This window comes from Tachypleus tridentatus, chromosome 13, assembly GCF_004210375.1.
Source record: "Tachypleus tridentatus isolate NWPU-2018 chromosome 13, ASM421037v1, whole genome shotgun sequence".
NCBI classification, from domain to species: domain Eukaryota; kingdom Metazoa; phylum Arthropoda; class Merostomata; order Xiphosura; family Limulidae; genus Tachypleus; species Tachypleus tridentatus.
In genome coordinates this window covers 152108187-152164286 of record NC_134837.1, presented here as the reverse complement: position 1 = coordinate 152164286, position 56100 = coordinate 152108187, and the positions used below count along the sequence as shown (strand labels likewise).

General features: G+C 33.4%; 1 protein-coding gene across 2 annotated transcripts; it reads left to right on the top strand.

Annotated features, from left to right (window-relative positions):
* Positions 1-16229: 16229 nt before the first annotated feature.
* LOC143236339 (glypican-6-like) lies at positions 16230-55586 on the top strand. 2 transcript variants are annotated; one of them, XM_076474614.1, is made up of 9 exons: positions 16230-16744; positions 40529-40687; positions 41827-42029; positions 43690-43878; positions 44026-44191; positions 49106-49236; positions 50937-51211; positions 52809-52984; positions 53433-55586. In XM_076474614.1, the coding sequence occupies exons 1-9, from the start codon at positions 16546-16548 to the stop codon at positions 53660-53662; spliced, it is 1728 nt and encodes a 575-aa protein (XP_076330729.1). In that variant the 5' UTR covers positions 16230-16545; the 3' UTR covers positions 53663-55586. The 2 variants fall into 2 exon arrangements, with proteins under 2 accessions (XP_076330729.1, XP_076330728.1); XM_076474613.1 differs by having other exon boundaries at positions 16234-16744; positions 53436-55586.
* Positions 55587-56100: the final 514 nt, after the last annotated feature.

Sequence of the window (56100 nt, the reverse complement as noted above, 5' to 3'; positions counted from 1 at the left end):
TTGTTTGATGCGCCATCTTTTGACAGATGACAACACCAACTTTTCTCATTCTATATTCATATTCGAATGAGGCCAAAATTATTGTATATGCTGTAAACCTAATAGTTTATTATTATTATTATATTACAGTATCAAATTTACTATTTTAACCCATTGTAACATATATGGTCAGTCAAATTCCAACTATAAATAAATCTAGCCTCTGACAAAACTATACAAATACCTTAAAACAGACATTATTATTTTTAGTATTGTTTTCACTTTTTGTGATTATTATATTGCACAAACATCACCCAAAAACAAACTGTATCTATTTCTAATTGATAACGAGCTAAAGATCCAAACAAAATTAAAGAACTGATGCAAGTTAGAGTTGTGTTCTACTTTAAGATATTAAAAAAAAAAGTGACGTGTCGTTTGCAAGGTATATATAGGATCACAGAAATAAAGCATAAAGAATAGCGTATAGATAAAGCCACAACATTACGTGATAAGTAACAGATAGAAGTGTAAGAACAGAACTAATTATAAACTGAATATTTTTAAAATGAGAAACATTAGTAATATTCTGCATTCCAGCAGGCTTCGTATGGCCAAGTTGTTAGGGCACTCGACTTGCAGTCTGCGGGTCACGGGTTCGAATCCCCGTCTAACAAACATGCTCACCCTTTCAGCCATGAGGACGTTATTATGTGATGGTAAATCCCACTATTCGTTGGTAAAAGAGTAACTCAAGAGTTAGCAGTGAGTAGAAATGACTAGTTTCCTTCCCTCTATTCTAACATTGCTAAATTAGGGATCGCTAACGCAGAAACCCTCGTGTAACTTTCCGCAAAATTTAAAACCAAGCGTTCCAGCACACTTGAATATAAGACACAAAGATTCTGTGGCAATAAATAGAGAGTGTTTTTTGTTGTTGTTTATTTAAGATGTAAATCCCTAGTCTAGAAGAGAGAGTCGAGTACAGTCCATAACAGGTTTTGCAGATGTAATCTTCATTAAGTCTTTAATTAACATCAACGTGATTCTCCACTACTAAGTGGATGCACCACTCGTTTTGAAACAATCGACTAACAAAACTGAAACTATAGGAAGCGATGTTGTATACTAGCGACTGTGATCTGACACACTCGAAAATACAAAGATGTCTGAATATCATTTTCAGTGAGAAACTGCTGTCTAAAGCCGTTCCTTGACTTCCCTTTCAGGCTTAACTTGTGAATAGATCCTGAAATTTGCAACTTATTCAAAGCAATGTAATCTAAAACAGCTAAACGTCCAGTGCCAACATATATAGAATGCTGTAAAATGTCTGTTTGTTTATAGGTAAGCACAAAGCTACACAGTTGGCTATCTGTGCTCTACCCACCACGGGTATTGAAACACAGTTTCTAGTACTGTACGTCTGTAAACATATCGCCTTGCCACTAGGAGGCTGCATGTGTTTTTATGTATGTGTATGTGTTTTCTTACAGCTAAGCCACTTCGGGTTATCTGCTGTGTTCACCGAGGGGAATCGAATCCCTGATTTTAGAGTTGTAAATCCGAAGACTTACCGCTGTCCAAGGGGGGGACATATATACAAAAAAGTTGTTTAATCAGTTATTTTTTTTACATGTTATTAATGTAATATATCTTATGGCTTTTCAGTAATAAGTTCAAAATTTCTTACACAAGTTTTTTTGTCTTTCATAATTGACTTGTTCAAACTTATCAAATGATAATATATTTCAACTGGACATTTTTTTAGTTGCATCAATCATCACATTTATTACTACATACACATTTTTTATATTTATTTAACTTTCTATCTATATGTGTGTGTGAATATATATATATATATACATATGATACAAAAATACAACATGTTTATTACGAACGTACGCGCCAGCAGAACTTAACAAAACATTGTACTTAAATAATATATAATCAAGTCTAAAATATAGTAGTTTTTTCTAGCATTTTCTATAATGGGAGATTAAATGAATCATCATTTAATTAATTTTGTAGTTTGGTATAACTTTTGTGACCAAGTTAACATGCAAATTAGGTATAGTTGAAATAAACTGAATTACTTGTAATGAAAATACGTTTTTTTAATAATTCATGTAAGTTAAAAAGCCGGGCGTGTCGTAATGGTTAACATGACAGATTACATATAATTTTGTGTGTTTGTGGTTCTTACACAAAGCACTAGCTCTCCTTGATTTTGAAGTAAGTGTTAAAGAGAAAGCAGCTGGTCAGCACCGCCAATTCTTGGGATACGATTGTCATGTTTAAAAAGGGATTTGTCGTCATTCTTATAACGTGCCCACAAACATGGCAATCCCCATTTAGTCGGTAACGGGACATGAACCGTGGAACTTCAACTCCACAGTCTGATATGCTAACCATTAAGTCACTCTTAGTTGTATTGTATATAAAAAAGAGTACAAATTCTGAATCACGCTACTTGCTGAACACACTTTCACTTCCAGTTGTGACAGCTCATCATACTATCAGGTGAGGGGTGTTGATTGATGACTTTAATGGTTCGTTGACTTTTCTTCTGGATTAAATGAAAGTGTTACTAGTTAGGTAGATGTAGAAGGCTTCTTTTATCCTTTTCCTCATGCGTTTAACATTCAATTGTTTTAGTATTATTCCAACTTATCGTATGGTCTTCTTCAGTATGATGGACTATTGCATAAAAGATCCAAGACAGAATCAGATATCACCAAATAAATAAGTACACAACACGGTCTGTATCTGAAGATAAATAAATAAATATACACGACTGTTTTATTTAAATTTAATATGAGAATTGTGATTTGGATTGTTATAAAAGTCGAGTGTTAAACGTGGCATTTTTATAAGTAATAATTTATCTCAGGGTTGCTCACATAACTGTTTACAACTCATTTGTTGTGTAGTTCGACTGTTATGAACTGGTGTCACGTTATGTGGATTTTCTGAATTTTTCTCGCTGTTTTACGTGAACATTGTTACATTAAAACATCTTGTAGTTTGTAAAAGTTCTAGGCCTCAGTCAGACACAATATATAAATATAAACGACTAGGTTGGCGCCAGTAAGAAAGTTAGTGAAAGTCGAAGTTAAAGTGAAAAACTGATTGCAGGTTAGCCATAAAGAGCGTATAGTGACAATTTCTAAAGTTAGCTTTACAGCTTGTATTGTAATAACAGAGATAGAGTAAAATAATTTGTCGTGTCACAGGGTATTCTGGCCCAGCATGGCCAGGTGGGCTAAGGCATTCGACTCGTAATCTGAGGGTTGCGGGTTTGAATCCCCAAACATGCTCTCCTTTTCAGCCGTGGGGGCGTTATAATGTGACGGTCAATTCCACTATTCGTTGCTAAAAGAGCAGCTCAAGAGTTGACGGTGGGTGGTGATGACTAGCTGTCTTCCCTATAGACTTACACTACTAAATTAGGGACGGCTAGCTTTGCGTGAAATTTAAAATAAACCAAACCATAGGGTATTCTAAAGCAATTAAACCGACCTATGTGAACTTTGACGGAAGAGGGACAATTATATAAAGCTCCAGATGTCACAATCAAAACTAACAGTATAACGAGGTTTGTGCCTACGTTTAACTTGTTTTGAATATATATTAGTTAAAACTAAATGGACTGTCTGCTGTTCGTTTATTGTTGAAATGTATCGTCAATAAGTCGCAAACACCTACTGTAAATAATACTGCGCTGTACAAATCTGACAAATCCAACAGTAACAAGTATTATATCAAGAAACACTCAGTTATTCCAATATTATACTTTCTTACACGCACAAACTTACGCTAAGGAAATACACGTAAAAAACTAAATTTACTGAACAATTCTCAAAACAAAAATATTTCTAACACTACAGATACATCTAAATACCAAGTACTAAACTTAAATACACCATGAATAGGAGATTCCAACGAAATGGTACTAAGTACAGCCCTAAATTTCGTCCTAACTCATAACTAAATGCCTGTAGCTACAAACACAGAAGACAAAATTTTCAGCCTACTAGAAGACCAGAAAAATAACTCGGAATGAAAATAAATTCATGAAATATAAACCTAAATATAATCAACCAAACAGAAAAACGGTTTCAGAAACTTAAAAAGAGACAAACAACAGTACTTTTGTCCAGCAGACAAAGGTAGTACTAGTGTTATCACAGAAAATTAGAAATAGACCATAAAGCTCCAACTTCTGTACTAGAAAGTGGCTCAACATTAGCTCTAATATAAGAGCTAATACAAAATAAAAAAATAAATATTTTTTTCAAGAAACATCAATAACAAGAAACTAACGGAGCACAACGGCACCACCCCACACATCTATTGTTTATCCCAAAAATCACAAATAAGACAAACATCTCCCTATCATAACTAACTGAACAGGTTCTTCACACTACCCCTGAGCTATATGTATGTTAAAGATATGAACATTAACATTCTCACGTGTTGAGACATTAGCCCACTTTGTTGAGACTATAAAAGCAACCAGGAAAACTCTAAGACACGATGGAAAACTTCCCTATATCAAACTCTTAACTAAAACATCTTGAAAGTGATAAAACTCTGGGTAACAACACCAAACTAACAATCTAGACAATAACAGAAGTCACAAAAGTCTGTACAAAAACAACTTACTTGCAACATAAAGATAAATATTACCAACAGTAACAAGAAAGTCGAATCACGGGATCACCTTTATCACTAAAGGCTACATGGAATATTTCGAAAATAACGCCCCCTGAACAGCCACTCTATATTTCAAGATTTGGCTAAGATATGTTGACGATACATTCTTTATATAGCAATGCGTTCTAGAAAAGATTCCAGAATTCAAATGAATCACATGAATAGACAAACACCCATCGATACGACTTACAACAGAAATAAACGATAACAAACTTTCATTGCTTGACATGTTTGTTACTAAGACATATTCTTACGCTAAAGAAGCTTAAATGAAATTACTGGACACTGAGAAATACGTCGACTATAAATCAAACCACTACAGTGTAGAGACAGTTTCACAAACAAAGTCTCCAAAAAGAAAAGTATTTGTAATATGAAAGGTGTTAATAAGAAAGAAAAGAAAAACTCGTATCTTTTAGCTCATTTTACAGTGGATATCCTGGATGCCTGATAAGAAAGAAACTAACGACGAAAAAAATTAGAAACACACGGCTAAATAAAATATCTTTGTGAAAACATGCGGAAGATAGATAAACAGAATAAATCAGAATAGTTGCTACAACATAATACAATGATCAAATCACATAAAGCCCCAGTGGAGAACAGTATCATCATTTAAATTTGTAGTCCAATAAATTAGAAAAACATAAATAATAACAACAGTTGGAATTCACATGTATAATAGACATTTAAGACTTCCAATAACAACAACAGTTGGAATTAACAGGTATAATAATCATTTAAGACTTCCAATAGTAACAACAGTTGGAATTAACAGGTATAATAGACGTTTAAGACTTCCAATAGTAACAACAGCTGGAATCAACAGATATAATAGGCATTTAAGACTTCCCATAGTAACAACTGTTGGAATTAACAGGTATACTAGACATTTAAGACTTCCATACTATCGATCTATCTGCAGTAACTCATCGCATCAGTTAAGAATACTATAGAATAAACCGAAATAATGCAAACACAATAAGAGGCAGATTACTACACAAGAAGAAGTTATTTACATCTATCTAGCTAATAACACACGCTCAACCAAAGAAACATAAACTAAGAATGATTTGAAGACCTCGAAGAAAAAGATAACACGCCAGCCTTTATATCAAGACGACATAGAATCAACTCTTTGCTACAAACCCTCTGTCTTCTCTGACAATACCAGCTGATTAGCTGCTGAAACCTAGTATATAAACTAATTAGTAACGAAAAATAGTAACCCATTAAATTAACTTTAGTGTTCGTACAAGCTATTAACCATGACAACGATTGTTAACCAGTCACCACCACCATATCGTCAATGCTTAAGATTTTGCTACCTGTGAACTGATCACTTAGCCCTTGCGTCCCATAAGTGCCGCCCGGGTTGAAAATAGATTAAAAAGCACATATCTTTTTAACTAGATCAGCTTTGAATGGCATATAATATGTTTAAAAGGAGCAATGTTTATACTTAAAGAAAAGTCCAAATACTGTAAGTTAGGTAAAGCTTATTTATTACATTTATATATAGTTTTGTGTTGTTACAATGTTTTTTTTTATTACATATGTATATAGTTGTGTTGTTACAATGTTTTTATTTATTACATATGTATATAGTTGTGTTGTTACAATGTTTTTATTTATTACATATGTATATAGTTGTGTTGCTACAATGTTCTTATTTACTACATTTATATATAGTTGTGTTGTTACAATGTTTTTATTTATTACATATGTATATAGTTGTGTTGTTACAATGTTTTTATTTATTACATTTATATATAGTTGTGTTGTTACAATGTTTTTATTTATTACATATGTATATAGTTGTGTTGTTACAATGTTTTTATTTATTATATTTATATATAGTTATGTTGTTACAATGTTTTTATTTATTACATATGTATATAGTTGTGTTGCTACAATGTTCTTATTTACTACATTTATATATAGTTGTGTTGTTACAATGTTTTTATTTATTACATATGTATATAGTTGTGTTGCTACAATGTTCTTATTTACTACATTTATATATAGTTGTGTTGTTACAATGTTTTTATTTATTACATATGTATATAGTTGTGTTGTTACAATGTTTTTATTTATTATATTTATATATAGTTGTGTTGTTACAATGTTTTTATTTATTACATTTATATATAGTTATGTTGTTACAATGTTTTTATTTATTACATATGTATATAGTTGTGTTGTTACAATGTTTTTATTTATTATATTTATATATAGTTGTGTTGTTACAATGTTTTTATTTATTACATTTATATATAGTTATGTTGTTACAATGTTTTTGATGCAATGAGGAGTATAAACAAGTGTTAATGCCTCCGTATTTATTTTACTTTTTACTAATAGCCGAACTGACAAATGAGTAAACCCTAGTAATAAATACATTTCACAGATCTTTCCATCTTTCTCCAGCAAAGATAAAAAGTAACTCAAGTGTCGCTCTCGACTTCTAATATTTGATTCTAGGCACTAGATGGCGCTTCTAATGCAAGATAACGGTTTTTTTTTTTTTGTAATTAAGCACAAAGCTACATAAGGGGCTATCAGTTGTCCACCACGGGTATCGAAGCACGGCTCTAGCGTTTTAAGTCCTCAAACATACTGCTGTAGCAGAATGAGCTAATGCACTAATAATAATTATATATATAAGGAAAACCACTGTTAAAATATGCAAATTTGCAGTTATATTTTATTGACTATATGAAAACGTATCTTTATTTAATCTTTTTAAATTTCGGATAATTCAACACCAGCACAACAGAAGGTCTGTAACCAGCAACCTTACTCTATCATAGAGTAAAAACTTTAGCTCTGATGTTCTACTACACTTAAATAATAATATATTCAACGTTCATATATTGAGAATACTGTATTTCTTGAGTTTTAAGCTTAGTCGTATCGTTTTCCTTTCTGAGAATTGTGTGTTCGTTTTTTTACAACAAAGCCACATCGGGCTATCTGCTGAGTTCATCTTCCTGAGACACACACCAGTTTAATTAAATATAACTATTTTTAACTATATTTTATTTTACTGACAGGCCTGGATTAGCAGGCCATTTTACTTTATACTTCAGTAAGCTTGACGTTTTTCCCTTTATAAGTATAAAATTATTTAATTATTAGTTAACTGTGGTTTAATGTAAAAATCATTAAATTTTCATAGTAGGTAAAAATAACATATTTTACCATTTACTGAAATAGAATCTGAATAAAATATACACATTTACTGTTATGTTTTATTAACTATATGAAAATGTGTCTTTATTTTATATTTTGGATAATTCAACACCCACACAACAGAATGTCTGTCACCAGCAATCTTACTCTATCATAGAGTGAAAACATTAGCTCTGATGTTCTACTATTTTAAATAATAATATATTTAACGTTCATATACTAAGAACACTTCATTTCCTTTCTGAGAAGACCTGGCATGGCCAAGCGCGTAAGGCGTGCGACTCGTAATCCGAGGGTCGCGGGTTGGCGCCCGAGTCGCGCTAAACATGCTCGCCCTCCCAGCCGTGGGGGGCGTATAATGTGACAGTCAATCCCACTATTCGTTGGTAAAAGAGTAGCCCAAGAGTGGCGGTGGGTGGTGATGACTAGCTGCCTTCCCTCTAGTCTTACACTGCTAAATTAGGGACGGCTAGTACAGATAGCCCTCGAGTAGCTTTGTGCGAAATTCCAAAACAAACAAACCTTTCTGAGAAACACATCAATTTAATGAAATACAACTTTTTTTTAACTATACTATATTTTACTGATAGCCCTGGATTATTAGTTCATATTACTTTATATTTCAGTCAGATTGTCTTTTTTCTCTTTATAAATGTAAAATTACTTGATTGTTAATTAACTGTGGTTTTATGTAAAATTATTTAATTTAAATCGTAAATAATATAATGTATTTTAGCATTTGTTGTTTAAAACTACTAATGTTAATTTTGTTAAATATATAAATGTTTGCCAGGTGACGCTGTTTCGATGTTTATGTTATACGTGATGTAGCAGAAAATTCTTGACTCTCGGTTTAGTATAAGGAAAACAGACCCAAACAATAAATTGAAGTTTAGGTAATAAACATAACACCTATAAGCTTCTACAGAGCAAAACTTTCTTTTTAATAACAGAAGATATATTTTAAACATACTATGAAAGGAGTAATTTTGAAAATATGCTAGCTTGGTTTGCGTTTTTCTTGTATGATATTTCAAAAATATAAAAAGATGGATTCTGTTAGCTCAATTGTTGCTTAAACAGATGAACTATAGAGCTTAAAGCAGTTTATATTTTGGGAATGCCCTGTATTCACGGAATACGGTTAAAGAATCCGTTACAATAATTTGATTCAATTTCAAAGCAAATAGTCTAAAAGTGTATTGTTTCAGAATCAATGGATAATGGTAGACTATGCTTGGTCGTATTATAGTTGATGGTCTATCTTGACCACTTGTTTGCACAATGATACATCTGGTTTGGAAGTGGCTCTATATCCCAATAAATTATATTTTGAACTAATTGTAGACAATTCACAACATTGTGCTGTGAATAGGTAACTTTCACATACATGTTTATTTAGGGTATTGGAACAACTTGAGCAATTTACATTCTGTGATTAACCACTGAAAGAAGACGGTGGCAAACAACTCTTGGGTTGCATAATAATGGATTAAAAGCGAGAAATGACATTGAAACTAGTTTACTACAATGGTTCTCACTTCTCATAACTAAATTATTATAATGTGCAGTTATCCTAAAGCTGTTTTACGCAGAGTATGCACTTTATAAATCCTAGCGTTTAGCATAAATGTAGTTACACAGAATAAATAAATAATATATCTAATATTAGTTAAAACAATAAATCTAAAATGTGACTATTTTTTTATATTGCCAAAGTGTGTTATTTACATTTGGCTGGTAATAATCTAGTATTTTGTAAGATATCGTTTTGATGTCCTAGTTAATTTCGTTTGAAGGTTCTGCATTTTATTTCAGGTCTCACTAAGGAGTTAAATCTAATTTAAGGTCATATTTGAAAGCAGCTTCACATTTCATGTCTTATTTTCTCGAAGAAGCTGCATATCTACTATTAATCTACATAATATTTCGTCACAATAATTAAAACGTAAGAAACGTTTACAACAAACCTTCATTCGTAACCTTAGATTTTTTAAAACATCGTTTACATTTGTTTATAGTGTCCACAGAATCCTATATTTGATTAATTAATGTTCTAGAATTTAAACCATCATAAATCGTATGCATGTTGTGAGGTATTGTCATATTATTTTCAAGAAACGAAACTTTAGGTGGGTTTTGAAATAACTATGAACCGCAAATTTAGTTTCAGTCGGTGTCATAACTAAGTAAAAACTAAAACTCTTTAAATATACGTTCCCACTCCAGTGTCACAACGATCTGTTTGCTGACTTCCAACGCTAAAACCAGGTTTCAATACCCCTGGTGGACAGAGCACCCGATAAGCCATAGTGTAGTTTTGTGCTTAATTCGTAATAATCAATCTAACTAAATATATGTAACTGATTAAAATTAAACAAACTTTTTTATCACACTGAAATGCGAATTTATCTGCACTGTTTTTGGTACAAATTTAATTAATGTCTTAACTCAAGTTGATCAGGTATATGATTTTATATCTCAAGGACAAGTTTTATATAAATTGATTCTTGTCTAATTATTCCATTTTCTGTACTCGGTGTGGTAGATCTTTAAGTTATTTGTCAAATAACTTACATCTTGCGAGTTTTGCTTGACCGTCATCTAGTTATATGATATTCACAGTATAGTTAAAGCTTTAATTCTGAAGTATCGAATTTCACACACATTTCTAAGATTTAATTATCATTATATATCTACTAATGACCTCCTCAAATCACTATCTTACAAAAGCCACATTTTTCAGGTTGTCGTTGTATTCTCAATGGGCTCTTTGTCCTTAATGACTAGAAATATAGCTTGATATTCGAATAGTTAGCCTAATATTGACATAAGAATCCATAACTGTCATCGACCATTAAATGGTCCCTGAGTGATGAAATTTGAAAACGTAACTGTTTTATCTTTCTCTCTTGAAACTTATAGTTCGATATTACTTTAAATAGTTTAAAGTTTTTCGTCTGCAACAGTCGTATTTAAAATTTTTCATTCTGTAAAGTGTAGCCTTTCTCAGATTCTGCCCTCTAGTGGTTCCGCTGTATGCCTGCGGATTTACAACGCTAGAAATTGGGTTTCGGTACCGGTGGTGGGCAGAGCACAAATAGCCCATTGTGTAGTTTTGTGCTTAACTACAAACAAACAAGTCCCGCTTCTCTCTATTTCTAAAGCAATCTTTTAAGGGTAGTGTTTAGCTATTTTTCTGTTTATCCAAAGGAAGATATCAAATATCTGTAAATAAGGTATTCTATACTTAACAACAACTTTCGACTCCTGTGTTTTCTTTATAACAATTCTTATTTTCAACCTCGTCTGTCCATTTTTGTAATCACTGCTTTTACTGCCAGCTCAACCCGTACAAAAGTACTAAATTTATGTATCAATTAAGTATATTAGAATTATTCAAGTTTGGCAATTTTGTTGCTCATCTTATATGTGCAATTTTAAATAAGTCAGTTGCTAAGCAATCATGATGTTTGTCAATTTACTATCTATTACAAGAAAATGCTGTTCTCTTATCCTATGTTTCATTTAGTAATATGTGTTCTATCTTAACGGTGCTTATCAAATAATGCTCTTTCTTTTCATTCAGCGAGTTCTTGATTGGCATTTAAAGTTATATATATGGCAATAAATTTAATATTTATGATCTAAGACATAATAATCCCAAAATGTTGTTCAGGTCAGTGACAGCAAGTGACTAAATTCTATAAACTATAGCTACATTAAATAAAACTCGTCTTTGGATATGTTGTAGGCTAAATTCTTTGCTAGGCGTTCGGGACCACATAGCCATAATTCTTATTTTTAGTTTTCTCTGATGGAAATGAAAATCATCCATCTTTTGTATATCATCAAATACCTACAATGTTATCTCAAGAAGACAAGCGAAACCTAGAAAACAAAACCGAAAAGCTTAAACATCCTAGCTTTACAAGACTATAAATTATCTTCACATTTCTGTGAAACGTTAGTAGTAGATTCAAGTTCAGACGATTTGTGTACAAATAACGTGGTACGGTTATGTAAATTGTTTATAACAGCAAGCTACTGCCACAGATAACTAACTGGAGTCAAAGTACGAAGAGGGAACAATCTTTTGAGCCTTTAAAGAGTAGTGACTACTAGATGAAATCTTGGTACTTTGAGCGTGTAAGTTATTTCAGACATCAGCTCACACCCAAATATACTGTGAACTTGGTACTAAAGAGATGGAAGACTAATAGGCGCACTAATGGGCTAATGTGCAATATTTGTTCTAAATTAATTACGGCCTGTCCTCTCTAATTTTGAAATATATTATGAAATGAAAACGTTTCTCATTAAATCAGTAAAGCATTATTTCAGTGAGGGCTCAGAGCTATAAGAAACCACCTTCTTTGGGAGATGTGCTGTTGGGCATAAGCAAAAGGCAAGATATTGACTTTTATTTCCTGAAACAGGAGCGATGAAGAATGGTAAGATCATTGAAGCGATATTTACTGCTATTTAATAGTTGCTACAGTGACATACATCTGGATCTGACGGTAACATAATGCATAATTGGATATGACTATGTCGTCTCCATTGTGAGGAATTGTAGGAATACTTCAATCTGTTGTAAATTATTTAGTTCTTAATCTCTAACGATTAACGGAGCCATTGTCTAAAATACATTATATTTTGATATTTTGGACAATATATCATGTTAACCACATGCCATATAAGTCTAATAAAGATAAATAACGTTCAGTGTTTGCCTTGACCAATTCTAAACATTGAACCAAGTCTGACGTGACTGGAACATTTTACAATGTCGTTTGGGAAACAGACTACAATAGAAAACTATATTTGGAACTATTTTGCAAAAGAAGTGGGCTTCGTTAAATCATGAATTCTCCAACGGTTAACTTTGATAAAAGCCAAAGATGGATACACTAACTTTGTCATGGTGTACTGTCTTAATGTATAATAAGTTTAGTATATATATATATATATATATATGATTATAAAGATAATAGTTATATTCATTTTAATATCTAAATGAAGCATAGGACAACAGAACAGCTTGTAATTTTTGTAATTTGTATGTAATTTTTTTCCATAAAAGTGAGGCTCCAATCAAACTGAGCCCCCAGTGGCTCAGCGGTATGTCTACGGACTTACAACGCTAAAAACCGGGTTTCGATATCCGTGGTGGGCAGAGCACAGATAACTCAATGTGTAGCTTTGTGCTTAATTAAAAAAAACCAACAACAACAACCAATCAATCGTGACTCACGCCACGAAGTTTAAGTTATCTGTTATTTACAGCCTTAGAACTCAAACTTATTTGTCATAACAACATAACACTTATTTGGATTAAACAGGTCTTTTCAGAGAGCTTTAATCCCCATTACAGAAGCGACAAAAACGCAAGACAAGAAATCAATGGCATTACTTAGCAGCTTTCACAGGTGGACTATAAACTTTTCACCCCAAACCTCTTCTACTATAATGCTTGTACTGTATTGCAACCATTTAGTCCCACCTTCTTTCAACCTAACATCGTGTGAAACGTTTGTACACTAAATTAATTATGAACTGAATGATTCATGGTACCCCACAGAGTCTGAAGGGGAGAAAATACTTTTAGTCAGGAAGGTACCAACGGTCTTGGTCAAAGATTACATTAGAGGGTAAAGTTTACTGGCATACTGGTGTTTATTCCCATTTCGACACAGAATACGATATTTTTCCCATTTAAAATTTGTTTAAGATGTTCACTGCATGATTTTTCACCCACAGGCAAGTTCCGTACTGTTAAAAAAGTATAATCTTACACGGCCTTTTTTATCAGTTTGCATGAAACTTTCATCACACTTAATGTTTTAAGATAACAGTTCCGAGGTCTGATACATTACAGGAAATAAGGATTCAAGTAAGCCCATCCTATTTAAACTGTACAGTGATATATAAAATATCGTTATTTTCTTTTATCTGAACCAATGCGCTAAATCCATTAAGTTCTTTAGTAAGCTTATAAATAAATAAAGTCTAACACGTTTTTGACACTAATATGGAGAAACCAGAGATGGATCGGTGAAATACGTCATTTTTGTTTCTCGTCGTTAGATTGTTAGGACAAATAAATGATAAAACCAAAAGCTTTTTATCTAATAAATATATTTGATTGTTTGTTTTCTGAATTTCGCGCAAAGCTGTACGAGGGCTATCTACAGTAGCCGTCTCCAGTTTGGCAGTTTAAGACTAGACGGAAGGCGCCTAGTCATCACCATCCACCGCCAACTATTTTTTTACCAACGAATAGTAGGATTGATCGTAACATTATAACACCCCCACTGCTGAAAGGGCGAGCATGCTTGATGCGACGGGAAGTTTAAGTTGCAAATACTGCACCATCGATAATATATATATATATGTTAGTAGCTAATACACTTTCGTAAACTAAAAGTCGATTAAGCTTACCAAAGAATATGAAAAATACCGAAACATGTAAGTATATATATATATATATATACATTCGATTCCGAGTGACAAATATAATCCACCGATCGTAGTGCTAATACACTTGAGTTGTTTTTCTTTTTTTTTGGGAATTAAGAACAAAGCTAAAAATTGGAATACTTGTGCTTTGCTCATCACGGGTATCAAAACTCCGTTTCTGGCGGTGGGAATCCGCAGACATAGCGCTGTGCCAATGGAGAGCATCTTGTTGAAGAAGCAAAGCAAAAGTAAAAAGCCCGTAATGTTCTACTATTTGTAGTTTATATATTAACCGATTAGAGGTAATGCACAATATTTCTTGTCTGTATGTAGCCCACAGTGGTTCAGAGTTAAGTCGGAAGACTTATAACGCTAAAAACTGGGTTTCGATACCCGTGGTAGACACAGCACACATAGCTTATTGTGTAACATTGAACTTAACTACAAATAAAATGAGAATAAATCGTGTGTGTTTACTTTAATTTTATCATTTTTTTTACTGAACATGGTATAGTGATAGTTATAGAAGCTGCCTCCTTGTGGATGTTTTTTTTTATCACTTAAAGCAACCATAACTACAGATAACTTCTTCCTCAAGCATAATAAACGATGAAAATTATAGTAGAAAAAAATCAGTCTTTCCACACACACACACATATAAACATGTATGTGGCCTATATATATATGTAAACTAGATATTCCCGAGCAAAGTTTAAAGGGTGGAACTGTGTCTGAAATCACAGAAAGCCAGTTTTTTACATTTCTAGCAGATATTAAAGTGTCTAATGCTGTGAGCTTTATAAGTTCGTCTTTTATGGTTTTGTGTCTCGAACAGCGATTAAACGTTGTCTGAAAATGTGAACTGCTAGTTTTTTATTAAGCTAGTGTTGTGTCGCAAACAGTGATTAAGTAATGCCTAGAAGTGGGAAAGATTTACATTTTCTGAAACTTATGTAGCATCGCGAACAGATTGAATAGTGTCTGAAAGTGTTAACCGCTAGGTTTCTAAATTGCTTCACAAACAATAATTAAACAGCGTTTGGATGTGGGATCTAATGTTTTTTGCTGCTTCACGAATGTTCATTAAACAAAAACTGATAGTTTGAGCAAATTAAAAAAAAAATTCTTCACAAGTTTGCGAGTTACAAAATGCATCTGTTAACGTAAAATTAAAAAAGACCTTCATTCCTAGAAAAGGTTGGTAATGACAGCTTATGAAGGTTTCGCAAGTTTAGTAGAACTAATTCCAGAGTGCATGTAATCATGCTAGTAAGAGGTTAGATACCATTCTTCCCAGTTCTTGGGATTGTGGGATGATCATGGCTTTTTTTTTCTTGAATGCAACAAAAAATGGAAGCTTTTCATTCAGGTCCCTACAAAAGATTTCTTCAGAGGATTAGTATAACTTTCTCATGACATTCCTCTGGGTTTCATAATGCCAAAAGCAAGTTACAGTAAATGGTATACCAGATAATATACTATTTATATGAAATGGCAATAAATATTTTATACACCATCAATTCCTTAGAAGTAATATTACAAGGGAATAAATTTAAAGTGTAGTATGCTCCACACTTTACAACTTGAGTTATATTATCCGTACTGCTAAACCAATCAGAAAATGCTATGGTATATTCTATCTACCGCTTCTCCTCCTTACATTTTCTTACCTGAAGAGAAGAATTTTAAGACATTAAATGTATGTTAATGGTGAGATAGTGAAAAACGATAATACAAATACCGCTTAATAAATGTAAAATATTCATACTTTAGAAAACGTATTAAAATATCTAAAACGAAATAAATATTTCGAAATGTAACACGGATGATAGAACAGCCGCTTGACTTTTCCCAAGGACGTTTTGATTTTGGCCACATGGAGGCACTAGCAGCTGTGTGGCGGAAGTCGTACATTGTAGATTCCTTCGTTCGTGTCAGTGCACGAGATCATATAACCTAGAGGGCGCACATCTACCACGAGCTTCTTCGCGTTCATTTTTTTTTAGGTTTATTTTCATTCACCAGTTAGAGCGCTTTTATTGTGCGAAGAACTTTTACTGTGATAAGTTTACCAACGATAAGAAATAGCTAAGTTGTTCGAAGTTAAAGTTATTGTTAATTTATAAGATGTGAGTGTAGCAAATCAGATTCTGAATACAAGTTAAAAAAAAGGAAGTAACTCAGGTTAATATGTGTTACAAAAAGGAGACCATGGGTTTATCTAGGAAGCAGTATTTTCAAATTTCTTTTCCAGTATTACTCCTATCGTATTTTTGCTTTTGTCTGGTATCTGATGCAAGTGCTAACGACTTAGCGTGTTCTTTTGTTAAGTATGCATATTCAGCGAAAGGATTCGACGACAACGATGTGCCAAGGAAAGCAATTCTCGGTAAGTTTCTTATTTTACATTAAATTAATATTAAGCATCAGGTAATGCACTATTTAAAACAACAATGGTTTGTACACGTGAAGCTTACTCATTCTGAGAAATAGTTGTCGGTTTGCTCGTACTTGATTACAACTTGAACATTAACACAGCGCTATCTGTAACAAATTGTCCTTATCTAAGAAAATTACACTAATTTTACTAACTCGATTTCTAGCTCTTTGATATAAATAAATTTAAATTGCTACTTACAGATGTGGGCGATAAAGCACAGGAGTTAAAAACGTTATAAAACTGAAAGTGCGTGCCTTTTGATTAAGCTAAATACAGATACCAACAATCACGGTAACAATTCATATATGTATTGTTTTCAATAGATACTTAGAAGCAGTGAAACAGAATGAAAGGAAGGAAACAAGAAAGAAGTAACATAATATAACTATTTTAAACGGAATTGAAACAGTAACTAAACAGATTAGTGTAGATTAACATAATTTATTTTATAGCTAATTTCTGGTTTGATGAGACTAATTGCAAAAGCTCTGAAGTTATTTACAGATATTTTAAGATTTTACCATTCTTCATGTAGATGTATAAGAGAGAGAGAGACCAATTCTGTAAGATATTCTCATATGCTCACAAATATTTATTTTTTTATTGGCATTTGTCGGCTCTGCACTTACCTCAAATATATTCATAAACGCTTGCAGTCTTTGTTTACCCTTCCAACAAGAATAACACTGTACCTTAGCTACAGTGTTATTTTTGTTACACAAAACAGTTAACACGAGGAGAAACTTTTGTTTGATTTATGTAAAACGAATAGAAGAAATCGAATATTTTTCTTTTTTGCATATAATAATATACAACAAATATCTTTAAACATTGCACAATAGATAGCTGTCCATTTTAACATATTTAGAAATCTACTAGATCTAGTACCAACATCTTTAGGCCCGGCATGGCCAGGTGGATTAAGGCGTTCGACTCGTAATTTGAGGGTCGCGGGTTCGAATATCCGTCGCACCAAACATTCTCGCCCTTTCACCCGTAGGGGCGTTATAATGTGACGGTCATTCCCGCTAATCATTGGTAAAATAGTAGCCCAAGAGTTGGCAGTGGGTGGTGATGACTAGCTGCCTTCTCTCTAGTCTTACACTGTTAAATTAGGGACGACTAGCACAGATAGCCCTCGTGTAGGTTTGCGCGAAATTCAAACAAACCAACATATTTTAAACTTCCATATGACGCCAGCTGTTACGGAAATAATAGTCTACAGACCTTAACTATTTACAGGCAATAATAAAGTTTTATAAAACGAGATTAGCCATCGAGAAGTATAGAATGTGTGTGTGTGCTAATATTTTGTTGAGGAACGGCTGATAGAACGATTTACCAAAATGAAGAAACGTTTCGTTCTTAATCTATAATTTTCCTTTACGTTTCATTTTAAGCACTTACTATCTCTTTTAACGTTCAAGTTACATTTATTTGTTGAGATGAACACATTTTATTAGAGCGTGTTTGGCACGTGCCATGTTTCCGCCATTATCTTTTGGTGATGAAGAAAAACGCAAGACGAACAAGTATAATAACACCTTTGTCGTACTTTAGAATTTGCAGTTTCGTCCTTACTATTATCTAATAAATACTCAACTAATGTAATTTAATTATTAATATGATAAAACCTGTTAAACTTCAAAATTAATGTTTCTGCTCTGGTTAAACTTGGTTTTACTATTTACTGTTCTTTTATCACAAATAAACATTAACTTATTTCTTACAGAAAACTATGTTTGTGTATTATTCACCAGTAAAAAAATACAAAGAAATGGTACTTGTGTACTATAGTGCAACTGTTTATTAAGCGATTCTATGAGTAAACATGTGCTTTAAATACTAGCGCGTAAGGCGTGCGACTCGTAATCCGAGGGTCGCGGGTTTGCGCCCGCATCGCGCTAAACATGCTCGCCCTCCCAGCCGTGGGGGTGTATATTGTGACGGTCAATCCCACTATTCGTTGGTAAAAGAGTAGCCCAAGAGTTGGCGGTGGGTGGTGATGACTAGCTGCCTTCCCTCTAGTCTTACACTGCTAAATTAGGGACGGCTAGCACAGATAGCTCGAGTAGCTTTGTGCGAAATTCCCAAACAAACAAAAGCTTTAAATAATAATTGTTATTATCAGTACATGTACAATTAAAATCACAGCACTAAATTCAATTAATTTTAACAAAGTGTACATTTAACTAATTAGATGGATTTTCGCAGGGCCCACGAAAGTGCTTTATTTGAAGAGTAAATAAGACCAAAATGAATAGTAACAAATATTTTTATTTCTTCCTTTGAAGTTCGTATGTCATGCTATTTTGCAGCTTACGGAATGCATACTTTTTCTTGTGGTTCAGGCACGCGCACGTTTTACTGACGTCACAACAGTAACAATTACAATGTTAAGCGTCCTTTATGTGATGTCATTTTAGCGTCTATATTGGCTGACAGACAACATACTATTGTATCGTGGTGCGAGTGGTTAAAACAGGTGATTTCTCCAAGCGGCTTTCGGCCACCTTTCGGAGAAATTATACCCGCAGACACTCTATCTGGTGGTCAAATTTACCCTTGAGTTAAATTTTACAAACGTTTATTTAACAAAGTACCAGTAGGTCTATTATGAAGTTTGAAATAACTATGTGGAAGACGTACGTGATCGTATTTCATTGTGAGAGGCGAAACGTTGCACAAAAATACGTCTATTATCCCATAAATAACTGTTTCAAAATGTCATGTTGTTTATAAGTTAGGTGAATACCTTTTAGTAAGCAAGCTATATATTTGTTGTTATTTTGGACAAGATAGAAACATGACTATTGTTAAGTATTAATTAAAAGATTTTTTATACTTAACAATAATATTACATTAGGAATTGGATATCAGAAATTGTCTTCTACAAGACTAGTTGTTTTTCAGTTTATCAATATGTATGTATAATTTGGTTTTTATTTATTAATACAGCATCTAATTAAATTGTTGTCGACTCTATAAACTTCCTTGTAATGTAGTTAGCGTGTTTCTTATAAATAATGGGGCTGACTACCTACAGCATAGATACAGCAAGTATGTGCCTGAAGGTTTGCCCCCTTATTTTGAAACTTTACTTTGTCTGTGTGCCCTTTTTGAACATTCTTTTCTAATCCGCGTGGTCAGCATGGTCACTTCCCCAGGTGGGCCTGGGCACACCAGTTTAGTGAGGAGTCCCAATTACACAGTTCGCATGTAGATGTACGTATTGAATTAGCTTGAGGGGTTTAGGCTCCTTCTTGGTTTTGTTGCTAGGCTATCAAGCCCCTTATTTAGAAGAAATATGACGCTGTTGCCAAAAGGGGCTGGTAAAATATGCAGGAAACGTTAGATTAAGACTCACATTTAGGTTGTTAATCCGTTGTTGCAATTCACTAATAGAATCTTGTTAAAATAGGAAACAAAATGTTGCTTTAAAGGTTTCCAGATTTAAAATCGAAAGAGCTTAGCTGTTTTATGAACGGCAGTGATAGAATGCTGGTCCCTGAAAAATATAGATTATTTCATTCGACGTTGTCTTCTAGAATAATATACAAGCTTTCCTGCTGATGTAAAATACAGATAACAAATGCCAAAGATGTCTGACGAAATACTTTGACTGTTTCGGACCCTGTTCGAGATCTCTAAGTATATCCTGCCATAAAGTGTTTGCTTAACTATCTGTGATAAGCCATCTATACAAAAGCTTCCTTAAAAACGTATGTCAGAATACCTGACAAATTATCATTTATTTATCTTTTGGTTTCAAAGGTAATTCTATCATAAGCACAAAATAAACTGGAGAAATTATGCAAAAATAATGCCTCCCAGTAGAACAGCGGTATGTCTGTGAGCTCACGCACGCCGCTAGAATCTGGGTTTCGATACGCGTGATAGGCAGAGCCCATATAACCCTACGTATAGCTTTGTGCTTAATTCCAAAACAATCAATCAATTAAAGCAAAAATAATAATAAACGACGGAGGTAAATAGTATAATATTAAGTAAAATCCGACAAAGTTTAGAAATGAACACAAGTCGAGTATCTCAAACTGAATGAAACTGTGAGAGCCGCTTTACACTGTGGCAGTTAATGAATCATATACAAATCCTTGGCCACGTGGTTAGGGCACTCGACTTCACAATCTGACAGTCGCGGGCTCGAAACTCCGTCACACAAAACATGTTCTCCGTTTCAGCCGTGGGGGCGTTATAATGTTACGGTAAATCTCAAGAGTTGGCGGTGGGTGTTGATGACTAGCTGCCTTCTCTCTAGAATAACACTGCTAAATTAGGGATGACTATCGCAGACAGCCCTCGTGTAGCTTTACACAAAAAAATAGCAACAAACAAATACAAATCGTTTTATTAACATTTGCTGTTTGTGTCAAACACATTGTTTATTTCAATAAAATAAACTTTTAAATTTTGATAAAGATTTTATACTCACTTTATTCCAATATGGATACGTTTGATTCATGTCGTTTAAGGTTATGAAATCCTAATTCACAAATAGTTAATATAGGTTTTTTGAAGATATTTGGAAGACGTTTCAACAGTCAACATAAATTTGATAACCTTGTAGAAATGCTAAGTATTTTTTTGGTTAGTTCTGTGTAATAATTCTGACCTTCATAATCATTTTATTACAAAAACTGAGCATCTCTTTGTGGTCTTAGTGGGACATTTATTCAGCATCTGGAACTGTAGATGTTAATAATCTTATCTTTAAAATTTGCAATGAAAACAAAATGGCGTGGTTTGGCCAATTCAACAATAGGTTTATATGAGTCTTGTAAAGTATGATGCGCAAGTTAATACTTTTTAATAGTCTTTTATTTTGACTTCATTCAAATGACAGTTAAATAATATTGCTGCAAAAATGAGTTAGCTTTATTCAATCCGTACAAACAGACTTATCCAAAATATCATTTTCAAATAGCTTTGCCCTTTGAGAAGTAAAATACTCTCAAATATTTATATTATTTGTTTGTGTTTCTTGTAGATGATGTATAAAGGTTTTTACCAGCTTCATTTACCACCGTGTCACCGAAGATATCGACTGGAACACTTAAGACTTGCATTTAGTTAACTGAAGTGTTTTCACACTCATACGGAGAATAAATTACAACTACTATGACACGAGGTGTGGTCTGAAACGCTAGAGAGGGATCCGTTTTTGTTTTTTAAAGAAAAAATAGTAATCCTTTTATGAAAATATATTTGCCTTTAGTGGTATGTTCGAGTTACGTTTGTCCTTCAGACTGAGTAGCGGGCGTACGAGATTATAGACTGTAAAACGGCGGCACTTTTTGAGGGCATGTTTTTCTTAACAAGCTGTTTTTGTACGAAGTTGCATGTCGTCAGGTGTATAAAATTCGTGGATCTTACATTAAAGAAAAATAGATGACATTATTTTATTTCAATTTCATAAAATTAATGAATGTTCATTGTCTTATGAGACATCCAGTGCTGAAGATTTCATTGGTTCATTGAACATCTACTTATGGCTCAACATGGCCAGGTGGTTGAGGCATCGAATCCCCGTCACACCAAATATGCTTGCCCTTTCAGCCGTGGGGGCATTATAATGTTACGGTCATTCCCACTATTCGTTGGTAAAAGAGTAGCCCAAGACTTGGTGGTGGGTGGTGATGACTAGCTGGCTTTCCTTTAGTCTTACACTACTAAATTAGGGATGGATAGTGCAGATAGCCTTCGTGTAGCTTTGAGCGAAATTCAAAACAAACCAAATCTGAACATCTACCTAGACATTTTATCGTTTATTTATTTCTGAAATAATTATTTTAGTCGTCTTTGACATAGCGTTAACAGACTTCTTTTAATGAACTTGCTGTGGTAAACTATTCTGACATATTCTTGGGCACTGGTTTTTGACTTGATCTAAATAGCTATCTATTAATTACAAATATTACATAATGGATATCTTGTGTTGAAGTAGTTGTACGTGTTACGTATATTTATTGTTGTTTCATCATGCGCGTATTTATGACATCAGTTTATCCTGTTTATTTACTAACAGTGATAGTGAGCTTGTACTCATTGTGTAATGCTGTTTAATCTCTATTAAGAAAACTACTCCAGATGTATACTTATTTGGTTGTCTGTTTTGTTTCTTGTTAAATAACAAAGATAACAAATGGGCTATCTGTGTTGTTTATTTAAATCTCGTAGTTAGGGTTAGAAGTTTTTAAACTTAGCGCTGCGTCACTAGGGAGCGACGCCAACTTTTGACACAAAATTATCAGACAAAGTTCTCTTTTGTTTGGACATTCATTATTGAAATAAAATTACGAAACTTTTGTTGCTGATACGACGCTGTCAGTCATCTATATAACAACATAAAAGTTGTGACCTCGAAGTTTTAAGTTTGTTTTTCTCTCTTAATAATACACCATAATGCAAGTGCAACATATCACACGAACACTACGAAATCTGAAATAGCAGTTAGCTACTTCGACACTTAATCACTATCCTATATTCTATCAGTTATTTAATAATTCGCAAACTGTATACAGCGATGGAAGGGTTTTCAGGGGTTTGTTAAAACCGCACTAGAAGGGTTATTACGCTAGTTATAAAAAAAACAACTATTTATCAAAATTATTGTATTAAAGTGTTAACATAAGTTCACTGTAAGGCGTTTTAATACATTAAATCTAGGATACATTCACTTCCGATATGAGTTAACTCGAAGATACATTCACACTCGACCCAGGTCTCATTCTAGGGTATATTCACACCCATTACAGACTTAGTAAGAGTTTCAAGTAATAACTGATAATTTACAGTAGAATTATTACTACTGTAAGCCTCATAAAATGTTTCTGAATCAAATACAATTTAATTTATATTGTATTTTAAATAAAGTTCTCTAAGATATTCAAAGATTTTCACATGACATTAATTTGAAGGGTAACTTACGCTAAAGCCAATGGCACAGAATAACATTAAACAAATGCATATTTATAGCTTTTAATTGTCGCTTCATTAAATACTTGTATTTTTTTAAAGGTGTTTTGAGCTTCTTCACGCGGTGAAGACATAAACTAGTCTTCAGGTCCCTTGAAAGGAAATGATTTAGCTAAGGCTCTAACAAAAGCCATTTGCCGCAGACGTTAATGGGAGGATACGGTTAAAAAAAAAAAATTGTGTAAGCATGCCATTCAGGAGCGGATCTGTGGGATGTTCGTCCTTCAGACAGACCAGTCGGGCTAACAGATTAGAGACTAGGAAACCAGCGGTAGTCACCCACCTTCTGCTGATAACTAACTAGTATCGGCTTCAAATAAAAACTATAGTAGAGCTGCTGTTAATGAATGTTAATATAAACGAAGGGTCAGGTGTGTCCATGACAAAGTTACTTAACACGTACGTGGTGTCAGTTGAGTATTTTGTTTGTTTTTCCGAAGCTGGCAAGTTATAAACTCGTGTTTGTGTGTATCAGTGCATGCATTATTTAGTAACTTAAAAGTCACGTTCAGGTTTTATTTGTAAGATAGTCAAATTTTTATAGTCGTATGGAAACTGAACTATTATTTGTTCATGTTTTGATTTTAAAATGTGGAATATAAAAAATAATTTTTAGTAACATAACAATTGCTACTTAAATTAAACATAGTAAAATTGTCGTTTCATAAAATCAAAAACAGTTTTGTACGGCTATTGTAACTGAAACTTGACTGTCTAAAGCCATTTTTGACTAATCGCAAAATGTGTGTGTGTGTGTTTTCTGATAGCAAAGCACAGCGGACCATCTGTTGAGCCCACCGAGGGGAATCGAACCCCTGATTTTAGCGTGGTAAATTCGAAGACATACCGCTGTACTAGCGGGGGGGGGGGGCTAATCGCGAAATACTGGCGAAAACTAAGAAAACTCTTGCAATTGAAAAACCAGAAGCAGTTTAGTTACAGTTTATAACTTAGTATCTCAAATCACTATTAGCACTATTGTATTTTAAACTTTGTATTTCTGTAAACGTACTGCTGAGTATTTATGGAGAAATACAAAGTTTAAAATACAATAGTGCTGATAGTGATTTGAGAGTGAAGGTAGCACATTGTGTAACTTTCCACTAAGAAAACAGAAATAACCAGAATATCTTATTTTCATTCAATTAAGACGGAATCAGCATGCTAAGTGTAGACAGAATAAAGGTTATTTTATGGACTCGCAAAAGAACTAAATAACAAAAAAGCAGAATAATTCTGTACGACCGAGTAGTAAGGAAACAGAGTAACAAGTGTATCTTTGTGTTTATTGTTCGCATCGAGCGAATCATGAAATGCATATCAATGTTTCTTCTACATAAAATTTGGTTGTTTTTATTTTGTTTCGTCTGATCTTTAACACCGCGTTTTGGGAAGCTAACAATAACGCAGTATAACATGTTTCACGTATAACAACTGAGAACTATCAAGTTTTACTACTATTTATTACTTTTAAATTGTTGTTAGTGCTTATTACACTAATTCTATCATAACGTATTGAAAGTAGGCGAGTATGAAGTAGTTCGTTTTTGTCTTAGATTAAGCAGTGAATATTTTCTTAGTGCTCACAAATGTCTGAGAGTGATGATTGTGTTTTACGGTAGCAAGATTAAAACGTTTAAACAAACCAGGCATTCAAACTCATGTGGTGGATTCAAAATGCATTATTTTTCATATTTAATTTTTCTTAAACATGGGAGTGTAAGAATGTCAACTTGATTAGTCACGCCAAAAGTAGAGAATGGGAGTGGGTAAAAAAAAAGTGTGGTGGTTTAACCTTTATCATATAATTGACATTTTCCCAAGGATTTCTCCCATTATGATGGAAACTATGGACTTCAGCCAGCCGAACGACTAGTGTTATGACTAGAACACATATGTCAGTGTGTAACTTACACTTTTTGTTGCTGAAACATCAGTGTTGCACGTCACGTCATGATTACAAGAAACAGATATGTAATGTTCAACATGATAGGCATGAGATACCATGTTTACATACGATTGTAATTTGTTGTGCTCAGTAGTTAACTTAAGTCACGGTTTATTGTTTATTGTACAAAGACCACATTGTGTCGAGAACTTTTTACAATCTTCTTGCTATATACACTTCATGCCTAAACAGAACTCTGACTTCTGGATAATCCGAATTGTTTAATATTTATATAAAGCTTTTATAGCATGCCGGTTAACTGTGCAAACTTGATTTTATATACAATGGTTTCCCTGGTGCTCTTACGTATTCTCAATAAATGGGCTTTTTATATTTATTTTCAGTTTATGTTTGTGTCTGTTGATTTTAAAGATAAATTCAATGTTTTTTCCTCCTTCCAAACGCGTTATAAAATACTATATAAATAGTGGAAAAGTATACTGTCAATGTTATCATTAAACGGAATGATTTATTATAGTTTTTGAGATCCAGTATATATAATCATTCATATAATAAAAACTGCACTAAGTACAGCTTATTTTAATAGCAGTTAATTATGAACATCGCTGTAACTACAAGAAAACAAAACATACATCGAAATGAAAATGTCGGCAATACAGTACAGAAATAACCTGCAAACAAATATAAATGTATCGAAAGCAATACAGGACAGAAATAACCTGTAAACAAATATAAATATATCGAAAGCAATACAGTACAGAAATAACCTGTAAACAAATGTAAATGTATCGAAATGTCAACAAAATATCATAATAGTGATATACGACAGTTATTTACATAAAAAAAAGATTGAATTTAATTGCCAGTGTAAGTATGTGATTTTATTAAAAAAGAAGTTTTGAACTTCTTTCTTTGTATTGTCACTATATATTGTCACTCGAATTATAGACTTAAAGCGAAAACAATAATCGGAGTAATTTCTGCTGAGTTTTAGTCCTCACTAAGAGAGAAACATTCGAATTCTAATACTGTTTCAAATCGCATGAAATTCCCAAATTAATTACTGTTTCACTTCTAGATCTTTAACAGGCATTTTAATTATGATCATTAGATTGATAATACAGCTTAGTCCCTGTGTTAGAAAATTCCCGGTAATGAAATTACATACAAATGCATACAAAAATTTCGAAATTAAGTTAAATTCACGATACCATATAAAATAACCTGAATTTTAATCCATAATGTTTACTTTGGTACAAAAATTTAAAATCAAGTACCTCTAAAGCAGTTTAGTTGGTTTTTGCTAACTGGCTGTTTACGTGTATATATGTGTTTGTATGTGTATTTATGCATAAATGTAAAAGTGGATCCACGAATTTCTCTTGGAAAGAGACTGCTCTTCCACCAGATCATGAAACCTTTCGAACAGTTTGGTAGTTCATGCAACCCGTCATTCCTCCCTTTGGAACTGCTCTTTGTATGAACATATGTTTAAATGAATATACACATGCCATTTATTTTAGGGGTGATAGACCTGTTACAAATTTTCGAAATGTTTACTGCTATTGAGTTTATGTAAACGAAAAAAAGTCTTTAAAGTAAATAAACCAGTATCACACTGCATGGTTAAGCTAACAAAAAACAGAGTTTTTCAAACCCGCAGGTATCTTTCGGTAAGATGTTAACTGGCATACTACCTTAACGGAAGATATGTTGCAATCTTTTGTCAAGATACAAAACCCTCCTTAATTCATTGAATATTTCCACACACCAGCGCTTGTCCCTCGCTGGTACAGTGGTAAGTTTTCTGATTTACAACGCTAAATTCAGGGGGTTCGATTCCCCTCAATGAACTCAGCAGATAGCCCGATGTGGCTTTGCTATACGAAACACACACACACATACACACATACACTAGCCCTTGGCGCTTCTTATTATTTCGTGCTAGGAATAAGAACAAAAGACACCTTGCACCAGCTTGATTGGAATCAGTGGCGAATTTAAAGTTGTGTGGACCCAGTGGCTAATAATTTTGTGGGCCTTATATCTCATGTAATTTTACATAGAATAAAATTATCCATTATGACCATGGACCCTGTGGCTGAGCTTCCTCTAACTCCAACCTAAATACACAACTAATTAGAAGCTGTGCGTGTTTGAGTGAAAACTGACATTTTTTCTATATCCCATGCAATTTTACATAGAATAAAATTATCTGTTGCCCCATTAAGACCATGGGCCCTGAGACTGAGCCCCATCTAGCCCCTACCTAAATACGCTACTGATTGAAAGCTGCGCGTGTTTGAGTGAAAACTGACAATTTTTTTTCTATATCCCATGCAATTTTACATACAATAAAATTATCTATAGCCCCCATTAAGACCATGGGCCCTGGGACTGAGCCCCATCTAGCCCCTAACTAAATACGCCACTGATTGGAAGCTGCGTGTGTTTGAGTGAAAATTGACAGATTTTTTGTCGCATAGTTTTATTCTCATCCTTGTATCATATGCTACATCTACGATACCTTATATATGATACCTTAAGAACACTCCAGTTAGTCTGTATATGGTAAACATTTTGATAAAACATTTTAGAAAGCCACTTTAAAAAACAATAACTATTGAGCTAGCTGAGATAATTCAACGAATTGTTAACTTAAAAACTCCTAAGTTTTGAAACTAAATCTCTTCTAAAATAGGAGATCTGGGTTTCCTCAATTAAATGCTATAACTTCTGTGTTTTTTTAAACGTATTTCACTTTTTTATATCGCTCTTTAACGGTGGAATCAGTATTTTTTTCTTTTGTTTAAATACATGGTGTAGGACAGCAGCAATTGCTGTTTTTAATAAGGAAACAATCCACTTAAGATGAATAAAGGTTGATAACACGCTCAAGTGGGTAGTAAGAGAGTAGCGGTGTAAAATTCCATTTTGTGAGGTGAAGTGTTATAGCGAGGGTGCGTGTAAAACACGGAAATGTAGTTAATAGTTTAATTAACTGCTTGCTTAAGTGCACTTCATCGATGAAAAAAGTGGATATAAATAACTGAATACCTTGCTTAAAAAAAATACCAGGCTAAGAGACATAATACTGGATTACATTAGGTTCAAAAATTTTAATAGTTATGTTTAGTCGTACTTGTAGGTCCATCATTAAAATTGCCAAAATACTTTGGAACTCCAATTATGTACTGGTCTTAATAGAAATCTAATTATTGATCTGTGCTCATGTGTGTAGAATAAAGTCTTAAATTATGTACTGGTCAAACTGAAAAAATAGATGAATTTGAAAAAGTATTTCCAACCTAGAAATAAACCAAGACTATTAAGGTTTATTATGTCTTCCGTGTCTTCGATGCTTTAATAATTATCAAAGAAACCATGTTTATACCGAACAGAGCGATCAAGACCTGAATCCTGGACATTCACGTGTTCTGTGTGACAGTTGAGAAAATGGTCGAGCTTTTATAACCTCGCATTCAAAAATGTGAAGCTTGAAGAACCAAATTTTTTCCATAAATTTTCAACGTTCTTGAGAAAGTACTTGACAGTTAATATTAATTCTAGAAGTATCGTATGGAACCATGTTTTGGTAATGCATCTCTCTGAGCTATTTATGCATAAGATTTCTTGTGGGTTTATACCTTTGTTGGTTCCTAATAACGTGATTCACTGATAAAATATGAACAAAAATAATTTGTATACAGCAGTTCATCACACTAATTACTGATGGACTTTTTACGTATTTTACTTATAAAATGAGTGATTTCATCTAACTTGTTTTGAGCTAGTTCTTCATATTGGGCGCTGTAATAAATTAAAACAGTGAATGACTCACTATGATGCAATATGAGAATTCCACTTGCAGAACGTTTAAAAAAAATCAAGTAAAAATAGCCAGTAACACAGTCGTGCGAATGTAAACTTCATAAAAGTTTTGCTTTTATTAACGGATTTTACATAATTCAACTAAGCAGATTTGAAAATAATATTCATTTTTTCCTATCACGTAAAGATTTTTTACAAATCTGGAATAAAAAACTTAGATCAAATTATTATTTCGGTTACCACAAGGAATATTTTTACTATTATATTTGTTAACAAAAAATAAAAATAAAATTGATATTAAACAAACATGCATTCCCGTTCATACTGATTTCATGTATACGTGTGTAAAATCTACACATTTGAATCTCAAAACTACTTCTTGTGGGTTTTCTTTTAAGTATTGCGTTTAGAGTATCTTGTAATCAACCATCATGCTGATGTTTCATCTTCACTAATACCTTTTTTCCATTTCTTTCATGTTTTGATGAAATCTTTCCTCTGTTTCTTCACTAATGGCACCAAGATTTAAAAAAAAAAAAGTTCAATACTTGAGTGTAAGAAATTACAACCCAACTCTTTGGATTTATCGAGCATATTATCGACAATATTTTCGTAATTCAGGTTTTTTTTTCTTAAACATTTGTCAATGACATCTTTAAAGGCAATCAATGTTTTTCAACTTTCTTCACTGTCCTTTTGAACTATTCATTCAAAATAAATTTCCTAATCTAAGGTTCAACAAAAATTTCTTATTTAACTTTTGTTTCTGAAAGAGCTGGAAATTACTCACAATTGATACTTGAAAGAATCAAGTATAGTCCAGTTTTATGTGAAGTAGAAGTAATAGGACTTTCTTTGTGTTAACCAAATTTTCAGGTTCAATATTTTTCGGTTCTGGTATTAGGCTGACTCTGTGTGACCACCGCTTCTTTATCCAGTGTTGATTTGGTGCCCTGCTATCTCATTTACACAAAAATACATGGAACTTTGAATAACCTAATTGTTGACGCAACAACATACAAAGGACCTTTAAATCTCTACTAAGTAACCAACCATGTTATCTGCATTTGACCTTTATTAAGAAGTTTGAGAATATGTTTGAGTCATTTCCACAATCTATTGTTACCATAGCGACGATTAAATAAGTGTGTGTTTTTCTTGTAGCAAAGCCACATCGGCCTACCTGCTCAGCCCACCGAGGGGAATCGAACCCCTGATTTTAGCGTTGTAAATCCGGAGATATACCGCTGTACTAGCGGGAGGCGATTAAATAATATTTAAAGTAAAAATAAATTAACTTCAAAGTGCACGCACAAACAAATGTTATCCAAAAATGACACGTCATGTGGCCTGTTAACCGTTTAGATACTAGGGATAGGTTTCTCGTGGGTTTTAGAACGATTGATAAGACCCTCACGTTGCAATTGGTCTAGATAAATGTATAACTAGTGGTTGTTAACATTTTAAGCGTAACGAAATGTGACCGAATTTCAATGAAAATAATTAAAAGTACATGTGATGTATAGTGAAAACACTGTGCGTCATGGAGTAAAATAAATATTTTCGGATGTAGCGTACATGAATTATTCAAGACAATAAAACCGTCTCAAGCCTATTTTATTTTGAGGGATAAAACGTTTCGTGATTTATCGTGGGACAAAGTTCAATTACTTTGTCGGTTTATATTTAGAATAAATAGAAAATGACAAGGTTTACCTTGAATTAATGTGTATATTAAAAGAGTGCCTAGTGACTGTTTATCAAAATAACTAACTATTGTACTTAGTTTAGTATCTAAGTATTGTAAATATTAACAAAGTAATTTGTGTGTTTTAGAGCATTTATCATTATCTAAGTATTCAACTTGTAACATTGGTATCTGAACTACTAATAATTATACAATTGTCTCTGTTTGAAATAGAAATTAAAGCATTTAAAACAGTAAATTTTCTGTCATCCTACAACCAGAAGAACGCTATAAAGTATATAGTGTGCACAATGGCACAACAATATGTCTGTAGACTTGCAGCGCTAGAAACCGGATTCCGATACCTGTTGTAGGTATAGTACAGATAGCCCATTGTGCAGCTTTGTGCTTAACTTAAACCAAAGGCTCGGCATGGCCAGGTGGTTAAGGCATTCGACTCGTACTTTGACGGCAGTGGGCTCACATCCCCGTCACACCAAACACCTTTCAGCCGTGAGGGCGTTATAATGTGACAGTCAATCCCTCTATTCGTTGGTAAAAGAGTAGCCCAAGAGTTGGCGGTGGGTGGTGATGACTAGCTACCTTCCCTATGGTCTTACATAGCTAACTTAGGGATGGCTAGCGCAGATAGCCCTCGTGTAGCTTTGCGCGAATTTCAAAAACAAACAAACAAACTTAAACCAAACCAAAGACCTTACTAAAATGATACCGTAAGCAATAAAGAAATCGTTCATAGGATTCGAACGGGTTCATATGTAATGTTTTATACTGTACAACTTGTGGATGTCTTTCATGCATTTAATTTGATCTTTTGTTTGCATTTTTTGGTGGATGAGAGGCGACTTTGATCAGCCAAGTGAGGCTCTGTTAACTAGTTTATTTCCACCATCTTACAGCACACCTTTAAATGGTAACCTTGAAAAGTTACTCTATGAGCTATCTTAGTGTCTGAATTGTATATTGTAATGAAATGAAAGATACTGTGGGACATTAAGTATTTTGTGAAACGTGGGATATTTACGGAAGCAACGGAGCATACGTAAAAGGATTTTTTTGGGGGGGAGGGCAGGCGTAATATACTTTGAACAGAAAACACAGCAAAAGTCCTACCTGGCCTATCCGAGTGAGATGTAACAATCAAAACCTTCATGTGTCGTTCTCTGTACATATAGACCTGTCACTTTTTTATGGCTCATAAAAATGACTGTGGGGGTATATTCTTAGCTACATACTAAAGCAGAATATGACATTGTTCTTTTTTTCTAAAATATCTCAGAAGACATTAATAGCCTTTATAATATATCTTGGAAATGACAAAAAATAAAAATCAAGATACAGAGTGAAAGTGAGTTTTAAAGACAATGTCATATTAGTTCAACGGTCACTCAACCAAACTGTTTTGTATCAACACATATTTATGGTGTTATATTTTCTAACCTCTATCTCTGACGAAAATTAGTATGACTTAGAAACGATTTTTCATGCTTTTTAGAATGTCACTTTTTTCTTATTGAACAAAGACAGTTCTGTTGAATTCTACGTGTTGGAAAGGAAAGTATGAACTCAAATAATTATCACTAGAATAAGATGAGAAACTCCAAGCAGTAAATGTATTGAATTTCTTAAGTGATCAAAGCTGTTCCGATTTTTTTTTACTCCGTTTAGAATATAAAACATCCCTTAATGGGCAGGAAAGTTGTTCCATTAACGTAATCTGAGTAGACTTCACAGCGTATGATGACACAGGAACTCGTCGCATTACGCACGCATTTAGTAATAAAATAACATTAGTTACGTTATGTATAATTTGCTGACGTTTTCAAGACACATTTAACGTATATCAGTTATTTAATTAAAAACAGTAACTCATAATAATTAATTCATAATACTCAGAATTTCCTAATAATGGTAAAGTATTTGTTACAATGAACATTGAGAATAGGACGGACGCAGTAAGCAAACTCAGATAATAAAGTAGTTATTTATTTAAAAAAAAAAACAGTAAAGAAACTCGTACAAAGTCAAATATGCTAAACTGTCGGGAAACAAGAAACTTTCTGATTTCCACGTAAAATTCAAGTAAATCTACTTGGACTTAAAGTATCCAGAATTACAGTAGTAGCAATATATAATATGGTCGGAATTAAAAACATTAAAAGCGCAGTGGAAGTTAAAATAATGACACTATTCCAGATGATGTTATAATAAAAATACCTACATGACTCCGATTACTTCACGAAAACAACAACGGCTATGAAAAACATTATGGCAAGTTCAACTGAAGTGTAAATACATTATTAGGTTGCGAGCTCTCAAATTTAGGGATAGGCAAATATATACCTGAAAAATGTGTTACTTGTCACCTGGTAGCAGCTGAGAGCCATTACACACACATACACACATTAACCAGCAGTACAACAGCCTTCAGGTTGCTATGGTAGATGTCCCCGTTCGCTACTGGGTCATATCTACGGTATTCTATTCACGTAGAATAAATCTCACCTTGTTGCCTGACTGCAAGAACAGCCCTTGTGAGACTAAGAAAGAAACATGTGGTCTTACTTGGAGAAAATATGTCCCAGGCTGACACCTGCTTGATGCCATTGAAGAAATGATCAAGATTTTCTTTGACCATTGTATAGAAAGTTTTCTGTTTTGTTTCTCATCTCTGTAGGTATCAATATTGTAAGGTGAGTCGATTTTCGCCTGTTATATCCCCCTCTGTTGTGACAGTGTCATTACTGGTGCTCAGTTGGATCAAGGTGTCAAGTAACATATCTTTGATCTAGTTCAGGTGATGTTGATGTGGGCATCGGGGTTCGCAGAAAGCCTAGTGTTCATGACGTTAATCATACTGGAGACACATTAGTTGGTCAGCAATCTTTCTTATTTCTCGTACATGTAAGGCGTAGGATCAATTCATTTGAGACTACTGTTTTTAGCTAGGACTGGATGGATCTGATTCTCTAACAGCTTTATTCTTTTTCCATGGACAGAATATGAAGTGTTTCTCTTTTTTCTTACGCCCTTTCAGCCATGGGGGCGCTATAATATGACGGTCAATCCCACTATTCGTTAGTAAAAGAGTAGCCCAAGAGTTGGTGGTGGGTGTTCATGACTAATTGCCTTTCCTCTAGTCTTACACTGCAAAATTATGAAAGATTAGAGCAGATGGCCCTCGAGTGGCATTGCGCGAAATTCTAAACAAACTTTTTCCTTATTTCGTACAATGTGTCATTCTGTCTTTACTAGTACATTATGTATACCAGTCGAAAACATTCGTGGTATTCGCAAAGAGGATTTCTCAACTGAGTTTGTCAAAGGTGATGTCATGTGTTAGTTTTGGCCCAGTACAGGCACCTCACCGCAATGGTCACTACTCCGAGATAGAATGAGAAACAGTTAGGTAGTCTACATATTGTTCAATTATCAATCAGCAATGGAAACATATCCAGAAGTGCCTGCCACAACATGGTATGAAACTGAATGACACACATTGATAGCATTCAAGTAAACATTGGAACACAGGATTTAATTGAATAAAAGCAGTGATAGTATTAAAGTGAATGGTCCATTTAAAACACATACACGAAACAGACACAAAGGGCTCTGACACATCGTCATCACTAGATTCGAATTAACAGATCAGAAAAGGGAGCAGTTAGTCAACAGCACCCACCGCCAACTACTGAGCTATATCATCCCACCGTTTATTAGGAAATGACGTCACTTTTATAGATAATTCCTGACCTCAAAGTGCAGAAGGAAATTTTGTCACAAGGGACCTCGAACCATGAATTCGGAAATTTAACTTCCGAGTATGTCAGCCAATAAGCCAAATAAAATTCGCTATCAAATGAGTTTTTTTATTAGGTTATCGTGCTGTAATACTATGCTCTGACAGACTAGTGATAATAGTCTGGAACTGATTCATACTTAGAAAAACACGACATTCCCCAAATACTTAAGAACACAACTTAGACGTATAAATGTACATGAATATGGACATTTTAGAATTAAAATAATGAAAGTAAACCTTAGGTGAGACTACAAAATAGTATCGGAGTTTAATAAATAAACAATTTTTATCTTTGAAAATGTATGTTCAACTTATGATTATCTCGCTAAGTAAGCTTCGGGGTATTTACAGTCTTGTATACTTTGTTAAATAACGTTCTTATTAATTCTAAATGGAATTTATCAAGTACAGTTTACAGCAGTATCTTAGGAGCACATTTGGCATCAGTTTGTTAAATAATGTTACAGAATAATGTATTTAATTTATTTAAGTACAAACGCTACAGAGATTTCGCATTTATAAAATTCTTTATTTTCAAATTCTCGAATATGACAGTCCGAAGTTTAAATGAACGCAAGTATCCCCTTGCAACTTTCAATTCTAACACCCTTCAATATATTGCTCGAATTGCGCGAAATCTCTGTAGCGTTTGTACTTAAATAAATTAAATACATTATTCTGTAACATTATTTAACAAACTGATGCCAAATGTGCTCCTTAGATACTGCTGTAAACTGTACTTGATAAATTCCATTTAGAATTAATAAGAACGTTATTTAACAAGGATTATTTTATATAACTGTAAACTTACTGTCAGCATGAAAACCTAGTTTAAATTATTTTACTGACTGGATAGAAAAATGAGCTGGGAGCTGCTAACCCCCCAACTTCCTTTTCATTTGATTTTGTCTTGACGTATAGGCAGTGTAGATGTGTCCGAACTCGTGTCCAATTATGTATATTTATTGTTGTAAGTTGGGTGACGTAGAGAAGGACCTATTCAGTGACAGCAGCTGGCTGTTAAGTTTATTGCTAAGTGATTAATGGCTAGATGTCAGGAACAGCGAACAAGCACCTTTGAATTCCTCGCGTTTATTATTCTCGCCGAGCTTGTTACCTCAATTTATGGAAAGCTTTAAAGATCACATAGTCACCGCTGAATAGAGTGGGCAAGGCCACCTTGAGCAGTTTGCCACACACACTTTTTTCGTGTAGACAAAGAGGGACCGTTGTAGGAGGATGAACCGGTAAACACTTAGGAATTTTTGTTAGTCAACTCTGTAATCCTACCGACTCCAAATCTCGTAAATGATGTAAAGAACACGCTCAATGCATGCAAATTTGCGGAATTTGAATATTCTCCTCCCTTATTTCAAACACTAAACTGTGCAATTTGTATTAAAGTAATCACAGTTAAACTACCAAAAAATATATAGTTATTGAATATACAGTTAAAGTAATACCTTTCAGAACTGATTATGAAAGAATGTGAATAACAAGCAGTTTTTAGATAAGTTGAACAGTAAATGTTAATGTTTGTGGCAGCGTGATTTGAAGGTCATATTTTGACAACTATCTCTAAATTTAACCTTCATGAAGTCACATAAGTAATCAATTGATAAACAATAGTTTTTTCAGTATATGTTATAAGAACTGAGTGAAAACAAAGAGAAGGGTATTATAATAACATACAACCGCGTCATATGTGCTTTATCTTGTGCCGATGAGACCTTTCGAACAATCCCAGGGGTCGTTAGGCCTACTAAGATGTAGTAACTGTGGTGCTATTTGTATTGTCAAATTGCGCGAACACAGCTGTTACCGTGTGAACTTCATTAAGTTCGAAGAAAGTAATTTTTATACATTTTATTTATGCAACTAGATATCAAAATTAAGGTAAGATTTACTAATACTATATTATTTTTATTTTAACACTAAGCTATTTATTTATTCAGTTATTTATCTTACTTGAATTAAACTATTCATCATTCAAAAGAACTAGTGAACCAGCAAGGAACCATAAAGTTAATGTTGAGGGTATTTCATAAGCAAATTCCGTCTTAGTCTCAACTTATCATCCTAGAAGAATGGTTATAAAGCCAGAAAAAAGCGTAAAAGGCACACATAAAAATGCCTTCTGTTAAATACACATAGATTTGGTTCTGAAGAATTAATACTAAGCAATATATATATATATATATATATTAATATTTTATAATTCGGTCAATGGGATAATTAATAATAGAAAACGGTAAGTTTTTTTTCATTTTCATGCAAGTTTTTATCGGTTTACACAGTAAAACTTTTGTTTATTTTTACTCTCAACGTTTCACCAGATTTACATGGTATCATCAATTAGAATACAACAACTGTGGCTAACAGTAACGTGGGGAAATTCTGAGAATAAAATGAACAATAGTTTTACCATGTACAACCGTTAAAATTGTGAATTTAAAAAAACTTAGTTCTTTCTTATATTTATGAAAGTGTTTTAACTTATCTTATTCAATAGTGCTTTCATAGTGTCAAATGGCTACTCATTTTAAAGCTTTGACTACTTACATGAAGTTTTGTTTGTTTGTAATTATAGTATCTTAAGTCCGCAGACATACCACTGTGCTGCTACTCAGGGACTCCTTAAAGCTCTACCAGTTATTGCGATTTTTGTATTGTTAACTCATTTACCAAATGGATACTGGGGTTTCCCATGTACTTACATATTCATTGTGTGCTTTGGTTAGTTCTCTGAAGTGAGCGTTGTATTGGGTAAATGAATAGAATTATTCACATGAAAGATGATTTTTTGTGAATTGTGCACATTGGTTTCATTGTTACATGAAAGTACCAGAAAGAAAATAAACATGCCATAATCATTGCCAAATGCAAATTTACTGTGCAACAAATGACACAAAGTTTTAAGGGATTACTGATGACTTCTTACCTGCCACTATTATTAATAAAAGTCTCCTGTAAACCACCAGAATTACTATTTTTGTACTTAATGGCATTGGAAAGTAAAATAATGTGGATAATCTTGGGGTACTAAAACCTTCCAGAAGTAGATTTGCAACAAGTCGTATCATAGCCGTAGTAAACAAATTCTTGTAACAGATCAGACTTCATGAAGATAAAGGTCAGAGGTTGAAGCTATCTGTCTATCTCAGACAACAAAACACATCATAATCGAGACGAAATTACGTCTGGAAAAGCGGAACAAGTCACGTATATACAAGTTGTTTCTACGACGTTTGACCTTCTCATATATAAAGCAGCTGTAGAATGAAATATGCATTCATGTTGTTCCATAACAAGACATATCAATCAAGTTGCTTATGGATTTCTGTGGGACTGGACTGTTGAAAGGATAAGTGGGAAATTGTAATCCTCGTACACGATCTGGATTACTGAAAATCAGCAGGAAGTACTGGTATACTTTGAACATGACAGCATCACAACGGAGTGTTTTGTAGTAACAACTACGAAGCAAAGCTATTGCCAAGATGCACGTTCGTCAGAAAGACAATGACCGTACATGGTAACACGTGCTGTACGGATGTGACAAAGCCTAATAATCGTTTTATTTGAAGGTACTCAACCACTAAATACACTAAAAACAAAATTTATTACCAATAATTTGATCCGTTTTCTTTAATTAGAAATATATGTGCAGCTAATAACATCAATATTTAAATCGAAGATAGAATTAGCCACAATTTGTAAAAGCGCATAATAACATTTGAACATGTTAGTATGGTAACTGGAATTTGTGTATTACTAATATTCTAAAAACAAAACAGTTGTGTATTAAAGCTGCCTATATAAAAGAAACACCAAAATTTAATTGCAACCATTCAAATTAACATTAGGAGATAAACACACGAGCATCTGTAAATATTAATAAACTATAGTTATGTCCATTCTGTATGTATGTTTTTAGTTTTGTTACGTCATTTGTGTCGATAAGGTATTTCAGAAAACAAATTAAAGCATGTTAACTTTTTAGACTATTCCTTATAAAATCAAAATATTGTGCAAGTTTTAGGGTATTTGTATATGTGACAGATACACTTATGTATGATCTTAAATGGAATATATCATTTTGGTATCTATCTATAGGGTACACACCGTAATCCTTTAAGCGTAACATTATTGCTATCCTACCTCATCACAAGAATTTTACTGTGATGTAGCAGTTAACTGCATAAAAAGAGTTGCACGAAACTGTTACTCGGCAGCGCCCCCTCCTTTTTGTTTTGCAAATTATACTTGTTCATATTATTAACTTTTAACCTCCCTCAAATATTTCTTCGTGATTTCTTTTTGTGATCCAGGTTAGTCATTCCATCATTCCTCGGTGTATGTTGTCAGTAAAAAGAGTATATTCAGATATTTCTAATGATGAAATGTACTGTCACATTCTAGAAAATTATCTGACTGAAGAGGACTTTTGTTCGTGAGTTTGGTGGTTTTGAAGTTAAATGTTTCTGGGTTTGTAATGAAAAAGACGGCCAGAGTTTAATTAAATAAATTCAGTTGCTCATGTATCTGTGATTTGACAAGAACTGTTTAACGTGTCAAGCCGTGTAACAATAACCTCGAGGTTGGGACTTAGATCTAGGGTTGGACAAAGTTTAGTTAGCACGTCAAACTGTGGAATAATAGGTCTGAGGTTTGGTCATATATCTGGATCCGAACAAGGCGCAGTTAGAATGTTAAGATGTGGAACAAAGGATCAGAGGTTAAGTCTTATATCTGGAGTCGGGCAAAGCTTAATTAACATTTCAAACTGTGAAATGATGGGTCTGAGGTTCGGCCATATATCTGGAGTCGAACAAGTCCTAGTTAGTGTGTCAAGACGTGGAACAACAGGTTCGAGACATTATGCTGCATCGCATTTTCAGCTGTTCCTGTGTTACAAAAGTAAGAGACAATCTCATCATTTAAATGTGACAGTGGCTGCTGCTAACTGATTTCCTTCTCTTTGGTGGGTAGTTAAAATAAGGGATATCTGTACCTGAATTATTGGGGTTTCGGCTCACGTGAGCATGAGGAACTTCTCAGTTTGAAAATTTTCTATTCATTTATATAATACTGAGTGACTCTTGTCCATAGATACGTTTACTGAAAACTATTAGTTTTGTTGTTTTTTTCAGCATGAACATACGTGTTCTTCGGTAATATATTCCACAGAAGATGATAAATAATCTGATTTAAAACTTTTGCAAACAAAAGCAAAGTATTAGTGTGTTCTAACACTAAACAATTTTATGTTTTTGTTTTCTCATAGAAAGCGCTTATAGAGATGAATTACTGGAACACAACACCTTAACAACGTAATGATTTGTCTGTTTTGCGCTCTTTATAAGTGGAGCTTCTGCGATTCTTTGCTTACTCCTGATTAAAGTGGCCTTTTAGTACATTCTACACATTGGTGCATTTTCCATCAAGTGATATTAATGACGTTTTTTGTTGTGTTCTTTATATCACTAGGGGATCATCTCCGCATCTGCGAGCAGGGTATGACCTGTTGCACAGAAGAAATGGAATACAAACTAAGTAATCACAGTCAAGCGGAGTTTGCAAGACTCCTAAAAGAGTCAGTCACTAGGCTAAAAAACGTGTTTCATTCAAAAACTCAGCAGTTTGACAGTACGTAGTTATTTACTTAATTACTAGTAAAATCAGAATGCTTCAAATTATATGTAAAACAGAAATAAAAACTAACTCACGAAATACATCTTGAACAGTGATTAAATTAAAATTTTCCACTAACTTTAATAACCGTTTCTGATACCAAAAGAAGTATCGACATTCACGATGACATTTCTGTTTTAAACATAAGTAGTTTTAAATCACACTACATCTTCTTCTGTTTTAAACATACGTAACTTTAAATCACACTACATCTTCTTCTGTTTTAAACATATGTAACTTTAAATCACACTACATCTTCTGTTTTAAGCATACGTAACTTTAAATCACACTAACAGCTTCTTCTGTTTTAAACATAAGTAGTTTTGAATCACACTACAGCTTCTTCTGTTTTAAACATACGTAACTTTAAATCACACTATATCTTCTGTTTTAAACATCGTAGCTTTAAATCATACAATAGCTTCTTCTGTTTTAGACATAAGTAGTTTGAAATCACACTACAGCTTCTTCTGTTTTAAACATAAGTAGTTTGAAATCACACTACAGATACTTCTGTTTCAAACACACGTAACTTCAAATCACACTACAGCTTCTTCTGTTTTGAACAAATGTAATTTTATATCATGTTACACCTTCTGTTTTAATTATACGTAATTTTATATCATACTACACCTTCTGTTTTAAACATACGTAATTTTATATCATACTACCCTTTATGTTTTAAACATACATACTTTTGTATCATGTTACACCTTCTGTTTTAATTATACGTAATTTTATATTATACTACACCTTCTGTTTTAATTATACGTAATTTTATATCATACTACACCTTCTGTTTTAATTATACGTAATTTTATATCATACTACACCTTTCTGTTTTGAATATACGTAATTTTATATCATACTCCCCTTTCTGTTTTAAATATACGTAATTTTATATCATACTCCCCTTTCTGTTTTAAGTATACGTAATTTTATATCATACTCCCCTTTCTGTTTTAAGTATACGTAATTTTATATCATGTTACACCTTCTTCTGTTTTAAAAATACGTAATTTTATATCCTGTTACACCTTCTTTTGTTTTAAACATATGTAATTTTATATCATGTTACACCTTCTTTATTTCAGAATTCTTTCAAGAACTTTTGGATAAATCTCAGAAAGACTTCCATGACATGTTCTCTCGAACGTACGGTGTGTTGTATGAACAAAATTCTTTCATTTTTGAAAGCATGTTTGATGAACTCAGAAAATATTATCTCTCTGGTGGTGTTGATTTGACAGAAGCTCTGGACGGATTTTTTAGCCGACTCTATTTGAAGATGTTCCAGGTAAGGGATAATAGGAACTCACCCTTTGAGTTACCAATCAAAAAGTGAACTCTTGCAACGTACTCAAAAGCTTTGAGAACGTTAATAGATAAGTTGTTAAACAGTGAGTTTAACAAAACAGTTTATTTAATACCAGTTTTAGTTAAAAAGCAAAAAAAGGCATTTTATCTGTAAGATTTGATTTATTTGACCCTTTCTTCAAGTTCAGTCTAATATAAATTTGTACTATTTTAAGGTAGTTTCTTGTATATTTCGCAGAAGGTAAAACGAAACTGAAAATCGCGAAAGAGTTAAGTTTGTAAATCCAGTTTTGGGGAAGTTGTGTATAGATCACTTCAGAGATGTTAATTCATTTGTTAAAATAATTTATCAATGTAATTCATAATATTCAGTTAACGATGCACTTTCATTTATTGTTTACATTTTGGGTCAGACGTGGAACCAGCGGTTAGCGTACCCTGACAGAATTCAAGGATTTAAAGTTGGTAACTCGTTGCCACTAAAATGCGATTTAGTCTCACTATGCAATTTGGCAAGAATAGTCCAAGTGTTTACAGTGAATGTTATGTACCATTGTATTCCATAAAGTCCAACTGTTTAAATCTTTACATATTTATAGATGTCTATGAATACGAGGGCTGTTTAAAAAATACGCGGACTGTTTGAATTGCGCGGCTCCAGTTGGTTCTAGGGGAATCCGCTTGGTGTCGCTAGGTTTGCACTAATCAGCTGATTACGACGCCATTTCTCGATTGCAGATATCTTCATTAATGTATTAGCTACGCGGTTATAAGTGAAGTGCGATTTTTTCGTTTGACGAATTTCAGAATGAATGACCTGAAGGAGCAACGACTTGCTGTGAAATTTTGTGTTAAACTTGGAAAATCTGCGACTGAAACTTTTGCTATGCTTAACACGGCTTACGGTGATGTTGCTATGAAGCTTACGACATGTTTCAAGTGGCATGAACGTTTTAAGGATGGTCGACAGTCCATTGAAGATGATGAGCGTCCTGGACGTCCTTCCACGTCAACTGACGACCCACACGTCGACAAAATCAACACCCTGGTGCGGGCAAATCGACGTCTGACGTCTGTCAGGGAGCTTGCTGAAGAGTGTGGGATATCAATTGGATCTTGTTACGAGATTTTGACCGAAAAATTGAAGATGCACCGCGTTGCTGCGAAATTCAGCCCTCAGAACTCGTAAGTTTTTGGCCAAACACTCGATCACTGTTCTTCCCCACCCCCCTACTCACCTGACCTTGCTCCTTGCGATTTTTTCTTGTTCCCCAAACTCAAAAGACCCTTGAAAGGAAGAAGATTTGAGACGATTCCCGAGATTAAGGCAAATGCGACGAAAGAGTTGGAGGACTGTTTCAACAAGTGGAAACACCGTTGGGATAAATGTGTGCGTTGGGGAGGAGAGTACTTTGAAAGGGTCCTAGACCTGTAACTTCTAAATAAAGTACATTTTGTTTTATGACGTCAGTGCGTGTATTTTTTTAACAGACCTCGTATCATCTCATTTTATTCACAGAAAAACAATATAACTTGTATGTGAGTAAACAAAAATCACCAGTTTTTATTTAAATTAATTATTTTATTGGACTAACTGAATTACTGAATTCAATGCCGTTTTTGCTCTTCACAATTTTTAGGTCCTCAATGGCCAGTACACATTTGATGATTATTATTTGAAATGTGTCGAAGATCAAATGGACAACCTGAAACCTTTTGGTGATGTACCAAGGAAGTTAACAACTGAAATTAAAAGATCCTTTGTAGCCACTCGTACCTTTGTTCAAGCCCTCTCTGTTGGCCGAGATGTTGTAAGAGATGTTTTAGAGGTTTGTAGCAACACGGATGTTAATACTTCATTATTTTATTTTATACGACGAGTCACTCAAAACGAAGCGTAAATAATATTACGTCTGTGTATTTTAAGATTTTCAATTTTGTCATCCAAGTTTAATAATGAATATTGTCTTCCGTAGGTGAGGCCCAGCCAAGAATGCAGTAGAGCTCTTATGAAGATGTCCTATTGCCCACATTGTCATGGCTTACCTGACTTGAAGCCCTGTGGAAACTATTGTCTCAATGTAATGAAGGGCTGCTTGGCTTACCATGCCGATCTGAACAGTGAATGGAATAGCTACATCGGTAGGTTAACAAGTCATGAGAATCCATTTGAACAGTTTAAAGCTATGTAAGTTAATGGAAATGTTTATTTGTGTCATATGAGAAATTAGTCATGAATCCAAGGGACTGTTTTTCTTAATTTCACGCAAAGCCACTCGAACGCTATCTCCGCTAGCTGTCCCTAATTTAGCAGTGTAAGACTAGAGGGAAGGCAACTAGTCATCACCACCCACCGCCAACTCTTGGGCTACTCTTTTACCAACAAATAATATGATTGATCGTCACTTTATAACGCCCCATGGCTGAAAGGGCGAGCGTGTTTGGTACGACCGGGATTCGAACCCGTGACCCTCAAATTAACAGTCGAACGCATTAACCCTCATGGTCTTAAATATCGTCGTCAACCGGAGAATACTGCAGACATTTATATGTAATTTTATATTATAGACATTTGGTTTGAGTTTCCAACAAATACTTGCTGAAGACATAATGATGAATTACGTATGCAAACTTAAATTAGAATATTGAAAACCTAAGGAAAGTTGTTGTATAAATGTTTTATAAACAGGTGTTTAGGCCCGACATGGCTAGGTAGGTTAAGGCGTTCGACTCGTAATCTGAGGATCGCGGGTTCCAATCCCCGTCACTCCAAATATGCTCGCCCTTTCAATCGTGGAGTCGTTATAATGTGACGGTCAATCCCACTCACTATTCGTTAGTAAAAGAGTAGCCCGAGAGTTGGCGGTGGGTGGTGATGACTAACTGCCTTTCCTCTAGTCTTCGACACCACTTATAAGTGGTAGCCCGGCATGGCTAGGTGGTTAGGGCGCTTTACCCGCAATATGAGGGTTATGGGTTCAAATTTCTGTCACATCGAACATGCTCACCCTTTCAACCACGTTGGCGTTATGTCACAGTCAATCCCACTATTCGTTGGTAAAAGAGTAGCCTAAGAATTGACAGTGTGAGCTGCCTTCCCTCAATTCTTACAATGCTAAATTAGGGATGGCTGGTGCAAATAGCCCTCGTATAGCTTTGCACGATATTCAAAAAAACAAACAGGTGTTTCTGTTTACTCCGAATTTCTTACTTCAAAAGGAAACATAACTACTTTATATGTATGTGTATGTGATAGAAATAGATAAATGTTTATGCATACACACTATTTGATCTACAAAGCTTGTTCAATTTTATTGCAAAATTATAATACCAATTTAGCCCATGTGTATGTAAAGTGCATGTTTATTCAACGTGGATGAGTTTCCAGATCTGGTCAATTATCGAATAACGTTTAAGTTGATTTCTTCGTATTTTATAACAATTAGTAAATGGGTTTGTAGAATAAAATGTAAAGTTACGTATTAGCTAAATATTAAGTAGTGTGTTTTTGGCGTCTACGGGTAATACGCAGAATCGTTCGTGCTCCATTTTCTTCTTTTAATTTTTTTTTGATTCTGTGTAACTGATCACGCCGTTCAAAGCGCTTTTATCTAAGTTGAAAATTGGCAAACGTTGGCACCGAAAAATAACCTGCTTCAATTCAATGAATCATGGCAAGAATGAACAGAGAAACATATAAGAACCTCTTATCAAGGTAGAAAAGCTAGTTATGCAAAGTGGTCTGGGTGTAACTCCACACGCTGAGTTTTTTTTTTTTCTTGATGAGCCTTTGATCTTACCGAGTTCGCATTCCTGGTCGTTTAGTTTTCTCTGATGAAAAGAAAGGAGGCGTGACGAAGTGAAACGTCACACGTAGAGTGCTTTATATTTTGAGGTACGTGGGGGTTAAAATCCGCTTGACATTGGGAAAGTGGTTGTTAAAAAGGAAAAAATTATCTTTCTCGTTTGGCAAATCGTAAAACTGGCAAAAATAAACAAGCGTATCTATGGTAACAATAGTCCGTTTTTTCTCAAGAAATAGCAGAAATACTTCAATATTAAATATATTTATGACTTCATTTAATTTAAACTCTCTGCGAGTTAAAGTAACCTGAAAATAAACTGAAAATATGAGCAGAAACTAATTCGGTTACATTTTTTGTTTGGCTATATTTTGTATGTACCTATCTATCAGTTAAGACTTCTAAATGATGTATTGTGAAAAGTGAGCGGTCAATAATTCATTTCTGACGACCCAGATCCAAAAAGTTGCTAATATCAATTAACTTTTAAAATGCTTCTGTACCGTGTTCTTAATAACATTTTCTTTGCCGTCTGTAAACAAGAACCAGTTTCAAGAGATAATAATAAAGTTCCAATGTACCTTGAAACACGGTAAGTATCAAGGTTGTTTATTGCATGGAAACATTCCGTAAAATCAGGTCGCACTGAGTATCCTATGTTGAGTAGTAGTGGTAGAATATTTGGTGCAACGCCTAATAAAGTAATATTACTTGAGTAGTAGTGGTAGAATATTTGGTGCAACGCCTAATAAAGTAATATACCATTCTCATGAACAAGTGAAAAACGATGTCTTGTTCTTATTTACTGGGAAAAAGAATGCAATATTTGTGGTTATTTATTTATGCAGGAGTGTTAAGCGATCCTGAACTACCATTAAGCGATTAATATATATTTATATGATTAACTTTTCCAAGATTAAATGTAGTTTTATTGTAAATGCCCTGAATTTTAAATTATCATTAGCTGGATAAAAAGCGTCCGCAATGACACATCATTATTAATTATATTAGAAATGTCCGGAGTGAACCACCCTAATTACTTGTTTGTATTAAAATGCTCATAATGGCGTATCGTTATATAAGTTTTTGTGAAGAAATGGTTTCAGTTACGCTAAAAGTAAATGACACGTGTAGTACTTATGGACAAATAGTGAGATGGTTTGTTTTATATTTCCGCACAAAGCTACTCAAGGGCTCTCTGCGCTAGTCGTCTCTAATGTAGCAGTGTAAAACTAGAGAAAAGGCAGTTAGTCAACACCACCCACCGCCAACTCTTGGGCTACTATTTTACCAACGAATAGTGAAATTGCCCGTCACATTATAACGCCCCCACGGCTGAAAGGACGAGCATGTTTGGAGGGACGGGGATTCGAACCCGCGACAATCCCATTACGAGTCGAGTGTCTTAACCACCTGGCTATGCCGGGCCAATAGGTAGTTAAGGAATATTTCTAACAACTTTATCATGGTTGTATGTATCTATCCTAACTGTTGAGGTATAGCTTTATTATTTTCTCGTATCGATACCATAACAAGATATACTTAGATGGCTGTACTTTACATCCAAACTGATACTTTTCACTCTACAGTATGGTTGAGGCATTATTTTGGTAGCTTTACCGTGGATTTATATTGGTATGATTACAGCTATGGCAGCTTTAATAGTCACTCACTGTGTGTATTTTCGCATAACAAAGCCACATTAGGCTATCTGCTGTGTCCACCGACGGGAATTAAATCAATCACTTACTGAAATGTCTCACCAATTAAGAAACTTCTTACATACATATCATATGAATATTTTAACGGTTAATTAAAGCTCTGATAATCAAAATTAATTAACATTCATACTGGTATAAAATTGAAAATAATCAAATGTTACGATAGTTGCAAGGCAAGAGGTACACCAAGTTTTATTCGTGAAGTTTAACTAACAGTTAAGGGTTTTCTTACGTGATACACAGTTTTATGATCTTTTTTTTTTGTTTATACGTAATACAAACTTAAAATATAAAGTTTTCAGTAAAGTGTGTTCAATTTATTAATAACCGGATGCTAATTTTGATGATGAAATTGTTCTATTTTCTGTTGCTTTTTAATAGCTGAAATAAAATAAATATATGTGCGCCATCTTATCAAAATTCCATTAATAAAAAGAAACAAAATACTTCCTTCAACGTATAAAACACGTAGAAAAAAAAGTGAAATTACATTGTTAAAAACTACTGGTTGTTTGAGTCGTAAATGACTAGGATGACTAGAAATATACTTAGGCAATTTCTATTGGACTCATGAGAGCCTTAATTTTAATGTTACAGAATGATATCGTGTGTGTATTATATAAACTTGCAGAGTTGATGTAAAACTATTAAACTAAAGAACAATAAAAATGTGATGCAGTAAATTCTGACAATAAAGCTAGAAAAAACTATCTTTACTTTCTAAGAAATCAAAACTACTTACGATTCGTTATTGCGATTTGGTCAGGGCTTGTAGTAGAAAAACTTGTAGTACGACTAGCCCTAATGAAACCACAATGGCGAAGTGCTGGTTAAAATGAAAAGGTAGTTTTGATTATTATCTGAAGATTATAAGTCGTTCTTTTTTAACTTTATTGTCAAAACATATAAATCTTCCAGCATACACTACAGTTTCTGAAAAATAACAAAGTTTATTATGCTATTTGTAATTCAATGGTTTTAATTTTTTAATTGAATTTGGATGGCATCTAGAGAAGTGTACCCAGTCTGTTAGTTCGTGAAAGCATTTAGTTTTACTTAAAACATAAAAGAAGAAATTAAATAAGACATTTACACGTAAGATCAAGCTACTTAAGAGTTAAACTCCATGATTTAACGTACTTAAAATTTATATGCTTGAGAACTAATTATGAAATAAAGAAAGTACTTTTTATGTTATTATTATAGAAAAAATTAAATATATAGAAAAAAAGAATAAAGTAAAAACTAAAATAAGCAGGGAAACCATATTTTTTATGTTTGTAGAATAAGTTGTATGTGTATTTTGTAACCGAGAAACTACTAAATTCACATGCTGTTGTGTTTCTTTTAGTTTCTGTTTTCTCTATTATTTTCCCCTTTATTTTGTTTTACATGAATCACCGTTTGTTTGCTTTTTGTATACTTTCTGTCACGTGTTAGCTAAATTGCTACTCATAACCGCTTGGTTAATGTGTGACGGGTGTTTTAAAAACTGAATATTTTTTTTTCAAACTGTTTTTTTCTTTTATTAGATGCGCTTCTGATGCTAGCTCACCGCTTAGAGACTTCTTTCAATATCGAAGCCGTTATAGACCCGATTGAGATAAGAGTATCTGACGCTATAATGAATTTTCAGGAGAATGGCCATATCGTCTCACCTAAGGTATTAAAAAACAACAACAACTGAAAACATGTTACAGCTTCAGGGGATTGTATTATCTTTTTGATTGCCATAAAAATTAATTGTTCTTTTCAAGTTGAAAACTATTATATCATAGAAATATTTGTTTATATTTAATGAAAATGAGTGGGTTTCAGTTGCAGTAAGAAAAAACATCTGTGCAAATGAAGGTCGATTTGTCTAAGTATTGATTGCTTAATTGTAAGCTTCTTTAAGTGTCACTTTTCTATTATTTTAACGTATCGTATCGAATGAACTTAACGTTAAAAACATCGCAAATCTTTTTATGCATAAACAATTTGTTTGTTGCATTTTTAGGCATAGGTGTTAGTTTTAACAAAAATCAGAGGTTGCTTCTGACGTTTCCATGTACTTCATAATGTAAGCTTATACATTAAAAATAGTGTTCCTTAATTTGCAATGTATTATAAATACTTAACTATACGGAGCAACAACTAAGATATGCCTGATAATTTCAGTATATTATTTATTATATTGCAGTGTCTCTAGCATGTTTATCGAAAACGAAATTTCAAATAAAATCGGCTAATAACTCACGAGTGAAAACAATGAAGATTTTTATATGGTTTTTAGTAAATACAAAGCTACGGAATGGGCTGTCTGTGCTGTGCCCACCAAGGGTATCGAAACCCGGTTTTTAGAGTTACAAAATTTCAAGCGCTGTCAATCATATTTATCACAATATCAGAGATTCCAGTGGTCTATTATTCACTTCATAATCAACAACAGCAAGCTCAAAATAGTTTCCATCTGCCCTTTACTTTTCTAGTAAATCTATTCTAGGACATAATAATGCTCTCACTTAATTTATTTTTTATCATAACAGAACAATTACCCTTAAAGTGTTTTTATTTGTTTTTTGAATATCGCAAAAACCTACTTGAGAGGCTATCTGCTCTAGCTGGCCGTGGTTTTTTTATATTATAAAATTGTGGGTAAGCTGCTAGTCAGTACTCTTGGACTACTTTTTACCAACAAATAGTGAGATTGACTCTTACATTATAACGCTTAAAGGCTAAGAGAGCGAGGATGTTCGCCAACGGGTTTCGATCCCACAAACAGTATATTGCGGATTAAGACCACCAGACCATGCCAGGTCCTGTGAAGTGTTAGATACTGTATATGAGTAAAAAAATAACAAAGATGTTAAAAAAGTTATAACAAAGATTGTGTTTGTGTTTCGTATATGTTCCTGCTAATCACGTAGATATGTATAATAATACTGAACTCTTGAACAGGGTGAAAACTAATGTAACAATTTATTGTATGTTGGGATTTAAGAGTTTTGCATTAAACAAGTTTCATCTATGGTTGTTTTTTAGGGCTTAAAACATTATCAGCCTGGACGCAACGCAGGTAGCTGATTTTGTGGCTTTTCGTTAAGACAAAGAAATAAACATAAATGTGTATCTTACGAACTATTTTGTATGTACATTAGCCTTTATAATATCAATGAACTACACTGCTTGCACACTTTCTTTCAATTTCATGTTTATTACACAACGAAAGTAAAACTTTGTTATTTCATTGTTTTTGTTTGTGGTTATTGTTTTACATAGTAAAACGTTATCACTATTTTAAATGATTTAACGAAATATTTCTTGAAACACTGTTTATTAATACCTTATCTGTAGATTATTTAATTTTTTTTTAATTTACAGCTATTTGAAAGTTGTGGAAAACCAAGACTGCAGAAAAGAGATGTTACCGGAGAGATTGAGTTCCACACGTATAATTTTGGTGCCCAGTTGGCGGCATTTCAGCCCACCAAAAGTGGGTTGGAGCGACTAGTTGACGACGTAAAGAAAAAACTGAAGAGAACTAAGAACTTCTGGTCGCAGCTGGCGAGTGAATTGTGTAATAACCCTGAAGTGGCCGGTGACAGGAACGTACGAGAAAACTCTGACAGCTGCTGGAACGGACTAGCTAAAGCAAGGTATCATATTTTTGAAAAATCTGTAAGAGTTGCTTAGAAACCTCAATAATGGTGTGAACTTTATGAAAATGTGTTTTTATAAAGGCTTAGCTGCTTTAAAAATGGTAAAAACCTTTTCGTTTTGTTTTTACCGTCAAAAATGCGTTTACAAATCACGGACAAGAATCTTTTAATCGCATCAGTTTGCGTTTTGATGGCTGTGATACAATTTGTATGAAATTAAAAATATACATATCAAAACTTATTCAAGTGATTGCTTAGGTTTAAAGTTTAAGACAAGGCAAGTCAGTTGTATTTATACACTTACACTTAATTTCACAAAAGAATATATTATTTATGACGTTTACAAGAACATAAAACAACAGGTGACCTTTCCCAAACTTTATCTTTAGCCGCCATTTCTTCTTTACGTAATAATTTTTGTCCACTATGATTTTCCTCCTTGGACTGAATAGAATATTTTACATCTTGCCAGTTTCAAATTGTCTGTCACTGACCTAAGGATGTCACGGTTTGAAAATTTTGTAACCGGTACGTCGTCATGCTTGGAATGATTCGCAACCGATTAACTGGTTTGACTTAAGCCTCGAAAGCCTTAGAACTATTGATGCCACGTTGGATAACTGATACAGATCAGATGATGAACTAAGTCGATGTATTCTTTTGTGTTGAATATTGATTATTCATTTGTGCATCGAAAGCTGAATATATTATTAAGTTCAGTTTTCTATACGAAAAAAAATACATGGAATTTTTCAAACAAGCTGTTGCACCAAGATCATCACCTCAACTCATATGTTTATAACCAGTCAGAAAGTAAATCCTTACGGATGCTCCTTTCGTGTATTTCTTTCAATCTGCAGAACGTTTGTACACTTCTAAGCTTTCGTATCCACTAGTTGCCACCAAACAAGCTAGGTTGACTATACTGAAATTTGGACTGCCTGTATGTGTCGCTGTATAAATAAAATTAGATCTAAAAATAAAACAAGAAATGATAATCTAGAATAATGGTTAGAAAAGTTTCAGAACTGTCAGACCCTCAGATCGAACGATAACTAGTTATCCAAGTAATCGTAACTCCATTATTGAGTGTAACTGGATTATCCTCACTGTTAGTTGAAATGGCGTGGCGTCTGTAACGTATTATTCTTATATTGTCATAGTTCAGTAAAGTGTCACCGAACTTTATTATCCTTACATTGTCATAATTCAGTAATCTGTTACTGTAATATATTATTCTTACACTCTGTCATAGTTCAGTAATCTGTATCTGTAATGTATTATCCTTAAACTGTCATAGTTCAAAAGTCTGTTATCAAACTACATTATCCTTACATTCTGCTATAGTTCGGTTATCTGTCATTGTAATGTATTATTCTTACCTTCTACCATAGTTCAGCAGTCTGTCACTGTAACGTATTATCCTTACACTCTATTATAGGTCTGTAACCGGTAACAGATTCAGTGTTTTACTGCAGTTCTTCAATCGATAAAGATAATAAAATCGAGGAGTTAACAGCAGCAGTTTAAGAGCCTAGAAACCTTTATTTGAGTAACACACGAGTGTAATGAAATATGTTAACTCTTCCTACAGGTATGATGCAACACCAGTAGGAAATGGCGTCAGTAGTCAGAAGGATAACCCAGAGGTATCGCTCGACATTACGTCACAGAATGTTATTATTAGTCAACAAATCCTAACGCTGCATCTGATCAACAGCAAATTGAATGATGCCTATAATGGCTTGGATGTGGTGTGGCAAGACTCTGGTAATTGAATTATTTTATATCCTTTTGTTTATAACTAGTTGGTTACCATTTACAGTGATCTGAATGAAATGAATAATATTGAATCACATTGTTCTCTTTATACGCGCCATCTATAGGAAGACGAAGAAACGTAATAAAATTATAAATAATTGCAATTTTTTGGTAATAAGTTGTACGTTTTAATTCGATGGAGTACATGAAAATAACAGAGTAATATGCCTGTACCTACTTTATTAAAACTATATCTGCCTTACAGTAAACGTATTTGTAATATTTAAAACTTGTGAATTTGCATGTCATATACTATTTAATTTGAAACTAATACATGGTACCGTTCAGAAGAAAGGGCCTGTATAAATTTTTAACACAAATTTTTCGTTCGTAGTTTCTTGTTTTGACTTAAATGCTTTCAGCTGTATATCTTATTTTTCTGTTTTATTGAAATTAGCAGACAGTGAATGGGATGGCAGTGGGAGTGGCAGCGGTAGTGGAGACGGCTGGATTATTACAGAAGAAAATCAACATAATTTCGGAGATATATATTTCAGTTCATCCACACCTGTTACAACGAAGCCACATGAACACACAACACCGCCCTCTTCAGCTTCCCAAATTCTGAATCCATTTGTGGTTCTTATTACTGCTCTTCTAATTTATGTTAGTGTTACCTGGTGGTGAGAAGGCATATTAGTGTAACTGTACAAAAAAACGATCGTGTTTGTATCTGTGTGTGTGTGTGTGTAAAATGAAGTAAACCGTTAGTCTATAGAACTTTTTTTATTCGTTGTGCTATGGCATTATAGGAAATAATGACCATACGATTTAGCAGGGAGCCTGTATTGAAAAGTTTTAATGAGAAAAACGTGCCTTCTACTAAAGAATAACCGGAGCTGTTCAGAATTTACATGTACAAGCTTTTCATGGCAACACTGCCAGAAGCCAAATCCCATTTTTACCCATCTCTAAATATCTTGTACATGTCTATTAAGTGCCAATTAAAAAAAATCATTCGAGGAACTGAGAAATACGGGCAGTTGAAAAGAAAAAAAAAACTTGATTTGTGAAATGTAGAAACAAGCAATGCTACATTAATTTGTGACTTTAAACAAAAAATATAGAGGTCCTTTCATAATTTCTAGTGCTTTTTAGTCCTCTCTGTAAAGAGTTAATGGAACTAGAAGCTGTTGTATCAGAAAATAGCCAAACAACTCGAACCTGTGTTATTTTGTCTTACGTCTTAAAGAATTAAACAATATAAAGAACAAGAAAATGAAGTGTAATCATTTTCCAGTATTTTGATCTTAGCGACATACAAATCAGCGAAGTTTGATAAGGAAGGACAGGATGTGTTTAACAGTTTTAACCTTGTCTCTTTCTGTCCGATATTTTTTAAAAATTATATTCATAAATGTATTTAATGTTGAAGAGCCAACTTTAGCTTTTTGTCATGTTAAAAACACCAGGAGTTATTGATTTATTTGCCTGAATTAATTTTTTCTCCGATGTTAATGTTCTTCTGTTAAAAAAAACGTAAAAAAACACGATATAAAGTTGTTTATTAGTTATATGTATCTGTGTATTTCGATTAGAGATACTACTTGAACGACGACAAACAATAACAACAACGATAAAAACCTGAGTTTCCTAACTTTGCATTTTCGGGAACCGCGTGAAGCTGTAAGTTGAAAATGGACTGTTGAAAATCATATTCAAAGGAAATCAATCTAATTAGGATTTTGATTTTGCATAATTATTCGTCATCGAGATGTTTACTTGTTTTAGTGGGTTTTATTTAAAGATTCATTTTTTTCACAGTTTCATATATGTCTAGAATTTGTTCCATGGTCTTTATTGTTTGTACGTAAAGTAATACGTAAAATAGTATATTTTACGCAATTACCATTCGGCCTTTTTTATCTTTAGCATATAATGACATTGTATTTAATAGCAGCTTTTGTATTTTCCGTATTTTATTTATCTGTATGTATATATATTTGCTTTGTTATTGTAGACTTTGTTTTTACAATGTCAATAATACATTTAGTTATGTAAGAATATGTCATTTTTTTATTTTTAATTGCTGTTCAAAACTATATTCATTTAAATTGTGCGTACAATCCCGAGCACCATATAGTAAATGTATATTATACAATCAAAATGTCGGTACAAGTTGTACACTTCATACAGTAAGATTGAATCATGATATAAACCTCAAATAACCGTCACATCAGTATTAGTTTTACGTAAGTAGCTATTATGATTGAATCATGATATAAACGCTGTAACTTACACAAACGTCAAATATAACTTCACATCGAATTAGTTAACAATCTCGTCGTGTTCAGTTAACCTCAGTTTTTTACACTCCAACATGATGCTACAAAACCGCAACCACTTCAACCAACACTTAACAAGTTCAGGTAAGAATGTAAAACACATTCGTGAATTTCGAATTAAGAATAAACAGTATGGCTGAAGGATGCATATAGTATATTTTAGTTATGAGCACTTGCCAGTAATTAGAAATTAATAGTTGTCTATTTTTCACACTTGTACATTTACTAGACCACTATCAGTTTGAAAATAAACTATTTTGAACTAACGATGGTGTATAGTTGATTTGTTTTGGGTGTTTATTAGTAGTTAACCAAAGAAAGTGTTGTGGAAAGTTCAATGTTTTCACAATTTTGATTTGTGTGGAAAATGTGTTATCCTTGTAGATTAGTACAATTTGTTTCCTGTTCTGTTCGTTAAAGTTATTTTTAAAGTGGAAAAGTTTTTATTCGCTGTTTATGTTCATTAAATTGGCGAAAATTCTTTTATTTTTTTTTTCAGAACAAAGCTCTTATGTTATACAATTGTTAGCTTGTAAATAAAATCTTCGTTTTACATTTAAAAAACATCATACTAAAAATACATGTGGTCATGCTATAATCTACTTTTAACTAATCATGACATAAATTATTTGGTAATATTTCAAAAGGGACGAAGTTTCGTTCTAATTAATACGTTGATATTTATCATTTTGTGTACTTGTTTATTTAACATTTGTAGTAAATTACGAGGAAAATAAGCATGTATGTTTTTATTTAATTACACCTCATTGTTGTGTAAAT

Bases quoted from the DNA above. Each gene is read 5' to 3' on its own strand.
- LOC143236339 (XM_076474614.1), top strand. From the start codon at position 16,546: ATGTGTTACAAAAAGGAGACCATGGGTTTATCTAGGAAGCAGTATTTT. The intron at 42,030-43,689 runs GTAAGGGATAAT...CACAATTTTTAG, and splicing joins TCTATTTGAAGATGTTCCAG to GTCCTCAATGGCCAGTACAC. The intron at 44,192-49,105 runs GTAGGTTAACAA...TTCTTTTATTAG, and splicing joins TGAATGGAATAGCTACATCG to ATGCGCTTCTGATGCTAGCT.